Genomic DNA, 72089 nt, shown 5'->3' with positions numbered 1-72089 from the left:
ATATAGGTATACAAAGCGTTTAGAAAAGCAAAGACAGTAATTGCTCCGAGACACGTTCAGAGCGCTCACTAATCAAGAGTGTCAGACGACAGGGTTGCACACAGGCAAAATTAGAAAAGTCAAGTCGCAGCTAGAAGTAATCGATCAGGACAGGCATCACGGGACCATGGTAAGAGCGTGTGCAGAGCACTTACTCGTAGGAGAAGCACCCACTAAGTGAGCGCTTCGATCCGATGAACGGGGCGCTCGTAGAAAGAACACCGCTAAAATCGAAAAGGACGGAGTGGTGCTCAAGGACTGAACTCTAATAGAACTGGCTTTTAATGAACATTAGGAAGCTTTTTTTTCCTTTGTAGCAAATTGACCTGGGTAAATGTAAAGATGAATTCTTTTATTTATTGCCTCGCTTAAATGACCGACTAAAAAGTAGTCCTGGGGCGCTACTAACTCCCAGCGCGGTGAAAAGGCCATTGAGGAATTACGTAATTGGAGGACGAATGGCCCGGAGGGATTCGGCGCAGCTTTTTATAAAGCTTTGGAACACAAACCAGTCCAGTGTTACGCGACGTATGAATCGAGGCGTAGGAGAGCAAATTACTGCCTCCGTCTTTTCCCTTTACGCACCGAGTGATCATTCCGAAAACTGAAGACGCCCTGACACTCAGGTAGGTCTGCAAACCTTGCAGGTACAAAGGTGCCTGCATACCATCCCTGCGTGTAACTAGTGTAGATTACAAAATAATAATAAAAATCCTCCCAGAACGCATGAAGTCAGTCATAAGAGGTATATTCGAGCATCACCAAACGTGTGGCGTTGAGGGCCTATCATTATAAAATAACATAAACATTGCAAGAATCATCCTCGGATGTTCTGATTACATGACGTAAAAACTAGCAGTGATACAGAGACTTAGAAAAGGCTTTCGACGAAGTCTCACACGAACTCTTCGTAGTTATTTTTGAACGCAGAAATGTGGAAAAATCAGTTACTGAAGGCGTGCAAATGGCATACAGCGAATGTACCACGTAACTCATTCAATAAGACAATAATGCACCTGCTAAGCTTAGCCGCTCTGTGCGTCAAAGCTAACAGGGCTGCCCGTAATCGTCCTTAATTTTCTGCATCTACACTAAATTTTTTTCCGGCACAATAATTCAAAACTGCCGCATTCAGCCGTTCGCCTTGCACGAGTGCGAAGAGCGTGAGCCTGCTCACGCCTATGACATGGCTTTGCTTTTTCAGTATAGACGCAGCCTAATCGAAGGTATAAGCACGTTGAAAAGTTTCTGCAGGTACAGTGGGAGCAGCGTCGGCTGGGTCAAGTGTTTAGGCTTTTGACATGGTAATTCGGAATGGAAGCCGAACGTATTTGCAGGAACAAATTGGGAAAGCTCACCAACAAAGTCATAGACGTCCCGGCAGAAAAATATCGGGACAGTGACTTTTACTGGCAGATGCAAGTAGTTGAGACGGGTGACAAAGCAGAAATGTTGAGAGGACGAGGGGTGTCTATTTTCGCGTGTGCGATGGTTTCTAATTAATGTTTTGTATCCAAGCTATGGTACGTGATGCAGGTCTTGTATTCTGCGCGCGTCAATGGAGGAAGATTAAACCGTGTTTTTGCTCTGTTTCCGGTGTTCAACCTTTTAATTTTCATCAACACTTATTTGGGCCTTTTCCTTTATTTACAAGTAACTACGTTAACGGATTCCGACTTCGCCCCGCTTAAGTTGGAGTGCTGGATTAGGAAGAAGATGTGGCTGGTTTCTTAATAGAAAGTCAGTGTCATTCCACCGTGTGCGTGTGGCCAACGAAGCTATTTATGAGTTATCGTGCTAATGAGATCGAGGTTCCCGGGAAACCATGAACGAAAACACCGCACAAGACTCCAAATTTGTTGGCTACAAACTTCCACTCAAACTGCGCCTTTTCACTGGGGAAGCGGTGAGAAGGATTGTAGCCGCGCCACCGTGTTCGTAATATGGCTCGCGGTATCAGGGGTCGCGACAGCATCGCGCTTTCGCTTGGCGTCCACTGCCCAATCGCCGTCAATGGTTTCCTTCCGACAGTTTCGCTCCGTCTGCTCTCGCTGGCGCTGTGCAAAGACACGTTATTCTGTCTCGCTGAGCACAAGCCATATTATCGCAAGGCGATGCATGACGTTAGACTATAGAGACACCCATGGCGACGTTGGGATGGCGAGAGAGACAGACAAAGAGAGAGAGAGAGAGAGAGAGAGAGAGAGAGAGAGAGAGAGAGAGAGAGAGAGAGAGAGAGAGAGAGAGAGAGCAAATAAACTCGAGTTTAGCAGCTTCAATGGTTAGCCGTTGACCGTGAGCCCTTTGGCTTTCTCAGCGACCTCAGCCCGCTGGTGGCTGAGCCAAAGGGTGTGCCGAAGAAAGAAAACGGGTTAGGATTGGTTTTTAGCTGATCAGCTAATATTAGGGGTAAACATACACCGCGAGAGAAGAGCACGGATGGTCAGCTACAACCCGGGAAAGGAACACGGTGTGGGAAAGCTAGCTTAGTAAACGTTCTAACGATGCGAAAAACGCCGTAGGTACCCATTTGAAGCTCCGCTACAAAATACCATCGCGTACTTTAAGTTGTCCAAGTGATCAAACAGTTCAGTGAAGCTGGATATAGTTTTCATGAAGATTTCAATTTTCAATGACACAACAATGTCTTGTAAACCACCTTTTTCGTAATGAATTTGTAGCGTATACCTCCTCTTCTATACAAATAGAAAAACTTTTTCACAATGCGCGTAAGATGAACGTTTCAGAGAATGGTCCTGCCACGTATACCGCCCTTGTCATGCGGCTCCGCGGTGGTATACCCGGGTGCATTCGAGCTGTAATCTTCATTAGAACTTTGCAGTCTGTATTGGGCAAGATAACGAAACTGAAGGCAGTGGCAGACTCATGCTCCAACCAGCAATAGACTTCAGAACAAAACAGTGAGGTGTAGGAGAGATTAAGGAGGCAGTATATTTGTTTTGATATCCCTGTCTGAAACTGCAAACAAAAGCGGTTCCATAATGTCGGAGAACGCCGCATAAAACTCAGCATTGAAACCACAATGGTCTTGAGATCAGCCTTCCTTTGAATCCCGTACAGCTGTCTTTACTTCCGCTAAAATTGTGGCCTCTTGTAACTTCTTTTTCATCCAAACTGAACCAGAGCTACACCGACACCTGTCTTGAAATTAACGGCGTTTGGAACAGCAGAGCTCGAAACCTCATTTGGGTGATCCATGAAAGCAGACGCAACATGATTCCATGGTTCATGGTAACCCAAAGTAACCCTATAAACTTGCTTACGTAGAACGTGGCACTTCATAACACCGACCACGAACTGTGGGTTTTATACAGAGCCGGTAAAATTGATGGTGCGCCTACTGTCGGGATATCAGCGGATCATAGGTAGCATTGAGATGTGTCAAGACGGACGCTCCAAAACAACTTTCCAATTGTCCCTTCGTACTAGCTGTCAACATCATTCCAATCTATAAGAAAGGTGGAATGAAGGACTTGAAATATTTCAGGCCGATCAGCTTACTGCCAGTCGTGTACAAGGTACTTATCAAGGTAATCGTTAACAGAATTTGTGCCACCTTAGGTTTCAGTCAACCTAAAGAGCAAGCATGGTTTCGTAATGGCTATTAAACAATGGACAATTTTAACACGATCAATGAGGTGATAGAAAAATGCGCTGAGTATACTCAACCCGTATATATAGTCTTCATAGACTATGAGAAAGCATTTGACTCAGTCAAAACCTCAGCAGTCATTCAGACATTACTGAACCAGGGTGCAAACGAGCATTATGTAAGAATACTAGAGGATATTACTGCTCTCCATAAGGACAGCAGTAAAATACCCAAAAGGAACCGCGTCAGGTAAGGAAATACGATCTCTCCGATGTTATTCCCAGCATGTTTACAAGTACTTAGAACATTCGATTGGAAACAGAGGGGAGTAAGCCCCGCACGGGGCACCTTGAGCAATCTTGGTGACGGTACTGGCGATACCGCGGACCCCGAGCCCGCAAACATAAGCTGGATCCAACCGTGGTGATGTGTTTTTAAGGTGAAGGGTAGAAACCTCTAACGGTGGCCGTCGGAGCCCAGGTCAAGCTCCGGCGGATGGGCTCCCTGTCTGTCTACCAGGCAGGGAGCTCCGGGACCTCTTTGGCTACCAGGGTAAGGTCAAAGAAGAAAGTACCCCAGTCTCCCTGCTTTTATACTATGCTCTATGGCATTTTCAAAACCCCCCCCAAACGTGATCAGTCCCTGAAAAGGGGCCGCACCGAAGTATCTCTTCCCCGATTGCCATCTTTAACATTTCCTGAACCGGATAATTTCTCTCGATTTCTTGTGATGGAATCGCTCAATCCAACCCAACCTCTAGCATCTCAGTCAGTCTTCTTGATCGCCAAGTATCTTGAAGCCATAGTAGGAAAATCATATAAGTGCAAAAAACAAAGATCTGGTGAACTCCTCATCGAAATAAATGACAAGCAGCAGTCCACGAAGCTTCTAGCTCAGACTAGACTGGCTGATCTAGACATCAGGGTCACACCCCATCGGAGCCTCAACAGCTCCCAGGGTGTGATATCCGAGACAGATCTTTTGAACGAAACGGATGCGGATCTCTTTGCCGGCTTATAGGATCAGGGCGTCACTGCCGTGAGACGCATCACTATCCGCAGAGACGACAAGGAGATTCCCACCAAGCACATTATCTTGACTTTCGACCGCGCAGTTCTTCCACAACACATCAATGCAGGTTTTATCCGTTGCTCCATCCGTCCGTACATCCCGAATCCGCGGCGCTGTTTTAAGTGCCAGCGGTTCGGGCACGGTACAACCTCTTGCCGTGGCCGAACGACGTGTGCAAAATGCGCGGCGCACGATCATCCGACTGACAACTGTCCATCCGAAACCCTCACTTGTGTGAACTGCGGCGGTCCGCATGCAGCGTACTCCCGCAAGTGCGAAAAATTTCAAATCGAAAAAAAGATAATTAACATCAAGGTCACGGAGGACATCACCTTCCCAGAGGCGCGAAAGAGGTTCGCCTCTTTCCCTCTGGGGAGGTACGCCGACGCGGCTCGCCGGGGGGCGGAGTGGCGTCTGGTGTCCACAGGGACCCAGTTCAGCGAGTCTGACCTGGTCCCTGCCCCGCCCCCCCCCCCCCCTGGGTTGTCTCCGGCAGCCCAACCCGCGACCACGCCGCTTGCTGAGGCAGCAGCGGTTGTGGTGCAAACGTCTTCCGTCGGGACCGGTGCCGCTCCCGCCTCTGTCTCCCCGTCCTCCAGTGCGTTGGAGGGTACCGAGGTGATGGACACCATGGGCCCCGCACCGGTTCCCACTGCCATCGCTGGCGCCCCGGACGCCCTCGGCGGTGGCGCTCAAACGAAGGGCTCCCGAGGGGGGGCCAAGTCCGGGGGGCCCGGTCCGTCGGGCACCCCTCGGACATCCGACGACGACATGGATGTCGGGCCGTTCCTGCTTGCAACCCAGCGCAAGGAACGCGTCCCGACGCCAAAGCCTCCCGACAAGCCAAAAAAGGCGCGAGTCACAGCCCCGAAAGACGACACCTAAACAAACACACACACTCCAGTAGCTCTCACACTAAATAATGGGAAGAGAAAACATAATTCAATGGAACTGTAGAGGCCTTCACAAAAATCTTGACGATGTATACGAACTACTGCATGCTAATCAGCCAAGTGTAATGTGTGTTCAGGAAACACATTTGAATTCCAAGCACACAAATTTCTTGAATAGCTACACGGTCTTCAGAAAGGACAGGGATGGCTGCACACACTCTTCTGGCGGTGTGGCCATAATTGCCGGGAAATCCTTAGCCTGCCACCCTGTCACTCTGAACACTATCCTTGAGGCTGTAGCAATACGCTTGATAATATTTAATAGGTTGATCACGGTATGCTCCATATACATTCCTCCTGATGTTTCACTTTTAAGTTCTGACTTCGAGGCGCTGGTTGACCAGCTGCCCGAACCATACATCCTGACAGGCGACCTTAATGCTCACAATACTCTTTGGGGCTCTTCTCGCACGGATGCCCGAGGTCGCCTTATAGAGAAATTCCTTACATCTTCAGGAGCATGCCTTTTCAACAATAAACAGCCTACATACCATAGCATAATACACAGCACATACTCTTGTCTCGACTTGGCGATTGGCTCCGCAGTTCTCTTTCCTCTCCTCGAGTGGGCTGTGGGCACTGATCCATACGGTAGTGACCACTTCTCCACCTCACTCACATACATAGGTAAAGGCCCATGCAGTCCATCTTCCCAAAATAGGTTCAATGAAGCACGAGCTAACTGGAATACATTTACAGACATCCAAACTACACCACACATCCATAGGACACCTACACGTTGAAGAAGCTACCCAACTGCTCACGGCGCACATCCTTGACGCCGCCGAAAAGTCCATTCCCCACGTCTCTGGTGCCCCGCGCAACCAGCGGAGGCCGTGGTGGAATGAGGACTGTAGGCGGGCGCGAGAGGCCCACAACAAGGCGTGGGGTATCCTTCGTCGGTACCCCACGTCGGGAAACCTCCTCTTGTTCAAACGGGCCAAGGCATTAGGAAAACGTGTGCGCCGTGAGGCAAAACGAGAGAGTTGGCGTACATTCATAACATCAATAAACTCCTACACAGACACACGGAAAGTATGGACACGTATACGCAAACTCAAAGGACAACAGACACACAGCCTGCCCCTGGTCAGTACAACAGGGGACACTCTGGAAGACCAGGCTGACACACTCGCACAACACTTCCAACACGTGTCCAGTTCAGCACACTACACGAACACTTTCCTGAAACATAAAGCCTCTTGTGAAAAGAAGTCCCTACACGACAACAACAAATCGCAGACTTCGTACAACTCCCTGTTTTCACTACATGAGCTGAGGGCTGCTCTGAGCACGTGCAAACCCTCAGCTCCAGGCCCAGACAACATTACATATACAATAATACAGAACTTACACACAGACACTCTTGTAACACTTCTTCACCTTTTCAACAAGATATGGCTTTCCGGGCACATTCCAAAGTCTTGGAGGGATGCCATAGTTGTAGCATTCTTGAAAGAAGGGAAAGACCCTTCTTCTCCCGCTAGCTATCGACCCATTGCCCAGACCAGCTGCCTGTGCAAGCTCCTCGAGAAGATGATAAACCGGAGGCTCGTGTACTTTTTGGAGTACAATGGTCTTCTCGAGAGCTGCCAGGCAGGCTTCCGGGCGGGGCGATGCACAAATGATCAACTGGTTTCTCTAGAGGCCTACATAAAGGATGCATTCATTCATAAGCAATACTGTATGACAGTATTTTTTGACATTGAAAAGGCATATGATACAGCATGGCGCTACGGCATTCTTAGAGACCTAAAAGCTTTTGGTATCTCGGGTAACATGCTGAACACTCTTTGTAGTTACATGTCTTCACGAACATTTCGTGTCAGGGTCGGGTCGGCACTTTCAATTGTTCACGTGCAGGAGAATGGCGTGCCTCAAGGTGGCGTATTGAGCTGCACCTTGTTTATAGCTAAGATGAACTCTCTCCGAAAGGCACTGCCGCCAACCATATCCTGCTTGATGTATGTAGATGACGTTCAAATATCTTTCAAATCATGTAACATATCCATTTGTGAACGTCAGGTCCAGCTTGGAGTAAATAAACTTTCTCGCTGGGCAGATGAAAATGGATTTAAACTTAATCCTTCTAAAAGTACCTGCGTTGTATTCTCAAAAAGGCGGGGCATCCAGCCCGATCCCGACGTCAAACTCTTTGGTGACTCGATTCCAGTAAAAAGAGAACACAAGTTTTTGGGTGTGGTGTTTGACGAGAAACTCTCATTCATACCCCACATAAAACGACTTAAACAAAAATGCCTAAAAACAATGAATATTCTAAAAGTCTTGTCTCACCAATCGTATGGTGCAGACAAACAACTCCTGCTTCGACTTTATGCCGCGTTGGTAGGGTCACGGTTGGACTACGGAAGCGTTGTGTATGGTTCAGCCACAAAAACAGCACTTAAAATGCTCGACCCGGTGCTTCACTTAGGGCTTCGCCTGTCTTGTGGGGCGTTCCGTACAAGTCCTGTCCACAGTCTTTATGCAGAGTGCGACAAATGGTGCTTAGCGTACCAGCGAACTTATGTTTACCTCCTATATGCCTCCAAAATCTCATCAATGAATAACCATCCCTTTAAACCGGTTTTTAATGATACGTCCACAACTAAACTCTTTTTAAACCGCCCATCCATTGCTGTTCCTTTCTCGCAGAGAGTGAGGGACGAGGTGACTATTCATGACGTCTCCCTCTTAGACACATTCAAATCATCTCACACTGATCTTGTAGCACCATGGCATCTTCGTCCTGTGGCATGTGACTTGTCTTTCGTACAATACAATAAGCACAGGACACCAAGAAGTGGGATTTTGCAGCATTTCATGCATCTGCAAAATAAATACAGGGCTGCAGAGTTTTTCAGCGATGCATCTAAAACGTCCACTGCGGTGTCTTGTGCTGCGCATGGGCCCAATTTTGAAGCATGTAGAACAATGAATGTTAATACAAGTATTTTTACGGCAGAGGCATATGGCATATTTCTGGTTGTAAGTTACATAGTTGAACATCATATTCCTACATCCGTCATTTATACAGATTCGTTGAGCGTCGTCCGTGCATTATCATCCGGAAAGTCATCAAAAAACCGTGTCATTAATCTTGTCTTCAAAACGATTATGGTAGCTTATTCTTCAAACCTTGGGGTGACTGTGTGTTGGGTGCCAGGCCACTCTGGCACTGGCGGTAATGAAGTGGCGGATGAAATGGCCGCCAATGCTGCACTCCGAAACACAGTCGACATGGCAACACTACCTTACACAGACCTCAAGCCACACATCAGACAACAACTCCGTAAAACTTGGCAAGCAGACTGGAGCGAACAGACAGACAACAAACTACACGTAATAAAACCACACTTGGGACAATACACTACTGACTCACACAACAGGCACATTGGGGTTACCTTAGCTAGGTTACGGATAGGCCATACGCATGTAACGCACTCGCACCTGCTCACGGGATCTCCAAGACCCCTGTGTAGCAGGTGTGGGGAGGGCCTATCCGTAGTCCACATACTCATAAAATGCAAGGCACTTGACACAACACGACACAAACACTTCACAGAACTCTACAGACAACATATTCCCCTACACCCATCGCTGTTTCTAGGTGACGATGCCATGGTTTCTGTGAAACACGTTTTTAAGTATTTGTCAGATGTTAAGTTTTTAAACCTTATTTCCTATCATGCATAATCAAATCTGGCCCTATACACCAGCCATCACCATTATCTTTATCGATCTTACTATGTCCAGTTTACTCTTTTTATACATACCTTTTGTGGGAATCACTTCTTTTCATTAAATAACTTCTCTGGCGCTCTTTGCTCTCGTCGGCCTTGCGCCATTAAACACCAACCATCATCATCATCATCAGATGGGAGTAAGGATTAATGGAGAATACCTTAGAAACCTCAGATTTGCTGAATACGTTGCCTTGTTAAGTAAATCCGGAGAGGAAATGCAAAGCATGCTTACCGCACTGGACAAAGAGAGTAAAATCGTGGGCCTGAAAATTAATATGCAGAAAACTGAAGTAATGACTAATTACCTCGGGACAGCACAGCGGTTTGAGATAGGTGGCGAGGCTACGAAAGTAGTAAGCGAATATACCTATAAGGCAAAGTTGTGACCCCGAATTACAATCTTGAGGCAGAAATAATTCGAAAGATGAGAATGGGATAGAGTGCATTCGGCAGGCATTCTCAGATAATGAATGGCAGCCTACCATTGTCCTTGAAAAAGAAAGTGTATGACAGCTGCATCTTACCGGTACTCACCTACGGGGCAGATACTTACAGGCTTAGTAAGAGGGTCTACCTTAAATTGAGGACGACTCAGCGCGCAATGGAAGGGAAGATGACAGGGGTAACATTAAGGGAAAATAAGAGAGCGGAGTAGGTCAGGGAACAAACGCGTGTTAAGGGCATATTAATAGAAATTAAGAAGAAGAAATGGACATGGGCAGGGCATTTAATGCGAAGGCAAGATAACCGTTGGTCATTAGCGGAACAAAGGGGACCCCTAGAGAAGACAAGCGTGGCAGGGGGTGGAAGAAAGTTAGATGGGCAGATGACATCAAGAAGTGTGCGGGGACAAATTGGTCGCAGTTAGCGCAGGACCGGAGTAGTCGGAGAATGATGGGAGAGGCATTTGCCCTGTAGTGGGCGTAGGTAGGCTGGTGATGAAGATGATTCGCTGTGAGCCTGGCAGCCAAATCGCTTTTTACTGTACCTGGAATAGTGCTCCAAACGAGCGCTTCTAATGATGCTTCTTCAAAATAGAACATGCAGCCCCTATTCCGACGTGTGGTGCAAGCTAAAATGCTGTGAAAATGGTTACACAGAGTTTCTAAGTTTTTGTAGTGCTTGCCGCCAGTTTTTCTAAAATATTGGATAAAGACGTAAGAGTTACAACTGCTGTTGCTGATAAACCATACTTCAGTTTTAATCTGACCGTGGTTTCATTCATGGAGTGCGAAATTTCAGGTGACGTAGGCAGTGCAATTCCTCCTCTGGGGTTTGGTGTCTTGTGTCTTCTTGAGGTTTGAGTCACGTGCCCGCAGAAATGTTTTTGAATCTTAGCCACACCGAGTTTGGCAACCTTGTGTTAAGGAAGCCGCTTTGAAGCTTGATGGGATTCTGCAATAAAAAACCACATCAGCTATGTAGTCAAGAGGTCGACGAAAGTTCGTCGGGTCAGGTTTCATGATGAGAACGAAATGCGGTCGCTGACCAAGTCAAGGTGAAAAACACAGAGACGTTTCGGAACCCGTACGGGTTCCTTGATCACACTAAGCAGACAAGAGCCGTAAGTCGCTTCTTATCAGAGATAAACACAGAGATAAGAAGCGACTTACGGCTCATGTCTGCTTAGTGTGATCAAGGAACCCGTACGGGTTCCGAAACGTCTCTGTGTTTTTCACCTTGACTTGGTCAGTGACCGCATTTCGTTTTCACCACATCAGCTATTCGTTAATGTCGGGGTGCTGAGTATTTTCTACACTGCCAGTCTACCCCCGTAGTCTAAAAACTTCGTGCCGTATCAGACTCGGTACGCGGTGCATGGGTGCTCAGGTTTCAAGACTGAACGACTCAGATACACCCTTTGTCAAACTTTTCTAGGCCACATGTAAGCCTTCTGGCCCACAAAGTGTTTGAAGAATAAGCTGTGCATTTAAACTTGACAAACTTATTTTATGACAGCATGAAAGAAATGTGTTTTCTCTAACTTTCCAACATAAAACGCTTCACACTGGATCACGTTGTGAGCATGTACATTGAATTTTTTTCGGCCTGCGCACTTTCGACATGGCGTAGAAAACCTTCAATTAGACTGTACTTGGAGTGGAATATTCAGGCCTGGTCGTAGCATGTACAAGCGGCAAATTGAAAAACAGAAAACGCAGATCGTTTGAGCAAACAAAACATGGCCACTTGGATAAAATAGACAAAATAAAAAATGCTTCCGGCAGGCAACCGACATTGCGAATGTCAAGGAGGATAGTAAACTTCTTGTCAACACGATAACCGAAAGTGATTGGAGTCAAGAGATTTGTTTCCCGAAGACAGGTGTACAGCACAATTCTTGTTGGCAGCAACTCCATAATCAATGTTACCTTAAAGCCCAAAGGGTCTAGTTTTATACAACTTTTCTAATTATCTATTGGTGCTTATGCCTGCGATAGGCAAACAAATTATGCGAATACGTGTGGCTTAGTTTTAAATCTTATGCCGATCAAAGTTTTTGTAAGACCCAGAAAAAACAAACATAGGCTTTGATATTTGTCGTTGGTTTGCGCCGTTGCATGGAATGCCGTTCGAAGCATTGTTATACCGCTTGACAGCAGTGCGAGCTCTTTACGGCCAAAGTTTTTGGATATGTAAATCCTGTTCAACCAACTATCTCCATTTACGCTATTATAACCATTGCTCGAGAAAATTCCGCAAATTCTGCCTTATTCTGCAAATGCAGGGCGTTACATGGTTTGCACTTTCCGTAATTTTTCTATATTTTTTCTATTTTCTTAGTTTTTCAAAATTTCCTTCCACCAGTTATCCTCATTTGCGCTATTATAATGATTACAGGCAGAGCGTTCGCGGAAGCTGCATTGTTATGGATACGCAGGGCGTTCATGGTTCGAAGCTTTCCGTATGTTTTAAATTTTTCTAATTCTTTAGTTGTTCAAAATTTTTTCACCCAAACATGTTCATTTACGCTATTAAAACGATTAAAGGTGCAACCTTCGTGAAATCTGCAATATTGTGGGCATGCAGGGTTATAGGGTTGTATTTGTACGCTAATTGTTTTTTTTTCTTATTTTGTAGGTTTAGAAAATTTTTGTTCGATCAATTATCTCCATTTGCGCTATTATAACGATTTCATTTAAAACTTTTTGCGAAATCAGCAAAATTGTGGATATGCATGGCGTTACCCGTTTCGCCATTTTCAGTAACTTTTTTTCTTTTTGCTACCTTTTCTTTTTCAAAATTTTGTTCTACCATTTACCTCTATTAGTCCATTCTAAGGATTCCTGGAGAGGCCTTTGCCATGCATTGGGCGTAGATAGACTGGTGATGATGTTGATGATGATGAAGACAGGTGGAACTTCCGCAAAATGTGCACTATCGTCAAAATGCAGGGCGTTTCGCCGTCTACCATTTTCCCTAATATTTTTATATGTTTTTATTTTTGAGTTTTTCAAGATTGCATTCGAACAACTATCCCTATTTACGCTATGAGGATTACAAATGGAACTTGCGCCAAATCAGCATTATTGTAAATATGCAGGGCGTTATACGGTCCACAAATTTTCGCAATTTTTTTTATATTTTAGCGTGAGCTACACTGGGCGAGGTTGAGCCAAGGTAATTATAAATGGTAGCGAAGCTTCGTGCAAAAAGCGGTTCAGAACCTATTGTCAGCGACATCAGCATGGGGGCTTATGGGAGTGGCGATTGAAGCGCGACTAGGTGAGGAGGGAACAAACACTAGTAACAAAAAACCAAGTTTTGTTCAACAATAAAACAAAATTTATATTTTACGAACAATATTTATTTCTGAACCACATTTAGTTAAGCACAATGTGTAAATAATTTATGAAAATGCTGTCCATTCTCAGAAACCTTTTTTGTAGCGCCCTCTGAAGAACGGCACATGTCATTGCTCTGTGATGCAGTCCTTGTAGTGTTCGGAAAGGCGCTCCTAAAGTTCGTCTGCTAGGAAACGCCCCTCGCGTGTTTTGGTGGTGCGCATTTGCATTCGTTTTTCCTTGTTAATTTGGTGTGCACTTAATTTTTGCTGTGCGTGGAGTTGCGAGGTGCGTTGTATCGTCGGTAGACACGTTTAGTACCGTGCCCGGCGGGCACGGTGAACTACGGGACGATGCTGCCAACAGTTGGAGCGGAGTGCTTTCCTCGGTACCTACGGAAACGATGTGCTGTACAAGGTTGCAACAGCAACTCCCGTACGCCCGGCGTTTTACTGCACCATTTTCCTCTCATTTCCACAGGTAACGCGAAACTTTAGTACTGTTAATACGTGCACGGGGGTTGTGTAAGGGTAGGTGGTGGTGCTTCGAAAAAAAAAATTGCTCTAAAGCTTTGCTATGTAACAGTTATCTCTCGATTTCACCTCAGGCTGGCTCGGAGCAAGTGGTGTTAATTACTCTAGGACTTCTCAGCGTAGTACCAATCGAATTTAAACGAGTCGCATTAATTGTCTATCTCAGTGTCTTCTCTATTGTATTACAACGCTTGTAGTGCTCGTTGCTTCCCGTATTTGTATGCGCAAGCATTATTTCCATCGCGGTACTGTGTTGTGCTGCTCCGTGCTGCGCTGCTGCCATATCTTTCCTGCTATGTGCTTTTACACACTGCCGTGCTGCCGTCGCTTTCGTTTGCATTGATCCATTTTTCCTCTTTTTACTTATCTGTTGCGACACTTGCCTAATAATGCAACCAGGAAATTGCAGGCGTGAATGCTGAGTGAACGTCTGTAGAAACCCTTGTCTACTTGATAAGACGCAGGGACAGCTGCGGTGTGCTCGCTGCACTTCCGTGAATCGGCATTCCTGCGGCCCGGTTCTCTGCGTCAAGATGCAGTGCCTAGTTCTTTTCTCTTGTTTCGAAGTAGTTCTGCTGTTGACGCTTTCATTGCTCATAATGCTATGTGTTACGGGTAAAGCCAATTTTTCGGCGCGTAAGTAAAATCATAATGCATGTAGTGCCCACGAACATTTTGTACTTATTGTATACGTGCTGATTTTGTGCAGTGTGGTAAATTTGTTTTATATTTATCCTGGAATAAAATTCAAATGTCTTGATTATACAATGACTATGCGTCATTTATTCTCTTAGAGTCCACAAACTGAACGAGCATTATATAACCTTGATCTATACTTGAGGCACGCACGCAACCTACGTATGTGCGACGCAATTAAACCCAGCAGTGGCGTTGGTAGAAACTGGTATCGGGGTAGGGAGTGGGTACGTTTTTTATATGAAAGGAGGGCCGGGGAGAGTGGTCAAGTGTCATTTTGTGCTCTGTATCCCAAGGCAGAAAAAAATTGTCGGGGGGGCGGGGGGGGGTACGTTTGCCACCCACTGCAATCAAAATAAACAACTGATTGCTTTTATACAGCAGTGGAAGGCATGAATACAGAATAAAGGTTCAGAGAAGATGCAAGATGTTTTTATAAAAACCCAGGCGAATCATATGACAGTATGCTAAAGTACGTTTCTCTAGTCACGACTATAAGCTGGCGTTGACTTGAAACACACACGCCAAGGGCTCGCCAACTTGCGTCAGATGGCAATGACTTGAGCCCTCAGCAATCAGAGGCCTGCTAAGGCTACTTTGAAGTCAAATTTTCCCGCTAATGCCACCAAAATGACGTCACTTTCTGACCGGATCTTGCGTCACATCCTGTTTATTTTTTGTTCCGCCGGAAGTGTTCCCTCCTCACACAGATGGCGCTAAGCCCCATGAGCAGCTTAAGAGCCGCCATTTTCTGAACGTATGGGCTTCTATGGAAGCTTCGCTACCAGTTATATTTACCTTGGTTGAGCAGTTTCGTCTGGCTCCTGGAGAGCCGTGCTGCGCATGCACGTGTATCAGTGACGTCATACGGCGCACAGAACTTTGCTCGCTGCCTGGCGTCTCTCACACAACCCACGCGCCCAGTCTTGGCCGGCCTCCGTTCCGCACGTGGCGGCCCGGTCCACATGATGATCATGCGAGGGGTGGCCGGGTGTGGAACTGATGACTCGTGCGTCGCAGCAACACCGGGGTGCGCCTGTGGGACGAGATTAGCTCTGGGGCGATTGGTGACGCTGCTCCGGAGCCGCTTGATAAGTATACATGTGTCACATAATGCGTATGCCGTGTGTGTCATTAAAGCAGCAGTAAGCATGATAATCAAGCTAATCCTAGACAACCAGGAAAACTAAAAATAACCAGCTGAAGCTTAGCTCACGCTACTTATATCCTGGCGTAGTCGAGCTAAACCACTGCAATTTTTTTTTCATAATTTTTAGTTTTTCAAAATATTTCACCTAGAAAGAACTATGTTGCAATGCGCGTTACATATCGTGAGACAGAAGAGAAATTCTAGGACACCGAAACACTCCGCACGATAAGGTTGATGTGAATGCAGTAGTCCTGAATTGTTAACAAATGTGGAGGTGTCTTGTGTGCACCGCCATGTTGTACAGGGGATCACACGGTGACGACTTCCAGAGGCTCGTGGTCACTGAAATTCTGTTGTGGAGACTTGGCTATTTTCTGACGACTATGAAGGCTGGTGATAACGTGTACATTGCCAGGCTCTCCCGACACCTTACATTAAAAAAAAGCCATATTTGGTCACTCAGTGCTTTTCAAGAGTTCAGATTAAACTACAAGCCAACAAAAACAAGAAAATGGGGATGATATGCGTAAGTCGAGAATAGGGCCCAAGGAGTCGCTGTCACTTAAAACACAGTAACTGACACCGTTACTTACCGTCACAATTCGCGACTTTTCATGTTACTTTTTGATTATCAGTTACCTGCCTTCATATTCAAATGCAACACTTTAAGCGCTACTGCCAGTTTAACGTGTGTTGTTTATGCAGTTCACCGGCATTTGAGATTCCTTGCATAGGGGTGGCAAGCATGTATGATGGTTAATAATAGGCTCAGGATTGTGGCGGTGAAGGGGATGAAAAACTGTGTGCAAAAAACACACGTTCTATGATCATTCATATCCTTTGAATCCTTTACGTAAACTTACCTAATGAAACTTGCCAAGTAGACAATGGGGAACAACTGTTGTTTTTTTAAACAGTAGCAAGTTAATAATATTTCTTGTGCACTTTGGCTATTTCTCAAAGTTTAAGCTTTTCGTTTTCTACGCAGGCCATTGAAAAAAAATTACGAGCATCGGTTTGCTCAAAATTATTTTTATGGCTCCTTTCCAAACGGTGATTTCCAGACGGCGACTTTTCTGGCTACTTTCGGCATTTTCCCGTCGACGTTTTGTTCTTAGGACCTGGCAACCCTGTCGCCGAGGGCTTCTTTTGACTTGTACATGGTACTGCTAGCCCGCCATCTGTTGGGACAACCCCCTACTATCCAGTTTTAGATGCGAAGCATCTCATGGTCGGGGCTGTGTCCCTTCCTCCCTCTTTGTTACGCTGTCCGCACACTACTGCGCATGCGCATCTCTTCAGCCCCTTCAGCGTTTGGCCTGACGTCACCGCAGTCCACTACAAAAAGAAATACTTAGCCGTCGCCCGGTTTTGATCCCTCGACTCTCTGGCGGCAACGGGAGGTACGTGACGCTCTTCCCACTGCGCTACAAACCGAGACGAGAGCATGTGCTACGAACGCGCCTTATGTCCTTTACTCATTCAAACTACCCCAAGAAGCTACTGCTACAACGAGGGCACGCGAAGCTGAACGTCAACGGAAACGACGAACTGAAAACTTTTGGGGAGGATGTTAAATTTCCCACAGGAAAGCTGTGGCGGGAAGCGCCACGCAACTTGCAGCTCAACCAAAGAGGACGAAGAGAGTGGGCAGCGGGGTAGGAGCGTGAGCAAGCAATAAAGAAAGACGAAAACTAGGACGTGTTCCATCAGATAACGCGGGTGTCGGTGTCTTCGCTGTGTCTACAATTCTCTACATTTATCTGTCTCTACATTCGGGTTCACACTAAGTTCCTATTCGTGTTCAGACAAATGAAACAACATAACCGCAACACAATGGAACCTACAGGGAACCCCCATGATGCTTCGCAGCCTCCTCATGGTTCCCCACGGGAAGATGGTGTAATTTATTTTTACTGCTGCTGTTGAGGCAGACGCCGTGTAGGGCATAGAAGTAGGTTCAGCTTCCTCCCTATCGCACTTAACGGTTCTTCCTTCCCGCTACTTCTTCTGTTCTTGCCTAAGCTAGGCAATTCCAGGTACCTTTGCGCTGAGTTCGCCCCTGGTTTGGCTCTCTTTTCCGCGTTCTGAAGCAACCGCTCCCCGGCAGTGCCACATTTCGGTGGCTGACAACGTTTCATGCCTCCGGTTGACGCAGACGGGCAACAATGAACGATTCCCTCATGAGATTGGACTTCGATTCGACTCGGTTTGCGGCAGAAGAAAGCTTCGAGTTTTAAACATCGTTGTTGTTAAACGAAACGGCTTTGAATTTCTCTCTCTCTCTCTCTCTCTCTCTCTCTCTCTCTCTCTCTCTCTCTCTCTCTCTCTCTCTCTCTCTGTCTCTGTCTCTCCTCAGCTGTGTTTGGTGATAAAAAAAAACATAAAATTAAGCGTTGCAAAGCAGTTTGTGCACGTCTGCCCGTATATTTTTTCGGAACACCGCCTTTTTTGAACAGCATGCCTGTAGGCGCAGCTGCGTCGGATCTTAGAGCCCATATTCTCAGTTTGTTGTACATTGCTGCCAGGGTTATCATGATCACTCTAGTTTCGAGTACATTTTCCCAATTGGCAGCGTCTAGAGAGCATGTTTAAGTTTCCTTAAGGACTCCGCAGCACTTCCGATAAGCGCTTTAACTGTTTCTTTCGCGTCTGGAAGCACTGAGAAAACTGTACTTATCGCCTGCGCGAAGAGAATTGTGCGATTTGCTGATCGCAGCAGTAACAACTTGTCTCTGCTTTGAATTTGTGGCTTCCTTTCTAATGTGGCTATCGGATGCGTTCCTTGCTGCAGCTGTAGGAAAGACAGCCAATAACAGCTACACCGCTGTAATGACGTAATTTCGGTGGTCGAACAACGCTTAGACCAGGCAAGAGAGAAAAAAATTTGAGCTAGTTCCCAAGTTATCTTTCGCTGATGTATTTCGCAACCCCCTCATCCAAGTACTGGATGTGTTAGCTCACAACTTTCTGCGAGCATTTAAAATTTCGAAAAAAAAGGTGAAGAAAGTGTTGCAGCTTCCGAACAATCTGAGCACTCCGCCATTTGCTGGCCTATTGTAAAACTGAAAGCTCTGGGTTTTGTTATCGCATTTAGAATGCTTAGAGAAAAAATTAATGAGCTTACCTTGTGGCGCTGTTTTTCGACGTGTATGCTGAACCTTGACACGAGCATGGCTACGGCAACCTTCACATTGAGGAAGGCAAATACGCGGCCTACACAGGCGCGCGGCCCATTTCCAAACGGCAGGAAACAAGCGGGATGTATGTTGTTTTTCTTGTACTCATTGAACCTGGTGAAAGAGAGAGGGCAGACGTGTGGTTATCACGCTTTTTTTTAAAGTGTCCACTCGTTTTTAAATGTTTGGTCTCAGAATTATAAACCGGCGAAGCGTTTTATCACGGGACATAAAGGTGGAACACAGTTGAAGTTTAAGGTATCAGCAATTTCGGTCCTTTGGCGCCTGACTGCAGTAATGGCTATGAGGACGCGGACATACACGCATAAAATTTTATTCGTACTATACTAATGTCGAACATGTGCCTAATTGATAATTATTGTACCAATACTGCATATGCAAGAATAAGGCATATAGCCTAATGACGAAGGCAATCCGTGACCTTGCAAATGATGCCCTTTAATAACCAATATGATGAAGAATCATGTCGTAGTGATGACGCGTACACGTTTGACGATAAAATCCTGTTTTCAACGGTGTGCGACTTTGGTGGTGACCGCGTGCTATTGCACTTTCAGCGGGGTTGTCGTTTTTCAAGACCTTGCACTTCAAAAAGACGTTGTACCTGGAGAGTTTTTGTTCTGGGACATAAAAAATACATGAAACCTTAGCCATAGAAGCTTCATTTAAAATATTGTGTTTGATATAAAATGCAAAACGGCGTCAAGAAGACGTACTCCTATGGAATTTGGTGGCATGTAATTGGAAATGTTGTAAAGAATTTGTCTCTCTTACTAATCCAGGGAACGTCCAAATACGGTGTGCAATATTTATTTTTAGAGCGTGTTTTATGAACAGACACCTATAAAAAGGAATGAATCCTAATAGGGCCTATTGAGAATATTGTTGTATTTTTGATAGTTCTTGATTGGAAGGATAGGTGAGGGTTAAAAAGTGTTTTAGAGATTGGCAGCAAAGAAGGTAGATGCGTTATTTTTCCTGTGGGTCAAGGACATGCCATCTACTACCGCACCTTTAGCGAGAATTGAAGTGATGTGTATGAATTCCACTCACGGGAGCGTGACTTATTCGTTTCGATTGTGAGCATCTTTGCAACTTAACTTTAGTAATGTCGGTAGGAATCACCATAAAACAGCAGTAATGCAGCAGAAAAACTACGTGAATAATTTGGTTGTTGTACCTTACGAGTCAGATACGTGGTGCTAACGTCCATATTCTGTTGAAACATGGCTTGAATTGCTTGAATCTTTTTACTCGAGGGCATGCCACCACTTTATGAAACTTTGCCAAAAATCTTGGTAATTTCTGTTTTTTTAAGCAGAAAGAAGGGTACGCTACGAACAATAAAATTCTGTGTGAGGATAACTCTTTCGACATATGTTCCTCTAACCGGGTATCCCATAGCATTGACCGAATGTTAATAGAGTTAGATTTCAGAAAGTGTCACACAGCTGTCCTGCATGGTTCCTTTACTCTTCGTCAGTGTAGATCATGAGTGCACCATCGCAGCAAGGAGATTTAGTATGTTTTGTTGCAGTTTTTCACTTGTTTTGTGATTAAGAAGGTGGTTTAAGGTCAGCTGGGGACAGAGCGGTATAGTACTGATTGTTAGGGTGTATAATGAAGCAGTGACATATTGTGGTGAACGTCTTGGGGTCTTGTTGTTCGTCTGTTGCCGTGAACCGTCGTTAAAAGTGTGACTTGCGCATTAAGTTCACCTTTTAGGCGTAAATGGCCATTTACCGTATTTGCGCACGAGTGATGAATTGAAATGGGTAGGCCAGTAAATATATCGTAGATATTTCCTACAGCATTTATGCCCTGTTCGTGAGGTGTGATACTCAAGTGTAAGGCAATAGTCTCCGCCGTATTGCAGCTTTCTAACTTAACAAATAATGATTTTATGAAATGTCGCACTTGATGCCTGACAGTTATTTTTTTAACTTAGCATAGAAATCTGCAGCGTCACACGCACACCATTTAATCATGATTTCAAGTTCCGTTTAAAGTGCGGGTGATTCGACCTTTTTGTATACGCTTTACCAAACAAAGTCGGGAATTCTAGAGGTTTGGCCTACGTTGATCACGATATCTGTTCTTAGGATCACAGGCGGTTCTTGGAAAGATGATTCTTTTTGGTCACGTGAGTTGATGTGATTCAAATTTGTGTTCATGTGTGCGAAACGGTAGCTGTCCTAATTTGTAGTTTTACCTAACTGTATTTAGTATTTTTTTATATTACAGGGTAAAACCAATACAGAGACGGTCGCTGCGCTATTTATCAGGTATCAGGGTCTAGGGACACTTGAATTTATGCTACCAAGAGCTACGTCTTGAAAAATATTTGCAATGGTATTGACATAATGTAGCAGGCTTGTAGATATGAATAAAAAGATGACTTCGCAGCTTTCATCTTAAGGAAAGCAAGTAAAATCTTCCATGGCTAGTGCTCCGGTGATCTTTATGAGCTGAGTTATTCTCCTTCAAATATAAAACAAACTTAGATGCAATCTTTTTACAAAAAAAGAGAGGTCCCAATGAAGTCTTAGCATAGAGTAAGGGGGGGTTGGGCTCACATGGTGTTGGGCTCACATGCCCAACATCATGTGAGCATGGTGTTGGGGCTGACGTATGCAGTGACAATAATTTATGTACGATGATGAAAAAGTGCACCAAGTAGAATGAATCCTTGTTAGGTGGTACAGTATGTGATGGTGTCTAACTATCTCATTGAAGGAGATACTTGTCGATGTTGATTGAAGCTTTAATAAGTTTAAGCAGTACCCTGTGCGCGGCGCGTGGTTTTGTTGTAGGGGTTGTGTCAGCCCATCCAAATGGATAATTTGCTGATGGAATCGTTGCTTTCCTGAAAAAGTAATGGTGTGGAGCGAGTTCATTGCGGGTGTACATGTAGCCCTGATTTCTTCAGAGGTAAATATCTACAGTTGCATTGAGCAATCCACAGGGGCCGCCGATTATCACTCAATAGTTCGGCAAAGGGAAGAATCTGCATTTGACACCGAAAAAGGCTACTGATGATGTCAGTTAGGGTGGTGGTTACGTCTATACCAGGCTGGGTAGTGTCGGAGGTAATATACTGTGGTAGCTATGCGAGCTCATGTTTTCGCAGCACATGTGCGACATCTTCCTGTTTTGGGTGCGCCAATTCCATTCGCACATCGACGCAAACTTTTTCGTTGATGGGAGCAAATAGTGACTATTGATTTCACGTAAAAAAATAAAGCCCTTCCACTCAATGTGAAAGCCGTCGGAAGTATAAAGCAGTGATTCGCCACAATGTGCTGTAGCACCATTATCCCCTCACTGCTACAACCCAATGCAGCTCACACTTCCCGCCTACGCCGCGCTCGCGCGACCCCTGCACGAAACTGCGCCAGCGGGAATTCTATTCTTTTTGTGCTTGATTTTCCTCCCACACGTGCCAGCGTTGTACTGCCACGCTTTTTCGCTTAACCGTAAAAACAAACCCAATGATCGTTCCTAATTAAATCAACGCGGGCGCTGCTTGTTAATTACCGTTTTTTTTGTGCACACAACAGGGAGATGTAATTCGCGAGTTTCGAACGCTTATTTCTATATAAGCCGCTTGGCTTTCAAAGCATCTTGGTTACGCCACGACGACAGCCGCTACGGCGAAACGCCGTGTGACTTCTCCTTGGGTCAAGTGAGCGAGCTGCGGTGACAAGACGAACCCTTTAAGTGTTCTGCGCTTAAAAGGGCCTGCTTGAGACTTGAATTTGGGCACGCGGCAAAGTGGCTGGTACTGGCTGGCTTTTCTAGAGTTCATGCCCTGTAGGTAGAACAGCACCTCCTATGGCAATGTCGGCTTACTTGACAATTATTTGCAAGGACGGCTGCAAGCTTTCGTGTGAGCATGCAAGCAATTCAGGTCCATTCATTGCGTTATACTGAGGTTGTTCATTTATTTTCCTTAAAAAGGTTTCACGAGGCGGAAATGTCGTATAATGAGAGAAACGCGCATCTTTGCATTCGGCGCATGATGGTGTTGTCAGAATCTGGTGTAAAGTGGTGTAGTCGAAAACTGGTTGTTTTCCCAAGTTGTCACACTACACCTGCGTTCTCCTTTCGTCAGAGGCAACGTTCAACAGTTTCGCTGAGGAATCTGCGCGAAGTTCAATGAAGCAGCTGGCAGTCATTCGTGATAGTTCGGCAGGCGGTAAAATTTGCAGTTATCACCGAATAATGGTACGAGTGCGGTATGTCAAGTACGAGATGGTCCGATGCATCTCGGCGGAGATGCATTGTGGATGTGCGATCATTTGTTGTAGCACAGCTTGCAAAGTGGGCTTCCGCATCTGGTTGGTTATTTATTGCTGCACAACAGAGATGGTCTGTTCTTGGATGACAGTAACAATCGACAGTTGCAACGATCTAAAAATGTACGAACTGAGTCGAACTGAATCGCAGGGTGGGTGAACTAGCCTGTGGATGGAAGTGACTCTTGGATAAGTGGTAGTCTGAATACAGGGAATGAAAACAGCGGCTCCTAGGAAATGTTTCCAGCGCAGGGGCACATCATGTACAGACCCGGCCACTGTTAGAGGTAGCAGTGCCGAGTAGTCCCACGAATTGTGCCGCGAGTATAGACACGAATAGGGCCACTGGATTGTTGCGACAGTGCGCAATCATGGGCAGACGTGGGGTTAACTGCGCTACGGTTACACAGTGCTTCGCGTTGCGCCGGTGGTGGCGAACTGCGGGTCTCTTCACACTCTACCGTGTTAATTCTAACAGTGGCTGCGCCAGTACAGCTTTCGCACGCTGCTGATGCCATTTACTAATTTTGTTTTTGAGTTGCTTACGTGGCAGGCTTGCCGGATGAGTAGCGAGGTGCGCACGTTCGCACTTGGTGCATGGTCGCACGCTAGTGATTTTTTATGGCGACGATACCGCACCTGAGACTGTGGGTGCTTTTTACTTTGGAAAAAATGGCCTAATGTAACAGTGCTGAAGGAAAAACAATGCATTGAAGTGTTGGTACATTAGTATTGTTTTCGTAGTTGCCAAGCAATAATAATTTCCGCGTGCAAACACTACCGGTGCATTCGCGGCCATAAGGCAGAATTTACTGTATTCTGTGCATAATGCTTGTGATAGTCCTTGCTCAAAATGTTTCGCATACGCTGTGTTAATTATATTTCTTTGCACTTGAATTGCATTCGATTCCGCAGGTGGTTTGCTATGTGTTTTGTTACCTGTTTAGTCCAAATGGATTTTATGAGGTGCTTTGTCCCTGGCTGAGAGTGACCGAAGATCATGTGGCAAGAAGAGCCGCTTACAGCTACATGCAACTTACGGTACGCCGGTGACGGCCCGAGGAACCATTCAAAGGCTAAATGAGCAAAACAGCAAAAGAACAAATACCGCAACTTTTCGGAGATCTTGCTGCCGCTGCTAGCCTCATTATTCGTGTGGTATTGTGACGGAGAAGTCCTTACCTCTCTGGGTCAAAAAGAGAGGGATCACTCCAAAATTCATAATCTTGGTTCATGCAGCTTGTTGCAGCCAAAATGCTCACGCCTCTGGGAATTCTAATCCTTTTGCACTCGTAGTCCTGTACGGCACGCCTTGTCACAAAGCTGGAAAAACGTAAAAGAGATGCATGCGTAAGCAAAGAGCGCCCTTGGCATGGCACTGTCCTTGAAGTTATCGGTAACGATATGCTCGCGAAGTGATAATTTATTTGTACAGCGGGGCCATTGTATGTCGAGCAGTTTAGTACGTCTGCTGTACGTCGTGCGTTATGCAGGGGCACGGAGCAAAAATAAATATAGGAGACACAACGTCCACTGCGGCAAGCGCGGGCGAGCGAGCAGATAATGTCCCAATAAAAGCGAACGTCGACCACAAAGCTTAGTAGCTGCGACAGCGAAGGAGATGGTAGCAGCACCTCATAGACGAAATGATAGCGTTCACAATTCATTCCAGAGCTGCCCAGAAAAATGACTATCGAGGCGGCTTGGCAGTTTCTCTACCCAGGACAGATGCTGTTAGCTTAGCTTACGACCAGCGCTTGTGACGTTATCTGGCCGCTTTAACAAGGGCCGCTTCCTCTTCCGTCTTCTTACTACGTGTGCAGGGGTAGGAGCAGGTTCCCAGACCTTCTGGCGATCTCGCGCAAAATGGTTCCCAGATCAACGGATAGAGGGCGTAGTAATCTCGCAGAGGCGACTGCTTTCCCCTCCCACTAAGGGAGGGAGCCTCCAGCCACTGACGTCTAGCCGCCGATTCCTTTGCGCAAACCGTAGAATTTGCGAGGCGACGGCGCTGACGTTCTCGGGCGACCGCCCATTGACGTTCTATCGGGTACAAGAGAACCTCCGCTCCGCTGTTTTAGCAGATTTCGCACTTGCTGAAACTCGGTTTACGTTTTCTTCTCGACAAAATTTTATGTCTATGGCAGCACAGGCAGTTGTAAGTTTCTCCTGTCTTGCGGGCATAAAAGAACCAACGAACAATTATATGTCCCGTGGCGAAATGAGGATACGTTTGCAGAGTTACTGCGTGTTTTTATCGAAGCTATCCTGTTCTAACCAAAACCGACAATATAAGATATCATTTCTTCACATAGTTTTGCACCTGTTATGGGTAAATGTGGGCAATACTAGCTTTTTATCAACAACGTTTTGCAGAAGAAACATTCATTTCAAAAGGCGGGCGAAATATTTTTTGATTTGTTGTAATTTTACGGGCTAATAATTTATTTTAGGCAGGTGGGCTATCAATTGTTAACTTGATAAGGTTTTCTAATACTTCTATAGGAATGGTCGTACAAGGTTTAAACTCGAAGCATGTTTGTAAAACGTTCCAAGATGAACTAGGAATGTTTAGAAGTCTCATTTTTAATTTTCTTTGTAGCGCTGTAACACACAATGCAGGTGCAAGGCCACATATTCGTGACGAAAACGATTTTCTACTTAATTTCCAAATTGTTACTTGGAAACAGGCTCACTACTGGTTCTTTTACGCAACCACTCCACCAGCCCACCAGGTACTTCCTGATCAGCCCCGTGGCGGGGTTCTAGAGACAGAGGAGCGGTATTTCGATGTGATTCACTATGCAGGTCGGCTATGCACCATGGAAGCTGGGTCCTGCACTGGAAACTGTGGATGATTAGGAGAATGATCAACATCGATGATTTCCAACCGAACAGGAGCTAGGAGGATATATTCATCCCCTGTTAAACGTGTGGTGTACTTGGCGACGTCAGATATCTTTTCATGATGTTGCTTGCGCATGCGATAGAGCGCTCTGCGTTAATTTAAAGAACTTCGAAGAAGACTCGCCACGCACTCCTCCTTCGGAAAATACGTTTTCCCAAAAGGTCACCGCATCGCTAGAACGGACATATGATACGCCTCGTCCTGAATTGTTTCGAGGACACCAACCCCTGTGACTTTTCGTGACAGGCTGAGGATAGTTTTAAAGGGGGTTCTCGGGCAAAGCAATTACTGCCACGCCTCGCAAAGCTAGGTCCGGCCGTTTGCTCACTCACTCACTCACTCACTCACTCACTCACTCACTCACTCACTCACTCACTCACTCACTCACTCACTCACTCACTCACTCACTCACTCACTCACTCACTCACTCACTCACTCACTCACTCACTCACTCACTCACTCACTCACTCAATCACTACTCACTCACACGCACGCCCACACGCCGACGCGCACGCATGCAAGCACGCACACGCCCTACCGAACCAAAAGGAAGCTGATGCTCAGAAATTGACTGGTGATCAGGACCGCTGGATTTGCAACGCCAACGAGATACCTGCAAACAAACCCGTAATAAGCATGTTTCTCCGTAACAACGTTTATATAATGATGACAAGTGCCTTCTTTGTACAAAACTATTGTCATGTAAATGATAATTACCACTGGCATGCTCCTGAGTGATAAAAATCTATGCTCTGTAGCTCTTCAATTTGGTAGTAGCCGGCGACGTATATACAATTTCTTATTTTTATGAACCAAAAAATAATATCTACTGCTTGTGCCAGCCGTAAGCCACAGAAAAGTTCTTCGTATTTAACACATTACTTTTACGAACATAGGGTGAAAAATTACTCTCACGTAACGTTTTGATTATAGGCCCGCATTGATTCTTTCAAAACCATGTCAAGGTACTTCAGTTGTCCTGTGGCCTCGTAGTTGAGCTTCTCATGAAAACAAAAAGACAAGAATATACATACAGACAGCAAAGATTGTGCGGTAGGGGCAATATTTCGGTCTCACGTTTCTTCGGGTGGTTGCACGAAGATGATCTCTGAGTCTGTCCTGGATATCTGGGTGCATCGCCAATAAATAGAGAGCTGCTGCGATGGAATGGGCAGTGCCGTCCAACCTGCGGGCAATGTGATTTAAAAGCGGCGAAATGTGACTTAACTTAGAAGAAATGATTCCTTCTTCGGTACAAAATGCCGGCGCTCTATAGGTTTTCAAGCTGTGTCTCCTAAAGTTCAAAACGTTGCTACTTTCGCAAGCCTCCACTTATCTGATAAACACAAACATTCTTCGCATTGTTGCCTTTTGCACTGAATGGCTTACATATATAGCAAAAAGAGTTTGATGCGGTGTAGAAAACGTTGTCATATAAGCAGTTTTGGAGTGATAATGGGGTTTAACGTGCCGAAGCTACATCTGGGCTGTGAGGCACGCCATATTGGAAGGCTCCGGATCAATGTTGTCAAACTGGATACCTTTAACGCTCGCCGAAATCTTTACACACGGCCATTCTTGCCTTTTCCTTCCATCTGAAAAGCAGCCACCGCAGCCGACATCTAACCTGCGTGCTTGGATTAACAGCAGAACGCCTTAACATTCACTTAGCTGTGGCTCAGTGGCTAAATTCGAGTGAATGTTAAAATTCCCTGAAGAAAGGCTAACATTCACGAATGAATGTTAACTTCCACTGGATTTCTACTAACAGGGAATATTACTTCCGGGTGGATGTTCTTAATCTCACTGGATACATTATACCCGCCACGGAGGCTCAATGGCTATGGCGTTTTTCTGCTCAGCCAAACGACGCGGGTTCCCAATCCCGGCCGCGGCGGCAGCTTTTCTGGTCGAGGCGAAATTCGTCCGAAAAGATTTCGGAGCAGGCTAAAGATCCCCTGGTGGTAAAAATCAATCCGGAGCACTCCACTACGGCACGCCTCAAAGAGTGTGGCGTCGTCGAGTTAAACCCCATAATCAATCAATAATCAACAGTATACATTCCATAGCAATGGATGTATAGACCGGAATTATTGTGTAAAGAATACGTTCAAAAGACCCCTTTTCCAGACACTGTTTGGTTTTATTTTTACTCAGTTATGGGCACCGTATGGTTTTTTACCCAGGCCTGTTATACCAAAATATTTATTCTATATCAAGGTTGATACAAACAGCTATCGCTGAACACACAAAGTTTAGCAAGTTTTATCGAGAACGATACATGAAGTATCCCGAAACTCGTTCACTAAAGTCCGCCATGCCTTGCTTTATGGCGTAATATTGCAGCAATTGCACCTTGTACGTAACAATTTATTAGATGTCTATGTGACTACTTTTGCAAATAACTTGGTTAAACAACTCACCCAGCGAACAAGTACACGCAGGCGTTGATCAGTACTTCTCTGTGGGAAAGTCGCTGATCCCCTTGGTGTTCTAAAGAAGAGTGCCATTAACATTTCACCATTCATTGTTGGAGGGACATGAATCCAAATGCGTAGAGTTGTAGTAGAAATATATCTCCGTTGGAGTAGTTACTAATGCTCTCGAAGGCTTTCATAGCAATGCAGAAGCGGGTCGTAACTTTAACATATACGTTTAAAAAGCTGGGCGATCTTTGCTGAAGGACTTTGCTGCACATCATCTTTGTTGCACGCTGCCAAGGCTGAATACTGGGGGTTTTAATGGTAGGCGGGAAGTGAACTCGATATTGGCATCGCACGTCCCAGGCGGAAATCAATAAACATTCCGCCGCCGCCATATGACATTTTTCATGGTTGCGTGATTTTTCAATCCGCCGAAAATTTACTTTCTGCTGAAATCTTTATTTTAATACTTTAAAGAGTATGAGGGTCGAATATGCCCGCATTCACGTGAGCCCAAGGCTACCATTTTTAAATCTTGACCCCGAGCTTCTTACGTGGCTCGAAATATTTCTTAACAATCGTTTCCAGTGCGTGTCAGCTAACAATACCTCTTGCTCGCAAACTCTCGTTCGTTTTGGCGTGTGACAAGGTTCCGTACTTTTTTTTCTTATCTATATAAACGAACTACCTTCGGAAATTTCTTCGTCAGCAAAGAAATGTACGTTTGCTGGCGAGTGTGTTCTTTTTTGTGAAATAACCTGAAATGATGAAGTAGCCGCCATCCAAGCGGACCTTAATACAATTTGGATCTTTTGTAACAACTTTCAAGGCAACTAAACACTAGCGATATAAATATGTGAGACTATCGAGAACTTGTAATGCCCTGCATTCCTACTTCCTTAGCAACGTTGCTTTGGATACAGTGAACCGTTAACAGTCCTTTTCTTGTTCACCAAAAGTTTACCTCACTGATGTAAAAGAAACCACTCCTACTTGGGCCGACCAAGGCCTTCACTATTGTATAAATAAATAAATAAATAAATAAATAAATAAATAAATAAATAAATAAATAAATAAATAAATAAATAAATAATTAACCATCGGTTAAGTCTTTCTTTTTCAAGCTGCATACAAACACATTGTCAGTTAAAACGTGGTTGCATGAAAAGAACCTTTTTGCTCCACGGAACACGTACTGTCGCCTTTGCAAAACCCCAGAAACCACGGAACATGTATTCGCTGATTGTTGGGACGCCGTGTTTCACAGGGATGTCTTGAAGAGAACTCTAAAGAAAGAGCTGCCTATCAGTGCACACGGTATCCGCTACTTACCGGTTGATAACACAGAAATTCCAGTTGACCTGATAATGCTTTTGAGCATCACGCAATGTGGAAAACGAGAACAGCGGTAGATAATGCAGATTTGCATGCCCGCCCGGTACGGCAACCGTTTATTGAAAGTGTGTGTTATATACGTGATGTTTTTCAAGCCCAAAACGACCCCCCTGAGTGGACAAACGTTCTGGATGAATTGGCGTGCCTAAAAAAATTCTAGGCACTACATTCCGGCCAGTGTGTGGCTGATGTGTCTGGTGTGTCTGATGTGTATTTATATTTTATTCTGGAGAGTGAACAGGCAATAAAGAAAAAAAAAAGCAGTCGTGGCTGAGTGGTTTAAGCGATGGACTGGAAATCCATTGGGGTCTCCCGGCACAGGTTCGAATCCTGTCGACTGCGCACTGGTTTCGGCTCTTTTTTGCTATTATCAATGATAGCTACGGAGCAGTGTAAGGCAATCTGCGGCTGGGGAACGACCAGTGGTGGCTGAGTGGTTAAAGTGATGGACTAGAAATCCATCGGGGTCTCCCGGCGCAGGTTCGGATCCTGTCGACTGCGCACTGGTTCCGGCTCTTTTTTGTAATTATCAGTGATAGCTACGGAGCAGTGTAAGGCAATCGGTGGCTCGGGAATGACCTGTGGTTAAAGCGATGGACTAGAAATCCATTGGGGTCTCCCGGCACAGGTTCGGATCCTGTCGACTGCGCACTGGTTCCGGCTCTTTTTTGTAATTATCAATCATGGCTACGGAGCAGTGTAAGGCAATCGGTGGCTGGGGAACGAGCAGTGGTGGCTGAGTTTTTAAAGCGGTGGACCAGAAATTCATTGGGGTCTCCCGGAACAGGTTCGGATCCTGTCGACTGCGCACTGGTTCCGGCTCTTTTTTGTAATTATCAATGATAGCTACGGAGCAGTGTAAGGCAATCAGCGGCTGGGGAACGAGCAGTAGTGGTTCAGTGGTTAAAGCGATGGACTAGAAATCCATTGGGGTCTCGCCGCACAGGTTCGAATCCTGTCGACTGCGCACTGGTTCCGGCTCTTTTTTGTAATTATCAATGATAGCTACGGAGCAGTTTAAGGCAATCTGCGGATGGGGAACGAGCTGTGGTTGCTGAGTGGTTAGAGCGACGGACTACAAATCCATTGGGGTATTCCCTCACAAGTTCGAATGCTGTCGAAATCTGACTGGTTCAGGCTCTTTTTTGTAATTATCATTGATAGCTACAGAGCAGTTTAAGGCAATCTGCGGCTGCGGAACTAGCAGTGGTGGCTGAGTGGTTAAAGCGATGGACTAGAAATCCATTGGGGTCTCTCCGCGCAGGTTCGAAGTCTGTCGACTGCTAACTGGTCCAGGCTCTTTTTTCTAATTATCAATGATAGCTACAGAGCAGTTTAAGGCAATCTGCGGCTGGCAAACGAGCTGTGGTGGCTGAGTGGTTAAAGCGATGGACTAGAAGTCCATTGGGGTCTCCCCGCACAGGTTCGAGTCCTGTCGACTGCGCACTGGTTCCGGCTCTTTTTTGTAATTATCAATGATAGCTACGGAGCGGTTTAAGGCAATCTGCGGCTGGGGAACGAGCTGTGGTGGCTGAGTGGTTAAAGCGATGGATTCTGCTTCCGGTTGCGCCAGCGTGCGGTCGCAGAATGTCGAGCCCCGCCCAAGGAGCAGCTTCAGCGGCCCTTTCGGCCCGCGGTAACAGGATTTTTGCCCAGGATTCCCAGGACTACCAAGTACTTTTGCCCCAGTTTCCTACAAGACAGTCGGTGCTAAACACGGTGTTTCTGCATGCGGACATGCGTGCCCGCCCTTGCCGTGTCGAGGATTTCCGCGACACGTTGGCTCGTCTGGCTCTGCTCCCCGATGTTTTGGCATTGGGGGCGTATCAGATAAGTCACGTCTGGGCGGTGACGTTTAAGTCAGCGGAAGGTGCGAAGAAAATTGTGGAAGCAAGCGACATCAAGGTAAAGGACAGGCGCTGCCTTGTTATCGACCCGAGCAACCAGGAAGCGCGTCTGAAGCTACATTGGCTTCTGCACAACGTGCCGGACGAGGCAGTGCGCGCTGCGCTGGCGGCTTACGGGCGTGTCGGTGAGGTGCGCAGAGAGCGTTGGCGCGTTGACGGAATTCAAGATAAAGGTTCCACGCTGCGGTCGGTGACCCTGAAACTGGAGGCCGGAGTGACTCTGGAAGACCTGCTATACGAGCTACGCGTGGCGGGCGACAAGGCCCTTGTCGTCGTCACCGGGAGGGCCCCGCAGTATTTGCGCTGCAACATGAAGGGCCACGTTCGCCGGGAGTGTAAGGTGCCACGTTGTTCGGCGTGCCGTCACTACGGGCACGAAGCGGCAGCCTGTGTCAAGTCCTACGCTAGTGTCACCGGGCCTTCGAAGGACGAGGACCTCCGCGAAAACCTCATGGACGAGGCAGACGCGGAGGAGACCGCAGCAGGAGTCACAGGCGGGGCGGCAAAGGAGCAGACGCCTGTGGAACAGTTCGAGGCCGAGGCTGGCAAGCGCGGTCCTGAAACGGAGCCGCCCGGTCAGCCGAAGACGCCTCCCCAACTCGCAGCGCCGAAGGAGGCTGGCTGCCCCGGAGCGGCAAGCCAGGGGACGACGGCGACGTCGTCTACAGTAGAGGACGTCATGCAAATGGACCTCAGTGGTGCCGCCGCAAAGCGGCAGCAAGAGGGCAACGACACAGGACAAGGCGACGGACTCCCCGGCAGCGAGGAGCCGTCTACCAAGGCGGTTATAGTGAGACGTTCGAGCTTCAAGGCGAAGCCCAACGTCCCTCCAGACCGCACAAAGCCCCCGGCTACGCCCACCTAGTCACCACGATGCTTCGAAAGGTAGTCGGCAACTGTTTGATCTGTGTCTTGTGTTGCACTGCTCTACCTAAGCGCGAGCGAACTAAACTGAACTACGTAGGTGGGTCTAGGGAGTACATTTGTGGCGTCTCCGGTGACTTCGTTGCCTGTAAAATGCCTTTCGGTGTGTTTTTTAGGGTGGGGAAGGGAGGAGAGGCAAGTATAGCACCGTGTTTACTGGTGCCCGTAAAGTGCTTAGAGTGTTTGCAGTTTAATGTATGTATGTATGAGTGTTTCATTTTCTTTTTTTTGTTGTTGTAGTTGCGTTTTGGAATGCGGGTGAGTTCTTTAGTGTCTGCGGAGTGCTTTTTATTGGAATGTACGGACTTAAGTGTTACACGGTAATCCCCGTCGCTTTCTTGGAATGGTTTATTTAAGCAAGCCTATACGCATAGCAACGCTAAATGTCAGGGGGCTTGTTGATCGGAGACGTCAAAGTCAGTTGTACCGCCTTCTTGTAGACGAGGATGTGGATATTGTCGCCTTGCAAGAAACCAAGGTCGAGAGAGAGGATCAGACGGACCGTATGGTGTGGCCATTCATGTCGCGCTATGACGTCTGTGTTTCTCACGCAGTCGGGTTCTCGGGGGCTTGCGCACTGTTAATACGGCGTAGTTTAGGGGCCACCCTGAATACCGTCACTACGTCTGATTCGGGGCGGTTGTTTGTGTGTGATTTGGACTTGTTATCAAATGAATGGCGGGTTATTTGCATGTACGGCCCCACCAAAACCACCGAAAGGAAGTTGTTTTTTGAGGAAATTAGAAAGTGGTGTGAGATAGACCGGGTGGTAATTTTACTGTGTGACTTTACCTGCGTGTGTTCTGCACGCGATAAAAGTAGCCCGTCACCTTTTAGAGATGCTAGTACGGCAGTACTAAGTGATATTGTAGCAGGCTTCGCCCCAGAAGACGTTGGTGATAGCGTCGGTAGTAATGGCCCTGTGCGCTACACGCATTTCCAAGGCAATAGCCATGGGCGTCTTGATAGGGTGTACTTATCGCTTGATCTACTGCCGCAGTGTGAAGAATACCGTGTGATACCTGTCTCGTTCAGCGATCACTGTTTGGTATCTTTAACGCTCGGTAGGAGCGCAAAGCGGCGAAATGCCTTTTGTTGGGGCTTATGGAAGATGAACAATAGGTTAGTCGAAGACGGAACTTTCGTGGAGGCAGTAAACACATGCGGACGAAAGATTTTCGGTAGTGATGAAGAAGCGAACTTCGTTTTTTAATGGGAACTCTTCAAACAAGAAGTAGAAATGAAAGCCCTGGAAAGATCGGGGGCAATGAAAAATGAAGATAAATGCAAAAAAGCCCTGCTACGAAGTAGCCTTGATGTTTTTGTTACAGAAGAATGTAAGTCGCCCGGTATGTTCAAGGACGACATTCGAACACTGAAGGTGCAGCTTGAAGAATTAGATAAGGAAAAGTGTCACGGCGCACTTGTACGCGCAAGGGCTGAACGGTTCCTACTCGGTGAAACGCCTACCAAATGAGCACTCAGTTCAGAGAAAAGATACGCACGTAGAAATACGATAGCGGAAATAGAGTACGATGGCGTAAAGTGTAATGACCAGGCAAGCATCGAGCGTAGTTTCTGTGACTACTATGAGAAGTTGTTCGCGCGTCAGACTATCGATGCTGTCCAGTTCCAAAAGGAATTTATGTGTTTGTTGCCGCGCCTGAGCGAAGAAACAGCAGCAGGTCTTGAAAGTGATATAACAGTAGATGAAATAAGGAGAGCCATTGACGAGCTGAACCCAGGAAAGACCAAAAGGGTCATGGTTTGCGCCTGTTGGTGATGCATAATGGAAACTGAAAGCGCAAAATAGACACGGACAAAGAAAGGGGACAACAGGACGAGCGTGTGACCATGTGTGACCATTCAATCGTGTGACCATTCAATGGCTACCAGCCTCCGTCAACAATCGCAAAGATTGTCAAACTCGGGGTATCCGGCTCTGTTGCAAATCGCTGTTGCTGAGTCCCTGCTAAAAAAGTTGCGAGCCCGAACGCAGGGAGAGCAGCCGGCCTCACTCGAAAACCGTCCAAAGTATGCGGTTATACCTTACCTCCACAATATTTCCCACAACTTGAAGAAAATTGCCGGACATACCAATATTAGAGTGGTTTTTTCTGCCCCAGAAAAACTGGGCAAGTTATGCATAATGAGTAATCCCTGGGGTCAACGCCGTAGCCGTTGCGGTATAAACCATAAATGTAAGCGCACAACCTGCGCAGAAAACGTGGTATATGAAATCCCTCTTTCTTGCGGCAAACGTTACATTGGGCAGACTGGTCGCTGTGTTAATGAACGGCTTCGCGAGCACTCTAGCAATGTCAAAAACGGGAGTGGCGGATGGTTAGCGCATCACTGTGCCACGTGTCACCACAAACCGCACTGCGAACCGCTCTTCGACAAATGTATCATAATCGGCAAGAATAAAGATAGATTAACAAGAGAAATTATAGAAGCTGAAAAAATAGATAGGTTGCAGTCTCACTGCGTAAGCACACCCTCTGTATCCCTTTCTCAAAAAGAACTCTGTTATCTCAGGCGATTATAAGTGTCTCTGCGCATGTGTGGTAGTATGCAAGTGGAAAGCGTGGCATGTATATATTGTGGTTTTTTCCAAATACATTTTGTTGGTAGTTAGCGCTCGTCCTGTTGTCCCCTTTCTTTGTCCGTGTCTATTTTGCGCTTTCAGTTTCCAGGAAAGACCCCGGGTCCGGATGGACTGAGCTCAGCCTTTTATAAAAAGGTCGAGGAGGATCTAAGCCCTGTTTTGCGTAACGTTTACGCCGAGTCTTACAAAACAGGAGAACTACCTCCGTCTTTTCTTGTGTCCCACACAGTCTTTATACCGAAATCGGAGGACGATAATAAACTGAGGGAAATATCTGCCTATCGTCCAATCAGTTTAACCAACGTTGATTATAAGATATTAATGAAAGTATTAGCTAGCCGCTTGCAGAGTGTAATAAGAGACATTGTTGGACCTCAGCAAACTTGTGGAAAAAAAGGGACGGTCAATAGTCACGAACAATCACACCGCCAGAAGTGTTCTTGAATGTTGTGACAGTATGCAAAGTGATGTGGCCATGCTCCAGATAGACCTGGCAAAAGCATTTGACCAGGTATCCTATGAACTCCTTTTAGACATGTTACAGCATGTAAACGTAGGATCTGTTGTACGCGAGGGAGTACGTATGGCGTACAATGAGTGTCCACTCCCCTTGTTGTAAACAAAACGACAAGCAAACCCATTAAGGTTCAACGAGCCGTGCGTCAGGGCTGCCCGTCGTCACCGTTGCTGTTTTGTTTATATATTGAAGCGTTTTGTTTAAGCATCATAAGAAGTGAGAGCATCAACGGGTTTCGATTAGAGTCAGCTGAAGTGCGTGTCTTGGCCTACGCTGATGACATTGCCCTTTTTTGTGTTGATAGAAGCAGCATCAGCGTTGCTGTAAACGCTCTGAAACGGTTTTGTAAATATAGTGCCAGTGGAGTAAACTGGCAAAAGTGTTTAGGATTTTGGCATGGGGACTGGGAAAGCGCGCCTAGTGTGTTTGAATGTATCAGCTGGCAGACGACGCCCGCTAAGTACTTGGGAGTGCCCCTGGAAAACTATGAAGACAGTGACCCTTACTGGCGCAGACAGACCGCTGAATTGCGCGAAAAAGCTGAGAAATGGAAAGGCAGTGGACTTTCCATGTTTGCTAGAGCATCAGTATGCAACATATTTTTGATGAGCAAACTGTGGTACGTACTTCAGGTGCTGCACTGTTCGCGTTCTCATGTACAAGCCCTGCACCGGGTGTTTGCAGTGATGATCTGGGAATCGACATGGGAAAGGACGAGCCGCACGAATCTCTTTCGGCGCGTGCGTCAGGGGGGGTATTCTTTGTCCCATTTGTTTTTGCGGCAAGTCGCCAATCGTTTTTTTTCTTTCGTGACGGAACGATCCTTTTCTGCGCACAGTGTGTCAGCTGAAGTTATCAAGGGCATTACCTGAATTTGTTGTTACGTGTGCCCACTTTTCTGTCGGAGTAATCAAGGGCTACTTCCGTGAAGTGGTTCAAGCGGCCCAGTTTTTGCGTGCACGTTCCAGTACAGAGTACTTATCTAGTGTTACGCGGAAAAAGTTGTAGCGTCATTTGCTTGACAATGCATTACCTATGCCGTTGTATAGGTCAATGTACCGTGCAGGGCCAGGACAGGACGTGCTCAAACGTGTAAAAGGAATAGCGGTACCGCCATGGGTTAAGTCATTCTTTTTTAAACTGCATGCGGGTGTCCTCCCTGTAAAAACGTGGCAGAAAGAGAAGGGTTTGTACATGCCAGGGGGGGTTGAATGCTACCCGTGTAAGAAACCCGAAACGGTAGAACATGTGTTCCTCGAGTGCTGGGATGGGATATTTTTTTGGGACGTGCTTTAGCGGACTTTAAAAAATACTTCCCTCTGGACGCACATGGGATCAGATTCCTGCCCCTTGAGAGCGACAACGAGGTACCATACGACCTTGTCATGGTCCTGGCTTTGCACGGCATTTGGAAGTCGCGTATGCCGATCCGTCATCGTGACGTTGATGCCAAACGCTCAAGAGTATTTTGCTGAAACTATGCGACTGATGATTGAAGTGTGGAGGGCTCAACCTGGCCCTCCAGAGTGGCTACCCGTGATGGAGTCGCTAACGGACCTGAAGCAATTTTAACCGCTTTCTGCTAGCAAGGTTTCTGGCTAGCAGTTTTTATCGTTATCTTGTTTTTGGTTTCTTTGGTTCAAGTGCTGTGTCAAAATATGGCAATAAAAAAAAATCGTGGCTGAGTGGTTAAAGTGATGGACTAGAAATCCATTTGGGTCTCCCCGCACAGGTTCGAATCTTGTCGACTGCGCGCTGTTTGCGGCTCTTTTTCGTAATTATCAATGAAAGCTACGGAGCAGTGTAAGGCAATCTGCGGCTGGGGAACGAGCAGTGGTGGCTCAGTGGGGATTCTGCTTCCGGCTGCGCTTGCGTACGGACGCAGAATGTTGAGCTCCACCCGAGGAGCGGCTTCGGCGGGCCTTTCGGCCCGCGGTAACAAGATCACAGCTCAGGATTCCGAAGACTATCAAGTTGTTCTGCCCCAGTTTCCAACAGGCCTGTCGGTGTTAAACGCGATTTTCTTTCATGCCGACATGCGTGCACGCCCGTACCGGGTCGAGGATTTTCGAGATACCCTGGCTCATCTGGCACTGCTCCCCGATGTTTTGGCATTGGGGGCGTATCAGATGAATCACATCTGGGCCGTGACTTTCAAATCAGCGGACGGCGTCACGAAAATCCTGGCCATGAACGATGTCAAGGTAAAGGGCCGGGGCTGCATCGTCATCGATCTTACGAACCAGGAAGTGCGGCTAAAGCTGCACTGGCTGCTGTACAACGTGCCGGACGACGCCGTTCGCGCTGCGCTGGCACCTTACGGGCGTGTTGGCGAGGTGCGTAAGGAGCGGTGGCGCGTGGAAGGCATCCAGGACAAAGGCTCGACTCTGCGTTCGGTGACCCTCAAACTGAAGACTGGCGTGACCATTGACGACCTGCCGCACGAACGTCGTGTGGCCGGTGACAAGGCCCTCGTCGTCGTCGCAGGAAGGGCCCCGCAGTGTTTACGCTGCAACCTCAAGGGGCACGTCAGGCGGGACTGTAAGGTGCCGAAGTGTTCCTCGTGTCGTCGCTTTGGGCACGACGCGAGCACATCCGTCAAGTCGTACGCTAGCGTCACCGGTGCAACGAAGGAAGATGTCCTCCGCGTACACCTCATAGACGAGGCAGATGCGGAGAAGACGGCAGCAGTCATCGACGAGGCGGTGAAGGAGCCGACGACGGCGGGACGGGTTGAGGCCGAGGCTGGCCAGCGAGCTTCTGAAAAGGAGAATCCGGACCAGCCCAAGACGCCTCCCCTACTTGCGGCATCGAACGAGGCCAGCGGTACCCGAACGGCGAGCCAAGGGAAGACCGCGGCGTCGGCTCCCTCAGTGGACGTCGCAGACATGGACCTAAGTGGTGCCGCCACAAAGCGGAAGCGCGAAAGCAATGAAACCGGGCAGGGTGATGAACTTCCCAGCGGCGACGAGCCGCCTACCAAGGTGGTTACAGTGAGACGTCCGGGCTCTAAACCGAAGCCCAGCGTTCCACCAGACCGAACGAAGCCACCGGCTACGCCCACTTAGCACGTCGCTTGAAAAGGTAGTCGGCTTGCTTTGGCTCTCTGTTTTGGGTTTTGCTGTTTCTTCAAAGTGCCAACGAACTAAATAGAACTGGGAAGTTGTGTCGCGGAAGTATTTTTGTCGTGCCCCTGAAGTTTCTGGAGTCCATAATGTTGTACAGGGGGGTGAGAGAGGAGGGGAGGGGTTAGCGTTTATTGCAGTGTCTTTGAAGCCCTTAGAGGTTATAGTGTGGTTTTGGGGGTTTTTGGGGGTGTGTATGAAATGTTTAGAGTGTGCAAGATGCATTTTTTGTGGGTTGAATGTAATTGTTGCGCGAAAAGTTTGGTCCGTTATATAATATGGTTTATGAAGGCAAGCCTATGCGCATTGCCACGGCTAATGTCAGGGGGCTTGCTGATAGAAGGCGTCAAAACCAGTTGTACCGTATTATGAAAGATGATGATCTTGATATAGTTGCTTTGCAAGAGACAAGGATTGAGATGGAGGATCAGACGGACCGTATGGTGCGGCCATTTATGTCGCGCTACGACATCTGTGTGTCTCGCCCGCGGTGGGTTTATCTGGGGGTTGTGCGCTCCTAATACGGCGAAGTGTAGGGGCGACACCAAAGACCGTCACCGCGTCGGAATCAGGACGGTTTTTCGTGTGTGACTTGGAGTTTAGTTCAAACGAATGGCGCGTTATTTGTGTATACGCCCCCACCAAAGTCGCTGAAAGGAAACGATTGTTTGAGGAAATCCGTAAGTAATGTAATACAGAAAGGCTAGTTATTTTATTAGGTGACTTTGACTGCGCGTGTTCCGCACGCGACAAAAGTAGCTTGTCCACTTTTAAGGATGGAAGTATGGCGGTTCTAAGCGATATAGTCGCCGACTTTGCACTGGAAGATGTAGGTGATAGCATGAGTAATGCTGGTTCAGTTTGCTACACGCAATTCCAGGGCAATAGCCACGCGCGTCTAGATAGCGTGCACTTATCTCTAGATCTTCTGCCGCAGTGTGAAAATTATAAAGTGACTTCTGTTTCGTTTAGCGATCACTGCCTTGTATAGTTTACGTTAGGCAGGATCGCAAAGCGTCGAAAGGCCTTTTGTTGGGGCCTGTGGAAAATGAATAATAAGTTACTCGAAGACGAAGTATTCTTAGAGGCAGTTACCACACGCGGACAAAATATTTTTAGCGGCGAAGGCGACGCGAACATTATCTTTAAATGGGAGCTTTTCAAACAAGAGGTAAAAATGAAAGCCCTGGAAAGATCGGGCGCACTTAACAATGAGGGCAAATGTAATGAAGCTCTGCTACGAAGTAGCCTTGATGTTTGTGTGAAGGAAGAATGCAAGTCGCCCGGGATGTTCAAGGATGATATTTGAACACTGAAGGCGCAGCTCGAGGAATTAGATAAGGAGAAGTATCATGGTGCGCTTGTACGCGCGAGAGCTGAACCGTTCCTGCTTGATGAAGCGCCGACCAAAAGGGCGCTCAGATCTGAGAAAAGATATGCACATAAAACCTTGATGGTGGAAATCGACCATGATGGCGCGCTCTGTAACGACCAGGCAAGCATCGAACGTAGCTTCTGTGACTACTATGCGAAGTTGTTTGCTCGTCAGTCTATTGATGCAGTGCCATGTCGCAGTGAAGACCATTTCCAGGAAACCATACAATGCCTTCACGTTTCTAATTTACCGTCGCGATCAAACTACTGCTGCGCTCTCTTACTCCATTTCAATAACGGTGAAAAACGCCATTGTAAGCCTTTCAGAGTATTTTCTGAGCGTAAATAATAACATTGGCGCAAAACCAGCCGTGGTTGCATAAATCATTCTTACAGCTGTCTTTTATGACGGCACTCATTGACCTAAGACTGTAGAGAAAAATATTCTTCAATGTTCTTTTGCCAAAATCGATTCAAGACAGCGCCCAGCAATTTTCACTATATAACCTACTTCGAGAAGAACTTTCTCTGCTGCCAGTGTTTTGATTTGTCGATGGGTACAACTGCCAGTGAGGCTAGTGGCCGAAACCTTGTGCTGTGAGCAGAATCGTTCGAGGTCACACCTGGTCAACGCGGCCGCTGGTTTGATGGCGTACACACAAGAAAACTTCCGTTTGTCGATACTCCGATGCAAGATAGGAATTCCTGGTGGCCTAAATTACTCTGTATTACTGGTTACGTTGCGCCACGTAGAGCGAGTGTAGCTAGGGAGGGTAAATGATGATTTCCTAAACATCGTAATTTGCAGCATCCTACGACCCATATTTGGAATATTTTCGCCGGATAGCGTTGCTGCAGAACGTTCTATTATGTATGAGACATTCTCTTTACCAAGTTCGAGCAAAGCGGCAATTGAGACTTCCGTGTACATTACAGCATTGCACAAGATTTCACGGTGTTTTTATAAACACGTATGCTTGAATGTGTATAATATATGGTTTTCTTTAATTATATCGCAGTCCTGCTCCGTCGACGCCATAAAAGAAATGAACGCTGAGTTCCGAAGCTTCACCATGGTAGATTTAGGTAAGCCATCTCTCTTCGGCCCAACAGAATAACACGTCATTGCACGTTTCAAAACTACTCAGAACGGCCATGATGGTTAGGAATTGGGAAGGAAATGTTTTGTTTCCATCTTTATGGCAAGCCCAGTGAAGAACCATCGCGGTCAACCGCCGCGCCACAACGGAAGCTGTACAGCGAACTGCTGTGATTAGCGTGGCCCGCCATATATTTCTTGGGTCAGCGTACTGCCGTAATGAGCGCGTGGAATAGACGCTAAAACCAGAACGCTAAGGAAGGTAGCGCCGCCCATACGCGGAGGCCTGGATTCACGGCGATGAGAGACAACCGAGAGCAGAGAGTCTGTACTCTAAGCACCTTGTTTTTGCCGCTACGATAGTCCAATGAACCAGCCGAAAATTCGGCAAGACAAACAGCAGGGCTGACTTCCGTCCCATCGCTTAGAAGTACGTTAACTGGCGTTGGCCTAAGCAACATCACCATAAAATGGGCATTGTTTTTTATTATGATCAGCACATTTTAACGAAAAACTTTATTTCAACATTGGTCCCGCTGGGACGTATGTTGGAACCCGCTCATATATACACGCGAGGCAACGGGGGAGAAAGCTGCGGCTTTCTACATACCCAGGGTCACCTTTCGAGCAAGAGAAGCGAAGCCTTTTAAGCCACTCTTTGCCCTTCTTTCCTTAGCTCATTTCGAGAAATTAAGGAAAGTGTTGTCACGTGGGGGTGACAAGTAAATTTTCCCAATGGGAGTCTGTAGAGCGGCCATGATGGTAGTTATTTCCGAGAAACCAACCTAGGAAAAATATTTGTGATAAATAAAGTGCACAAGTTTGACCCGTAATGCTCCTGCACTTATCTTTTGCGGCTCGCAGTGTTGTCGCTATCATACTCATAATTCGCGCACATTACGACAAAATTTGAACACGCACCAAAAAACGCCCGTGGCATACGGATCTGTTATTATTTAGGCGATATTGCGGAGATAATATCTTAGATAATATTGCATAGCAACACCTTTCCGTGATAAATTAAATGCACACGTAATTAAGTGATGGTTTATCGTCACGCTACACTGTGCATCATAGATTGCCGCCTATTCAGTGGTTATTTAACATTTGCGCAACCGTCTAGCCTAATTCACAGACTTTCTTTAAGTCTCTTAATGATCCCATCGTGACCTCCTGAGCAACGTCAAGATTGCCTGGCCGTTTTCACGTCTAACATGTAATTCATCGCAGCGAAATGCTTTCGTTCCGGGTGCGTGCTTGGATGATTCCAAGAACACTTCCCGTGACGCAACCAGGAAGCCAATGAGCGGAGACTTCGTGCGGAAAGGCATTGTGGGCGACTGGAAGAACCACTTCAACTCTGATCAGATTGAGCGAATGAAGGCCAAGATTGCGTCCGTGCCTAACGCTTCGTCGGTGGTTGCGGCATTGTGGAAGGGCATCGACCTGCCGTGAGGCTAAAAGAGTGGACTTGCTCCTCGGACATTTGCAATTCGTTTGCTGTGAACCATGCATCTAAAGCGCAATTCCAACAAGTTGTAAAAATACTTTTTCCGAAAAGAAAAAAAGAAAATTAAAGTTGTTAAAGCTCACGATTTATCCTCTGTCATCCCTTAAGTATATATACTGTGCTTTTACAGGAAGAGTCGCGTGATGTATGAATTGTTTAGCATTTTTTTCATCAGTTGTGATGAAGGGCATTAATTTCTTTTAATTTCTTTGCGCGCTGTACACTGAGGTCGGTGAAGTTTTCCGTGCACATGAGTGAGGAGAACGATAGAAAAAACACAAGATAGGAAGCACACGAATACCACATAACCGCTCTAGGGTATTTCCAATCCTTTGTTAGTCCCTGTTTTTCGTCTCTGTTTCGAGAGAGCACCTTATTACACGCCATTAACTTCCGGTTTCCGGAGGTTTGCAGTCCACACGGTTCACAACGAAGACATCGCTTTTAGTATTTTCCTTCAGACGGGAGATTAAGGGAAATTGATTGATTGTGGGATTTAACGCGCCGCCGGCGCAACGCAGGCGATGAGGGGCACCGTAGTAGACGGCTCTGAATTAATTTTGACCACCTGGGGATCTTTACGTGCGCCGAAATCTCGAAAACACACGCCTTTTTGCTTTTGCGCCTCCATCAGAAAAGCAGCCGCCGCATCCGGGAATCGAGCTTGCGTGCTCGTGGTCAGCTGCAAAACGCCTTAGACACTGAGCCACCGAGGCGGGTTGATTATGGGCAATCACCCGCCTGAATAAGTGGCTTACATGGGAGTCATTGTCATGTTGTTTTCTACAGACTCTGCTTCGCCCGGTGGCGAGCTTGGTACATCGCGCCCGTTTTTCGATGCACTTCGAACGAAACTAGTTTCCGTCAGTAGGGAAGATGCACCAACATTCTCCGCCTAAGAGAAAATGTTGCAACGTCCGGTCTCTGTAATCCACTACGAGCGCAGTGCTCCGCATTCCCGTGGACTGCTATTGCGACTACCAGGCCTCGGCGTACCAAATGGTTCCTGCAACGGCCCCCGCTTGCAGCATCGCAGTTCGAAGCGTCGAACTTGTCTCGTCACTAGCCCGACGGAATAGTTCACCGTTGTCGAACGCTACCCTCAGTATCAGTATCAGGAAGAGGTTCATACTTCAACGTAAACGGGGTCGGAAGCCACGGTCTCCGATCCCGCACTTGCTGACAGATGGAATAACGCTGGACGATGGTCTCGGAGCGGTGGACTCCAGAAAGCCCTTGCTTCAGGAGAAAAAACGTTCTCGCAAGCCGCCTAGTCACGGAGAATTCTGGGCACCAAACGTGAGGTGGCAGCCTTCAGGTTAGTGTGCCAACCACCAAGTAAGGGGTGCGAGCCTCCAAGAAACGTGAGGAGTGCCAGCCCAACCACGTTGGCTGAGGGCAGATATGCGCGTATGCTCAATGTGTAGGCTGTCTCTACATCAACGAAGTGGTCGATAAGAGCAGAAGCACTTAACGTCGAGGAGGTGTCAAATTCATCGAGTTTACGGGAAAGTGGCGCTGCCAGTGATATGACTGACACACTATTACTTGAAATCCAGCGAAGGTCCTGGTCCAGCGCTACGAACTGCGATCCTGCCGACGCATGAAAACATATCCAGGGACTTTATTGGTACGCACCGTTACCCACGTCCTATGAATGATGCCTCAGAAGTGCCTTGCTCCTCCTGCCTGTTCTTGCCCACATCTCCAGCACCTACACCGAACCAGAGCGTGCGAGTGGACGCACGTGCCCGCTCAACGGATGCCAGTCATCAACATAGACGTCCTGGTGCCTTTGGATCCCAACTCTCGAAGAAACGAGAGTGCGATGCATGCCAGCAGTCCTAGACATAGACGTCCTGGTGCCCACAAGACCCAATCGTCGGAGCAACCGAGAGCCCGGTCGGTCCTCCCACAACTCTGTACAAAGGCTTGACAGCCACAACTTTTTATCAAAGCCGCAAGTTACAGAAAGCGCTAACTGCGTGCTTGGAACGAGCAACGAAACCATCATTAGTGTCATGCGAGGCCGCTGGCTCAAATAGAGTGGCTTGGAATGCGTGGTTCATCCTCTGCCTTGGCGCTGCTTCCTTGCTGTCTTTCTTGGTGTGTTGCGCCGCTGCGGACATTGCCTTCGGAGGTCGCATGTGCACAATTGGTTTACTGAACGAGGACCCCTTTAGAGTTCGACTTGAAGAAATTAAATTCACTCTCTCGGAACCCCACCGCACGTACGTGTACTGTCCATACCTCAAGCAGATAAACATTTTATCTTCACATGACCATTTATTGCATTCAGGAACGACTTTGAGGACAAACATTAGTATAGAAACAGCGTCGAGGACGTAGTTGCGATGCACGGTATAGTGATAATATAATCGTCAGTGTTGAATGCTGATTTATATTGGCAAGAAATGGCAATTTTTTAAAGGCTGATTTATTAATTAATTTATTTGTTTGTTTGTGTTGGTATTCATTTATTTATTTATTTAGAAAATACTGCAGTCTAAGAATAGCCCAGGTAGGTGTGGGGGTGGTACAATACGAGAACATGACCAAAAAAGGAAACAATACAGGGGGTGCAATGTAACAGGCAAATATAAAACGTATTACGGGACAAGATCTAAGTCACTTCACAAAAATTTTTCAATACACTTTAACACGTTTCCAGATTCAAAAATGTTGTGTGGTAGTTCGTTCCATTCTGTTATTGTGCGAGGAAAGAAAGAGTATTTGAAATTGATAGTGCGAGCAAAGATAGGAGTGAAGTTTTGTGAATGATATCACCTAGTTGGACGCGAAGATAACGGAGCAAGAATGTTTGATAGGTCCAGTGCACTTTTTTTGCTGGATAGATAGAAAAGAAATGTAAGTCTTGCTGTTTTCCTGCGAAATTCTAAAGTTTGAATTTTGTTAGCATTCATAAGTTCAGTTGGGGAATCAGACACGCAAAATCGGTTGAAAATAAAACCAATGGCTAACCTTTGGATTTTCTCTGAATTGTTATCTTTTTTAGCATGCGGATCCCACACCTCACATGTATATTCCAAACCAGACCTGATTATTGTATTGTATGCTAGCAGTTTAGTACTGGGGGGAGAACCATTGAGTTTATGCCTTAGCATGCCCAATTTCCTAAGAGCGGATGAACAAATCTTTTCAATGGGATAAGACCAAGTTAGTTTGCTAGTGATTGTCACGCCAAGATATTTGTAACTTTCTGTTAGTAAGATGGGGGTTCCTTTTATACGGTACGGGTAAATAAATGGCTGTTTCCTGTTAGTGATGCACATGAACATAGATTTATCAGGGTTTATATTCATGCCCCAGCGGTCACACCACGTATTTATGGCTTCAACAGATTGGTGCAGCATTATCTGGTGATTTAATTACGAGCGACATTCAAATTGTCGGCGTTACACGCTCCATTCAAGCAAGTGAGACATGCGTAAGACACCTGACTTCTTTCTCCCACGCGCACAGGGGAGCCCACCGCCTTTCCTCTCCGTGCATGCTAAGTTTCGTTGCGAAAACGCGAATGGCTGAGCACTTAAGGAGCACGCAATCGAGACCCACAGTTCATATGGAGAGGGAAGGTCAAACTTCACTAGAGCGCCGTCACGGTCCTGGGACCATCACGGTCGTCGCAAAAACGCGTCCGTGGTGGCGAGAGTATGGCATGCTCTCCTGTGGCTGTTCTTATTAGTGAAACGAGAGTCCTTCAATACTTCTCTGGTCATAAAACTCCCGGCCAAGTTTCGTACGGGGACAAAGGCTACCGCGAGTGGCGCCACCGCAGATGGGAGGGCATCGGGCGGCCGCCGCTGCTCTGTAGCCAGACCGGCAGGCAGGAACGCAGTAGCAGAATGCCTGTTCACACCTAATTTTTTCGCCACTCACAAAATGATAAGTCCATTTGAGCGGCCCATGACACGTAAAGCGAAAGCGCGCTGCTGATAAGGCGGCGAGAGTCTTTTTTATCTTACTCCGTGGGCCGTTCCCTGCCAAACGCGCTCTGACCACGCCCCCGGCTACCCTCCGATCAACACCAGCGCCGCAGCTCGGCAGCGTACGAAGCTCTCCCATAGCGTGATGGCGAAGTTTCATGACCAGAAAGGCATTGCAGGACTCTTCTGAAACTATGAAGGGCGTACTGACAAGAGGTGTCACCTAGACCCATGTAGATGGACCACGCCCAGTGAATGGCTACTCGGTCGACCGTAACTTCGTCCACTTCGATGATTCAGGCTTCAGGGCACGACATTCAGCGCCCTGATGAATTACATGGGGAAAATGTAAAAACTCCTATGCAGGTACTTTAATCGACCATAAGCGTAAGAAACACGCGGGCGTAATAATTTTCTTCTTTCTGTATTTATCGCTTCGGCGTGGAAGGGGAACATTCAACCCATTCAGAGGTGTGCTCTTTACCTATCTACTTTTAAATGCGGAGCATTTTTTAGGCTCTCCTGCTCCTCCGTCGTTGATGGCGGCGCCGCCACACGCTCACTGCGCATGCGCAACTGTCCTCCTTACACCCACAGCTCCGCGATACTACACTATAAAAAAAGAAATAGTTAGCGGCGCCCGGTTTCGATCCCACGACTCTCTGGCCGCAACTGGAGGTACGCGGTGCTCTTCCCACTACGCTACAAATCCGGAACAGGAGCAAGTGCTACGAACGCGCCTTATGTCCTTGACTCATTCAAAATACGTCAAGAAGCTACTGACACAATGAAGGCACGCGAAGCTGAACGTCAACGGAAACGACGAACTGAAAACTTTAGAGGGGGATGCTGAATTTCCCGTGGGAAAGCTGTGGCGGGAAGCGCCACGCGCCTTGCAGCTCAACCAGCCCCGTCCGCAGCGCCTCTGATGCTGATTGTGGCAGGATGCCCCTAGGGATTGGCCCACCAAAGAATCCATCACGAGATAGGTTCGCGTTCAACCACCGTCGTCATCTTCCCGTAGGGGAACCGCCGAAGAAGAAGAACGAGAAGACAAAGAGTGTTCTGCCCCAAGTTCCACTAACGAAGTACCGGTTGTCACACCTCCAAGAGATGAACCTGAGCAGCTCCCTTGTTCAGATGCAGGCTCCTCGTCTTATCCCAAAACTGGCTCGGAGTGCTTACCTCCGGCTTCCCCCACTTCAGACTCGGGCATGGAATGTCAAAGTTGGCCTCTAGGTTCAATCTCTCATTGCAGTAAACGATCGGGATGTCCAGGTACTGCGTCCCTAGGCACTCAACCGAAACCAAAGAACAAGAAAAATAAACAGCGAACAGTGATCAAAGAAAGCATATTATACGCTGCAGTTACAGCGGCGGGTCTCTCCAAGTCATAGGGTCCCTTAAAGCCCTCCAATGGAACTGCAGATCTGTAACAGCCGAATTCGCGGATTTGCTTTGTCTAAGCTCCCAGTTCAATCCAGATCTAATTTTGCTTCAGGAAACCTGGCTCAATAGCAATCAAAGCTTTAGCTTATGTAATTACCACACGTTCAGACTAGACAGACTTTCACAAGGGGGTGGCCTCTTGATTTTAGTTTCAACAAAATTCGCCCATAAGGCCAAAGTATCCTTCCAGCTTCGAAGATCAGATTGTGAAGTTTTGGTATTGGAGATCAGACTTCCTGGTTGTCTTCCTTTCTCTGTGGCGAACGTTTACTTTCCACTTGGGGTTATTGATTCAGAACCCCTAGATCTCGCTCTTGCTGCGGCTGCACCTCCCGTTGTTGTTGCGGGAGACTTTAATTCCCACCATATTTCTTGGGGTTACCGAACGGATTCCTGCGGTCTTCGCTTGTTAGATTGGATTACGGACAACAACTTGGCATGTATAAATTCGGTTTCTCCTACCTACATACAGGGACTAACTCGATCGGTTTTAGATTTAACTAGTTGTTCTAGGGGTGTTAGCGTTTCTTCATGGTGAACTGTGGACAGCGGGACTAGCAGTGACCACATTCCAATATTGTTTGATATTCAGTGCCCTGTTCGATCTCTCGCCCGGCGAAGTTGCACTTTTGTAGATTATAAGAAATTCCAAATCTCTCTGAAGGAGGCCATATCTTCTCTGTCCGCAGAAGACACAACTGAACGGGTGACGTCTCTTTGTGCTGACCTAATCACTTCGGCACAGTCCTCGTTATTTGAAGTACGATCTAGGGGAGCTGTGTCACCTAGCCCCTGGTGGAATGAAGAATGTACACGCTGCTTTAGACGCAGGAAGGCAGCCTGGAAGAAGCTTTGCTATAACCATTGCACGCTGTACTGGAGAAATTATAAGTATCATTCCGCGATGTTCAAACGAGCAGTTTCTAATGCCAAACAGGCCTATGACTGTCACCGCTGCTCAATTCTTTCTGAACCCACTAATAAGCGGGCCCTTTTTCGTTTTCTTCGGTCAAGGAAAGTGGTTTCCCAATCTGAAAATTCAGACTCTATAGTATTATCTTCCAGTGAAATCTCCGAGACTCTAAAGTTTATTGCTAGGGGTCTGCAAATTCGTTTTTCGTCTTCTCTAGCTACCTCGTCTCCTCCATTTAGAGTGGAAGAGGACTCCGCAGAAATTACGCATGCGGAGCTTTTGATGCTATGTCGAAAATGCCAGCTGCGGCCCCTGGTCCGGATCATATTACTACTGAAATGTTAAAACTACTATACAATCAGGCACCGGATGACTTGCTGAGTACGATTAATTATTCTCTCAGGAATGCATGGATACCCGATGGGTGGCGGATAGCTAAAATACTTCCTATACCGAAGAATGTTGGCCAGGGCTTCGCTGTTGATAACAGAAGGCCTATCTCTCTGACTTCTAACGTAGTAAAACTAATTGAGCGGATTTTGCTTCACCGAATTATGGAATTTTTGTCTGAGTATAATATCCTCAGCCCAAGTCAAATATTTCGCCCAGGTTGTTCTATTTGGAGTGCCCACATCGACCTTGAAAGTCGTATAAAACTTGCCCGTCGATATAAACAGGTTGCGGCTCTAGTGACCTTGGATATAGCAAAAGCATACCACAGTGTGGAGTACCCGGTGTTATCGTCTCGGTTACAGAAATTAAATTTCCCGAGATATATTATAGCATGGCTGTGTGAATTCCTTAAGGACAGGCAGTTCTGCTGTGTGAGGGGTAACATTTGTTCCTCTCGGCACTCGCAGAAAAGAGGTGTACCACAGGGAGCTGTCGTTTCGCCGGTTCTTTTTAATATCCTGTTAAGCTCGGTCCCTTTGGTTGCGGGTGTCCACACTTATGTTTATGCCGACGATATCGCATTTTCGCGTCTGCGTCTGACATACACGAACTCTATGTATTAATGCAGCCGTATCTGAATACTTTAGATTCCTGGTTAGACAGCATCTCTCTCACTTAAATGCCAGGAAATGCTCTGTGCTAGCTTTTCAGTCGACTTTTTCCTTTAATATCACTCTCGGTTACCGTCTGCACATCATACCCCAGCTTGATTCTTTAAGATACCTTGGTGTACTATACACCAGACACCTTGACTGGAGTCCACATATAGAGCGGATAGCTACTAAAGGAGCACGTGCTGTTGGCATATTGAGGCGCCTCAGTCATAGAAAGAGGGGAAGGCGCCGTGAATCTCTTCTGATGATATACCATATGCACGCGCGGCCTATTTTAGAGTTCGGGTGTGTTCTATTCTCTGGTGCTGCTACGTATAAACTCAATCGCCTAGTTCTTCTGGAACGCCAGACTCTGCGCTGCTGTTTAGGGCTACCTAAACATGCAGCTAATGCGTTACTTTATTTGGAAGCCCGAGTTTCCCCTCTCATACACCGATTTCGAATACTGACTGTGGAGACTTTCTTGAGAGCCTATGGCGCGGGGGTTAGCAGGGCACAATTTATCTTTGTAGTTGACCCAGCTGTGTTTCTGGCGGCCCAGTGGCCCAGGTCCTATCGACCGCAAGTTACTCTAGCACAAAGCTTGGTGTCTCCATTAGGGGTTGCGCTCAATAACATACTGCCATCTCTTGATAGGGGTCATACGATAACGTTCAACTTCCGGAACATCTTTCCCCAAAATGCTAAAATGCTACCTGCCAGACTGCTCAATGGTATCCTAGAAGATCATTTGGCCTCAATTCAGCAAGGTACTATCATTTACACCGAGACTTCTCAACGAGATGAAAAATCCGGAATAGGTATAGTTTCCCCTTCCCTAAATTGGTACTTTTCGGTTCGTCTGGTGCAGTTTACCCCAATATTCTATGCGGAATTCTTGGCAATTGTGTTGGAACTACGAAAGCTAAACATATCGGTGTCGTCTCCACTCATACTTACAGATTCCCTATCCGTAAGCTTAGCCCTTTCTTCTCCGACAGACTCACCTCTTCTACGGACGTTTCGATCACTTCTGCCACCTCATATTACTGAAGTTGACCTATTTGGGTCCCTGGGCATGCGGGAATCACCTTTAATGAAACCGCAGATTCTCTGGAAAGGGTAGCACTCTCAGGGCCTGTTGTCGATGACATTGAGACTACGCCTCTATTAGCCGCCGCAAGGTTCCGTAGATTGTTGAAACTGCAAAGGCAGCACGAATCATTCCTGTAGTCGTTGCGAGATTTTTGTCATCTAAAAGTCTCCTGGAAACCGAATTGGTGCCCCTCACGCGACCTGGAGGTGATAGTAACCAGCCTTCGATGTCGTGTGCCCCAGTTGAATAGATACCTCCACAAGTCTCGTCTGGCGCAGTCTGCCATGTGCAGTTACTGTAATGAAGAAGAGTCTGTCGACCATTTCCTTTTGTCCTGTCGACCGACGATTTTCAATCCTCAGACGTCAGCTCCTTGGGGTGCCGCTTCATCGCCTGGGGTTGGCATTATCAGTGCCAGCTCTTTTATCATTTTAACCTAACCTAACCTAACCTAACCTAACCTAACCTAACCTAACCTAACCCCCCAAGCAGCAATTTTGCAGCTGCTGTAGTAGACAAAGAAAATACCAGCTTTTTGTTTTATTTCAATTTATATACTTAGTGGCAGAGCTATGTTGCGACAACAACAACAAAAACCCCCAACAACATCATGAGTATCTTGTTGCGACGATATAAATCCTTCTGTGAAGTGGGGGCCATCATAAATTTGGTGCGTACCATTATTTGGACTTAACATGTTCAGATACCGGGACGCACGAAGTCTTTCACTTATAGCAGGATCTCCGGTAGATTATAAGTCGCGAATTGGCGCTGTGCTCTGAAGTTGAGTAAAAGGAATCGTATCAACGTTTCACACTTTCGAAGTCGAGATGCTTGCTCTGTCAATTTTTTTGCAGATTGCGGACTTGACCAGCAAACCAATTTTATGCTCCGTATAGGGCGATTTTGCACATTAAAGCTTAATTGGTTGTCCTCTATTCATTTTGGGTGTTTCAAACGCTCATATGCCAGAGCGCATTCCATCAGCAGTGAAGAGCGACCGCGCGTGTTTGGAGAGAAATGAAGGAAGCTCACACTTACGCGTAAGTCTTGAAGATAGCGAAGCTATATTCAACCTTCACGACCATCACGACGTTTTAAGTTCACGATTGCAGCCGATTTGACTCTTCTTCGCTGCCCCAACGACATTTCAACCGTCATTTTTGCTGTAGGTGTGAGCTTCCTTCACGTTTTCGGAAGTGATAATAATCGGACGTCCCGTCGCTATGGCGTGTCGTTCTCGTCCCGACAAAATGTGGCCACAATGACGGAGAAAGCTGTAGTTTTTCTCCAATGTTGGCTAATCTCCCAAAGTGGCTGTGCTTGGCTTGACAAATGTGCGCAAGGACGCCTGGGCGGTTGTCGCGAGGCGCAAACACACGGGTGCTAGGCATTTTCCTGGTTTTGTTAACTGCCAGGCGGTTGCCGTGAGGCCTGTATTGATGTGAGGGCGCTCACGTGCGCGCGCTCGGCCATTTCTTGATATTTTTTTAATGCGGACCCGATATATTACTATTTGCTGACCAGCTTTGCTGTTAAAAACTCGCGGTCACAATTCCATTTCCTTATTCACATTCCCTTAAACCCAACCTCTTCTTCTACTTCTCAAGGGAGATCAGGGGAATCTCCCTCGGCCCATACTCCTGGCTGTGGGTCACTGAGAAGCTTTTCCCTTTACTTTGTCTCCCTCTCGTGTCTTAAAAACTCCACTTCACTTTTGCCTAATTCATTTATATTACAGTTTGGTATAAATTGGTTATTCTTTTTGTGCCGTCGAAGCAATTTGCCTTACATTGTTTTGCCTCATTTACTCGATATTCTACTTCCTACCGAACGATACGCATTCGTATCATGGCGAGTGCAAAGTGCTACTGCGATGACGGCGTTAGTGCCGCTACCGGGCCATTGCGGCGATTAGTATCGGGGGAATAGACCGTGGGGACTAGGCCTAACATCTTAGTTGTAAAAGGCGCGTACTCGCCCAGTTTTCCTGTCATCGGTAGAGCCTCGTGTTGCATTCTACGGAACAATGGGGTAAGCGTTGTTACCTTGCGATTACAAAAAGTGTGCACCCTGGAAGGATTTCTTTCCAATACTAATTTTACTCTCATTTACCAGTAATGCGCTCTTATTACGAGTGAAGGGAAGCTGATATTCCAAAATTTCACAGATGGTTAGTTCTGAGGATATGGATAACTCTTCCTCCTGTTGTTTTGTTTTCACGTCACAGTATTCCCAAAATAAGTGCGACTACAGCAGTTGTTGTTGACCATCTTCATATCAAGGCTAGTTCATCATTCGGAGGCACAAATGTTGTCTGTAGGTTATAGTACATTTTCATTGTCCACAGTACTGTCGACAACGCCCGCTGCCTGGTTGAGATATAGGGGTGACGCCTTTAAACCAGTCCAACGCAGATCAGCCGGCGAGGGTAGCACAGCGTGGAACCTTGATGTGGGGGCGCCCGGCGGCACCTGTTCCTGGCGGTGGTAAGAAGAACGCTGGGTTTTCATTACGGCCCAGTAGTGTTTTACTGCACGAGGACTGTCCAGAATTTGGCCCCTGTCCCGAGGGTAGGCCCTCTCTAGCATGTTGTTGATAGGATGACCCTGGTACATTTCGTTCTTGGCGGCTAAGTGCGGCGTGGACGACGTTTCTGGAATGCGATGTGCTGTTCCCATCGCTGCGGCCTTAATGGAGCTCATAAGATTATACTTCGGATATCCTTCACCTCTCGTCGCTTCCTCAGGTGCGTACACGGCAGTGTCATCGGTGGTACCAAGGTCGTCCATGACAAGCACACCGTTATCTTTAAACGTCAGTGCTTGGAACAGCTTCGTCGCACCGAGTGGCACTGCTACGCAGAACACGAATATTACAGCGATGGATACACACACGACTTTGAAGGTGTGTTGGCGCCTGCTTTCGTGACTGAGCTCTAGCGAGCTTGTGACGCTCGTCAGGAAGGCCTCCTCGTCGTCGGCTGACTCACTGGTTCGTCCAACACTTCGCAAATCCGCTGAACTTTCTGCTGCACCCCGGTTTCGGCCCAGGCGTACCGGAGAAGGAGGGTGTTGGGGCGAGGCAGAGGAACTTGGCGTGGGACTCGGTGGTGGGAAGGCACCAAACGGACGGGGCACGCAGAGCTTGGCGTCGAGCGAATGAACAGACGTGACTGAATGCGGGGACGGTGGCACGCAGGACCTACTTGTCATCAAAGGTTGGCGTTCGCAGTGAAAATGAGGAGCCGAGGAGCTCCGATGTGTCGTGGCCCCTGCTTCCATGGTAGATGCGTGACTTGAGATGGTGATAGTGATGAATGTATTGACCTGGCATATGTAGAAAATAGACATACTTTGAATACAGAAAAAAGAAATATAAAAATAGCAAGTTTGTACGTAACAAATGGCTGTAATAACACAATTGGTATAAGATCTGAGGCAACAAAATTGGCTCACGGAGGCATATCGCCCACATGGCGATATCTTTCAGTTTAGCCTTTATGTTGCCCAGGATTTCGGCCAGAGAAAAAGGGAGTTCTGGCTTTAAGAGGATACAGAATATTACAAGAAGCTATTAAGGAAAGCAGAGCTTTGAAGAGGCCATGAAATCAACTGTACTGAAACCATAAATGCCATTTTAGGCGTGTTCTTTGTTTTGCTCGTATTGTGAGCACACGCGCCAGCTCCTCCGCATTAGCTCGTAACACTGTCGTCTTCTACTTCGTCTGCCGGAAATAGTATGCCGACCGCGGCATAACGTAAGTCCTGGGTGGGCCGGCTCGCCGCGTCGTAGCTATGAAGCGGTTGCGACTGTCCGCTTGTGAGCTTAAAAAAAATATTCCCGCAGTTCGCACTAGTGGTTCAAGGTTGTAGAAACAGCAAATCTGGAAGTCGATGTAGGTTCTCCCCACACTGTCAGCGGATCCCAGGGGCGATGCAGCCGGACCCCAGCAGTGCAAACACGTTTTGGACGGCAAGGTAAAGAAAAGACTGTTAAAGCATGCGGAGTGTTTTATTCAGTAACAATCGTCACCATCTGAATTGTCATCGTCGTCCGACGGCACAGCTGCGTAATGCAAATCCTCTCGTAGCGCCTCCTCACCTTACTAGACCTCCACTTATTAGATGCGAAGCATCTCTTGCTCGGGGGGATGCCCCGGGTCCGTGCCCCGTCCGCAGCTCCTCTGAGGATGATTGAGGCAATATGCCCCTAGGGATAGGCCAACCAAAGAATTCATCACGAGAGAGCTTCGCGTTCAACCACCATGGTCATCTTCCCGGAGGAGAACCGATGAAGAAGAAGGAGAAGAATTAAGACAAAGCTGCGAAGAGTAGGACGTGTAGGTTGCTCTCAGCCGGTGCACCAACGTCAACAACCTTTACCTCACCAACGCTGACGGAGACTACCGATTCTTCCACAGAGACGACAACATCGACAAGAACATGATGGACGAGTTTCGGCACTTCGAGAACCACCGCCTACTCACCGTAACACAACAGTAATTGCGTGCTTTTGCCACCGGTGTGTACCCGGATGCGGAATTTCCTCTGGCGTTACTAAACACCAGATCACTCAACATAACGGCAACACAATGAAACCACACGGAACCCCCATAATGCTTCGCATCCTCATCAGGGTTCCCCACGGGAAGATGGTGTAATTTTTCGTCAGCTGGTCCAATGGCCGTCTTCACGTGTGGATTTTACTTCTTCTTCTCCATTTGTTCATGGCACGTACCCTCTGAGGGGGATTGGCCAAGGCTTGAGGTTTGTCTAGTAATTCAAAAAATGTCCTTTAGAATTGGAAATTAATAATTAAAAAAGTACACTCCTTAAGGGTGGGGACCGATAAATGATTGTACGAATCGCTAGCATATACGTCTTCCGGTAGCCATGATGAGTTCGTGAAGGAGGAAGTAAATTTGCTTGCTTTGCCAAGGCAGCTAGCACGAACTGAAAGAAGAAGTGAAGTTTTTACTTCAAGTCTAAGGCGTTTCAATGGGACAGTAAGGTAACGCTTTCGTCGCTCTGTGAAACGGCGACATTCAAACAAATAGTGTTCTTATTATTGGGGTTCACAACAAAATAGACATGCGTCTATTAATGCTAATGCTGACCTGCTCAAATAAAGGTATAATTTTGGAAGACGGTGCCTCATGGCTGTGAGGGCAACTTCACAATGGCGGGAAACAAAAAAGGATGAACGCCATTTGAATTTTGTGAGCATACTCTGGTCTACCTAGGATACTGTTGGACCACCCCCTGATTAAGAAATATCTACGAAGACGTGCCACAGTTCAGTTGCGAGATTCCGACAAAACTTTAGCACAGGCCACCTACGGCGAAACCCGCTAATGAGTCCGCCCCCTTTTTAAGCAGAATAAAAAGAGCAGAAAAAAAAACCGGACATAATTTATTACTTCCTCTTTTTTTGCTTGAAAAACGTGGCCTGCACGTACTTCTTTGGTTGCCTAGATTTGTTGCTGACACTATCTATACCTATGAAAAGAAGTGCCCGACTGACTGACTGACTGACTGACTCATCAACGCCCAGCCAAAACTGTTAGACCTAGACACTTGAAATTTCAATAGTTTAATTGCGTCATTGAGTAGGTGCTCACTAAGACGGGTGTTTCAGAAATTGCCCTCCTAACCGAAGAAAAGGGCGAAATTGTGGTTTCGCGAATTCGTGATTCTCTCGGTCACACATTCACATATCGAAGCACTTTTTGCTGATATAAGTAGCCCTTTAGAATACCTAAAAAGTAGTTTTTGGATTTCGCCTTAACCTACACCAGTGAGCTGATTCCGAATTCCGGAACTAAAACGGTGTTTCTAAAGATTCTCAAATAAATCTTTTACCGATTCAGTAATCCAACAGTAAGCCAGCGAGATTTTTTTATCTGCATCCTTTTGGACGTAAAATTCAGTTGAGTTTTCCCGCGTTCTCTTAGCGGTCGCCATCTGTTGACACCTTCGGCAACTACGCGTCTCCCGTAGGAGCAGGTGTCATATATCATAAATGTAAACGAGAAGATGTACCAGTAAAAAGCGCAGAGGTTAGCCCTCGGCATCTGCTAGGACTTCCTGCTACCTCGCGCCTCCCGGAGGGAGCCCATTTTACTTATGATAAAACGGTACCGATGAGCATCGTTCATATCTTCTGAGATAGTGCTTCCTACGAGGAAGAATACCCCTCACCCAGCCGGCCCCCATTATGTGTTACCAGCGCAATCTCCTACCGAATTCAAGTTGTGGGTGCAACCTGGCACTCGTCCTCATATCATATTAAAAGTGCAAGCAAACCAAGCTCCTTCTTCTTCCATCCACTTTTCCAAACCTTGATCTGTGGGAGAACGTGGTGACTAACCACGATCTTAATGTCCCGACAATACTTCCTCCAGAGCGAAGGCTGCCCACTCATCACATGGCTTTCTGAAATGGGGAACCACTCCCACTTCGCCGGCTCAATAAATCCTTTTTCACTCACTGACTGATTCGCTCAAACGCGCCATCTTGGTGCAATTTGTTTAGCGAGAGTTGGAGTAAAACACGAGTACCAGTCGTTTCACATTACCACGACGCGCCTGCAGTAGGAGCCTATGTACTGACAGCAGGCAGGCGCTCCCGAGTGTGTACCACTTCCCAATGAAGTAGCCTAATATGGCGACTAACAAATACCAATTGCTGTCCTTAATATAATGTCCCACCCGGGCACCGCCGGGTACTACCGCTAGTATGCTATACCTAGATGCGCAACTTCCACCATTAGAGACGCGCTTCCAACTGTTTTCAGTAGAAACATACCTGAGGATGATCGGCTCCCCAATTCGTAGAGAGCAGGCCATATTTTTACAACCCCCTACATTCTTGACGCGACATGGCCTAGGTTTAGATGCCCTCAGCTCCTGTTTGTCAATTCAATTCTTTCCTATATTGGCGTTGACAAGACGTGCCACAGTTTTAGTGGCTAGATTTGGACAAAAATTTAGCACAGGCCACCTACGGCGAAACCCGCTAATGAGTCCGCCCCCTTATTAAGTAGAACAGAATAGATGAATAGAATGTTCAGATTTGACAAAAGAAGTGCAAAGCGATAGGGGATCAGTTATGAAAATTACCTGCGATACAGAGCTAGGAATTCTTTTTATGGCCACAGCGATGGCAAGTAGTTCTGCCTCAAGTATGGGAGTGTAATCGGTCGATCCAAAAGAAAAACTCCAATCTACCAGAACAGAACGCACAGCCAAATTCTAGTATTGGACGAACGTACAATTTGTGCAAAATTACTACATTTCTCGACGCATTCCTGATTTGCTGTGAGCAAGCCTTCTGTGTCTACCAAGAGCCCGCTCACCTTTTAAAAGTACAGATTTGATGCGGGAGCAGCAACTCAAAGAGGAATCATACATAATACCGAGGTATTTCATCCTGTTCACTTGTTTAATCATCTGATTTTGGTATGTAAGAGAAATGGACACGTCGTACTGTAAAGAAAAAACTAGCAGGCAACATTTCTTTACGCTTAGAACTAAGTGGACGCTTGACAGGTCCGTCGAATTCATCTTCGGCCTGGCGGATCCGTGGCGCACCCGTTGCTACACGACTCCGAGGACGACGATAGCGGGAGCTCTTGCGTGCATGTAAGCCCATGCACATGCCTGGATGACGCCGGGCGTTCTTCACGAGGCGCACGCTCACGTGCGCTAGGTATTATTTCTGCTAAAGCCACTGCGCTATGGTAGTGCCGGGCGGCTGGCGCCAGGTTTTTGTTTCTTAGTATTTTTTTACCAACGCCGACGGAGCAAGCTCAAGCTTCAACAGCTCTGCTGATAAAACCCACCTGACTTCCATAGCACCGCTCCCTACGTGCAGTGGCAGCCGGGGCTAGTTCTAAGCTTTCTTTCCTCGATAGTACAAGCATTATAAGCACACATTTCGCTATAACTCCAGACGCCGGTCTCGACATTTGCTTACTTGCTAGCCGCCGCTATCACCTGGATGATAGTAGAAAAACCTACAGTAATGCCTCGTTATAACGAAATCGCTTTACTCGAAGTATCGCTTTATTCGAAATTTATTCTGGTCCCAACCCAAACGCGTGCATTTTAGGCCGCATTACTCGAAGTGCACGAAGAGCTTCACCCGCTTAGAGCGAAGTGGCGAGCAGAGGCATGGCCGAGCGGCGGCGACCCAGTGGGAATCGTGCTTCCAACATGGCCGATCAACGCAAGCTGGTCTTTCCCTGGCGATTTTCTCAGCCGGTCATGCTCGATTCGTGCCATCCGACTCTAGACAAACGGCCGAATGCGTGGTAGGGTCATTGAATTTTGTTATAGACATTGGTCCACGGCGTGGACGTGACGCGCGCGAACACCGACACCCGAACCATAGAATTAGCAGTGTCGTCGACAGCGGGGCGCCGAAACACCCTTGTTTTGCAAACGTCAAAGCTGCACACCTCGGAAACTATTTCCCAGAGATCACGCAAAGCCCGGGGTGCAAAACCAGTCAGTTTTCATGATTTCATGAATAAAAAAACAGTTTTCATGAATAAAAACACAATCACAGGAAGGTGACCACCAGACAGCTGAAAAGCAGAGAGCTGTCAAATAATGACCAACCTGTTTTGTAACCAACCACCGTTTAGAGCAGTCTGCGGTCAAAATTCCACGATCGCCTACTACAAAAATGCATTATCGCAATGTGGCAGCGGCGCCACTTCAAGGGGAGATTAGACGTTCATTTCGGTGCCATTCGTCTTGACGCCGATGGCCGCGAGGGATACGAGTACGGTCATTTTCGAGTTTCATGACGCACCTAAGGCTTTCGTCCTGATAAATTAATAAAAACACATGTGGGCTCGTGCGAGATTTGAGCCCAGGTCGTCAGGGCAGCAGTCAGGTTGGCGAGTTCAAAGAGAATTAAATTATTAGCGTTAGCCTTAAACAGACTGATGTTTATGTACTGTCAGGAATCAGGGTGCGAGGACGGGTGAGACGACGAAGAAGAAGAGATAAAGAAGCGAGAAATTTCTGGAAGCTGGTGGAGAAAAGAGGAGGAGCATGGAGAAAGAAGACGAAGAGCAGGTGGCAGAGGATGTCGTTGATTGGCCGATCACTGATTGGGTATGTGCCGTATCTAAAGGCGCAAGAAAAACAACAGGAGAGATCGTGGTTCGAGGCGACTGAATGAGGCGGGACCCGAGTTCTGGGAACCCGCGAGGCAACAGGGGAACTGCCCCGTTGACCTCCTCAAGCAGTCGACGTGGGTGCTCCTGGGCAACAGCGGCTCCGCCCCGCTGGCCTCAGCACCGGCTCGCACGGGCACACACGCACCAGCAGCTTCGTCCCACTGGCTCCGTCACCATCTTCACGGCGCTGCGATCAGAGAGCCACCTAAGCGAACACTGACACCCCGCTACCCCAACGATCCGGTGCAACGCAACGACAAAACTTGCGGTATGGGACTGGCCTTTAAGAAACTATAGGGACCAATTGATATAGTGGGATGACGTTATTGTAGTTTATGAACTGAAAGCAATCTAGGGATTGTTTTCTGTATGTAGTGTATTTCCAACACTTTCATTGTCTTTTTTACCTTTTCAATAGCTTTACCAACCTTAAAGTCTTGTAATAACTTGATTCCTTTGTGTTCAGAATCCATTCTTTTACCAAGGTGATGCGTTACAAAAACATTGGCGAGCCTCCCAGGATCCGTTTTTTCCCATTGTCACGGGTGTACCGCGATAGAAGAGATGGATCTTGAAAAGTTATTGACATTGGCTAGTAGCTTAGGGTTGGCTAAGGAAGAGGTGTTGGACCTGTATGAGAGGTAAAATCAGAGACGGAGAGAGGAAAGAGCAGCGGGGAGGGAGGAAAATCCAGAACAGGAAGAGAGAGCCAAGCGCATGGCGGATGTAGAAAAAGAAAAGCTAGCCCAACAAAAAGAGTTGGTCGAGTTAAAGCTACGTTTAGCAAATCCTAGCGCACCGAACAAAAGTCCTGAACAACCCCTGTATCTCCAGTACCACAGACGTCCAAGAGTACGGAAGTTTGCCCAAGAAAGCTCATGGCTCCTTTTTATGACAAAAGAGATGACCTCGATGCTTATCTCCATCGCTTCGAACTAGTAGCACTAGGGCAAGGTTGGGAAGAGACTCGGTGGGCGACAGCATTGAGTCTCTGTCTGGTCGGCAAAGCACTTAGTACCTTCGGAAGAATGCCGGCATCAGAGTCTATGGACTAGGACACGGTACACACAGCATTGGTGCAAAGATTCATATTTACAGCTGGCGGTTTCCGCGAGAAATTTCGAGACTCAAAGCCAGACTATGCGGAGACAGGAAAACAGTTTCCCTGACGTCTCATGAGCTACTTTTACCGGTGGTTGGAGATGTCCAACACAGAAAAGACCCATGAAAAACTTCGAGATCGAATGGTGACGGAACAGTTGCTCGCATGTTGCAATTCCAAGTTGGCAGTATTTTTGAAGGAGCGCACCCTCAACACCCTTGAAGAGATGACTACTGCAGCAGATCAATACTGCGAATCGCAGAGGCTTAAGAACTTGGACAAAGTGAAGGAAGACAGCATGGCGACGAGCATAGAAGCACAGAAAAGTATGCCACAAAGGTTCGCTCGGAGGGCTCCATCTCGTTGTTTTCCTTGCAATCGCTTAGGGCATCGTGCTGTATGCCACAAAGGTTCGCTCGGAGGGCTCCATCTCGTTGTTTTCCTTGCAATCGCTTAGGGCATCGTGCTGTTGATTGCAGAGCTGTTGCTAACTCGAGGCAAGCACCTTCGACTTGCCAGCTGTGCAAGAGAAGACGACATACAACAGAGGAATGGCGTTTTCAAAGCCAGGAGAAGTAAGCCTGTGTAATAAAAGCGAACGAGTTCGGCCCAGCCCCACCACAGCCAATCACAAGCACCAAAGGAAAAAAGGCAACACTGAGACGAGGAGAGGATCGGGTGACACAAGAATGTCAAATGCCTGTTGTAGATGGCGAGCTGCGAGGAGAATGAATCTCAGTTGTGCGGGATACTGGAACGAACACGGTTTTGGCGAGGAGGAGTCTGGCCAGGGAAAAGGGGTTTACTGGGCAGTAGGCACCAGTGGTTCTTGAAGATAGAACGGTAAGGTGTGGGCCGGAAGCTATCATTCAAGTTTCGACCCTTTACTACACGGGATAGTTAATAGCCAAATGTGTCGATGAACCACCGTATGACTTGATTGTGGGTAATGTGAACAGGCATTAGAGAAATGAATGACCCTGACAAAAAATGCAAACGCCAAGTAAAGGAAGTGAATGGAGAAATTAGAAGACGCCCTATGGAAGAACAGAAAAGCAATAAAGAAACAACAAAAGCAATCATATTAGCCCCGATAACGTCTTAGACAGCGCGTGCAATGGTCGCAATTGAGAAAACAGAATCGCTACATGAACTCGCTCATCCAACTGCACCAGCGTTGGGCAGGTCACCCGAGAGAATCAGCGGACAACAAAAGAAGGATCCAGCTTGGAGAAATTCGTGTCGACAAGCTTATTGCGAAGATCCCCGTCGACATTTCTAAAATACCAGACGACGAGGTTGGAGCGCAGGCAATGGTAAAACAAAGGCATACAGCAACCTTTCTCAACGAGGCAGAAAATTTTGTCATGATGAAGTCATACCTGAAGGTCATCGTGACCAGAAAGCGGACAAAATCTTCAGTTTACGAGAAAAGTCATATAGCCAGGAGTAACAACGAAGGAGATGGTGAAGAATGGTTAAACAGAGCCGAGAAGAGGGTTGACTCAGCGTTCGTGGCACACCTCAAGGGCGTTGCCAAGCTTTCTGAGGAAGCGGAGACGCAGGCCAACGGATTAAAGAACTGCGAGGACAGAAAGAGGTTTGAGGAACAGGTAGGTTCAACCTGAAACATTACATTGGCGAAAGACATTATGCCGGACCAGCTTATGGACACAAAGGCGATGACAATTCGAAACCGGGTGGTCTAGATCGTAGATGTAGTTTGGCAAGATTGTTAGAATAGGAGAAGGAATTGTTAGGGGAACAGAGTACGGTGAATTAGGAGATTAGTAAGGTAGCATATCACGTGGACTATTCAAAATGAGAAAGATCAGTTAAATTAGCAGGTGAGGAGTGCACCAGATAACCGACAATATAACGTTCCAGGAGATTTTAGGAGTAGAGTGCCGTGATTTAGCAGTGAGTAGTCGATGTTTTCGGAAATGTTTGCTTAATACGTCAGAGACAGAATCTTTTTGTGAGCTTACAATAACTCGCGGAAGTGAAACTTTGGCCAACTTTTCTGTCATCATACTTTAGTGTGATAGCTGTGGCCCTTAAGACTGAACTGAACTGAACTATGGTGAGAGAAAGTGACTGACTGTGATTTGTAGTATGAAAACGCGGAAGCAGTTTTTCACAAAAACTCTTGAAGACGGGGGCAATTGTCAGAAATCAGGGTGCAAAGACAAGTGAGATGACGAAGAAGAAGGGACAAAGAAGCAAAAATTTCCTGGAAGCTGGTGGAGAAAAGAGGAGGAACAAGGAGAAAGGAGACGCAGAGCAGGTGGCATAAGAGATCGTGGTTCGAGGCGACCGAAGGAGGCGGGACCCTCAAGGCACCAGCGGCACTGCCCCATTGGCCTCCTCAAGCAGTCGACGTGGGTGCTCCTGGGCAACAGCGGCTCCGCTCCGGTGGCCTCAGCACCGTCTCGCATGGGCACACACGCACCAGCGGCTTCATCCCAGTGGCCCCGTCCCCATCTTCACGGCGCTGTGCTCAGGGAGCCACTTCAGCGACAACTGACATCCGACTACCCCAACGATCTGGTGCAACGCAATCGTCTGAGGCGAAGCCAGTTGTCCTACCCTATGTGGATAGGGTCACGCACAACCTTAAAAGGTGGCAGAAAGGAAAGGCACAAAGTGCCTGTGGTGTTCTCCGCTCCACACAAACCTGGTCGCCTGTGTCGTCAAATTACTGGAAAACCAAATAAGAAAAATGCGAAAAGAAGCCCGCTAAGCGATTTGTATCCTGTGAAGTAGGAGTGGTGTGCCAGATACCACTTTCATGCGGGGAGTCCTATATCGGCCAGACGGGCAGATGTGTTAATGATAGGGCACGCGAGCACAATTCGTCACTAGACAAAAATACGGGCGCGCATTTGCTAGCGCATTGTGACCAGTGCAAGCATTCACTCCTTCGCAGTCCAAATGCAGACCTTTCTGTGATAACATTAGTAGTCTAGGAAGAAGTGAAAACACAAAGGCCAGGGAGCTTTAAGAAGCCTTTCATATAGAGAAAAAAGGGGACCATTGTGTCAGTGAGACATCGTTGTTATTGCGTGGAAGTGAATTTCATTTTTTGGAGGCTGCTCTCTTAATGCAGCTTTCTCACCAGTGTTTTTTTAGGTGTTCTGGTGCGCATGCTCCGGGGAATTTTTGTCTGGATATATATCAGCCGATGCCTCCAATAAAACTACTTGCGAGTGAGCGCTTGTGTTTGTCTTCTCTCTGTCGTCCTAGTTAGATGGCGCTCAAAACTTCACCAATAATGCACCAACTTGCCCTTCAACTTGACAAACGGTAGTTCCGTAGTCCTGTAAGTAACCCTGGCGAAAGCATTTTGCATGGGCCGTAGTAGTTGCACACGGTGGCAGGTGAGTAGAACTGGGGCATGCGGAGGAGAGCTCTGACGGGGGGAAGTTGCCTCAAGAAGGGCGAACTGTCTGCCTGTTTGAGTATTTCGCGTCAAAAGACGAAAAAACGACTACGATGACGGGCGGCAAACACGATGTGGCAGTAGAGAGGTATTTGAAAACCGCTAGACTTTTCTCCTATGTGGCCTAAGAATTCTTTAATACCCCAGGAATTTTCACTCACCCAGCTCGCTTGTTTGGTATCTGTTGCATAACTAACACCACAGAATAGACAAAAAGGCACTGCTATCGTCACTAAAAAAACATCTTTGGGGCACGCCTGAGTTGATTCGATTGGTTTGTAATGAAATATAATTTGCGGCTTTGTCCGGCGTAGCCAACTGCCACTTAATTCATGCGAGTTAAATAAATACTACAACATAGTTTGTGGCTCAATAAAAAATGGCTGATCTGCTTTCAGAGTGTACATTATACTACTGTGGCTCGTAAGCAAAACCTGTGTAAGTCTTTGGTGAGCGAGCTGTCTTTTGTTTTGTACTTACAACAAAACTAGACAGAAAACGTCGCATGGAACAGGCCGAAATAAATGTAACCATAGGACATCAGAACACGGTGGGACTGTTGGAAGTGTGCAAAAATATTTATTTGTAGGGTGTATGTAAAGTGAAGCCACTTCAGAATTGTATGTTGAGCCTTCGTATTTTCCTAAATCACAGTTATTTCTCACCCATTTAAAGTCAGCGGTGTATAAAGTGCACTTTCCCGCCCAGAGAAACGTTGATTCTACCGCGACTGCATTTCCACTAAAATATGAATACCAAGACGGAAGGCAATGAGTGTCAACCAGGATAAAACTATGGGTACACATCACATACTCCCCTAGCTTGTATTCACTACCGAGGCATGCATGCAGGCAACCGTGGGAGTGCGCCGTGACTGGGCTGCGCGGGATGGCGGTACTTGCCCGTGCTAAGCATATATATGGGTTGGGCGTTTCAAGCTCTACCACACTGAATGCAAAGTAATGCCTCGACTTCAAAATGAGTGCTATAAATAACAGCTATGTTGACACCAACGTTGACAATCCGGCTGAAACGGATCAGACAACGCACGCAGGTGATTTTTTTTTCTTTTTCTTCGGCGTGCGGGCGCAGTGACACAAGCCCCGCAATGTGTGTGGCGCTTCGCTCATGTCTGTGGCCGTTTCCAGTGTTGGAATGCGAAAACATTGACAGCTAAACCTTCCAATGAATACCACCTATTGCTTCATAATGTCTAAGTGAAATAGTCTTCCAAACAAAGAATGCAATCACCATGGGCTTTCGCTCGTAAAAAATCCCGGTTCGCTGCCGTGCAAGGCGCGTCTATATACCAGCGTAGCTAACTGGTGAACTGGAGCTCGGAGAGCACGAGCATGCGGCATGTATCGACATCATGTCCCCACCAAGGCTTTGCACGACCACCCGCTGCCCGGCTATCTCTTCGAAAACGCATCGTGCAAGCCACCTCTGCGTAAAGGCCTCGATCTGCGCCGCCCCGGTCGCCAGTGTTCGCGCCCCAGCTGCGCAATCTGCATGTCCAGCATGCGGACGAAGTGGTCGTTGATATTCACATCCGCAGCGTTCACACTGAGACGAGGCGGCTAGTCGTGACACTGGCGCAGTGGAGCGTCATTCGCGCGTTTTAAAGCAAACCTTCCTACCTCTACCAGCCAACGGTTCTTTCACGGCGTGCGGGGCAATAAACTCCCAAAACGGCGGAGGGGAGGCATGAGGGGTGGCGGAGAGTTTCACTCATCGAACACACTGTAGATGGCGCGGCGAATTTACCCGCCGTTCCCCGCGCGGAGGTGCCTGCTCGCCGGCTGGCGCGTCGGCGGTACGGCTTCCTGTTTTGGTGCAGCTCCGAGTCCATTTCGCGCTGCCTTCGCACGGCTAAACTTGTTCGACAACACCTCCTGGTAAACGCTGTCTCACCCTTCGGAAGACTCTCCTCTCCGTTTACTATCGGGCGACGCACGGCCGGGGTACAGCGGCGGCGCCCACCGCTGTAGCCCAGCCGTGGCTAACGCTGCTGATTTCGGGACACCGCCCCAGCGAATTCCAGGTAACGGCTGGCATAATCTCTGGCATCACTCTTTGTAGAACCACGTGTGTGAATTCAAGTGACGTCGCATGGGTAATTGTTGTGGGTGTCGTTTAAAGCTTCGCATTCCAGCCACCTTCACAGCGTGGATTGGCGCCAATTTTGTTTTCCGAACCGCAATCGTTTCGCCGGTTGGGCAGGCAGAGCAAGCGTCGTTCCAGCGCCAGGGACTACCTCAATCGCAACGCCAGCATCACCCCTTCGATGGTGGTCTCGGCGAGAAAAATGAGCTCCGAAAACTGAGAGTCAGTGAGAAGTATGGTCAGTGCTCTAAGCCGCCGCGGTTACCGGTTTCAACTGGAAGGTCATGCATTATCGCGAGAAGCCATAGCCTGATAGGTGGTTTCGTGTGCACAGGAGCCGATTATATTCTCGAACGGGTGACCGTCGTCCTTGTGCTTCGTGAACGGAGCCCTCTAACATGACACGAAAGTCAAATATACCTTCAAATGTCATGCTTGGGGGGCTACACCTCGCGAGGTGTACATAAAGTCGAAGTGTTTTCTCTCCTCATTTTAGACATTTGTTTCTACAAAACACCATAAACAAACGACCGAATTTATAAAAGCCACGTAAAACAAAGTAGACCCGTCCTTAGGGTGAACGTGAAAAAAGACAACAAACGTGTGCAATTGTAGTTAAAAACTTGCGAGGTTGCTTAATCAAGTTTTCGGAACCCAGCTTTAGGTTTCCAACATAATGAGTCTTGAGGAGCGAAATGCTCTAAACGGCACATCATTCAGATTAGATCATGCGGCATAATTACGGTAACCAAGCACCTAAATCTTCGGCCACTCTGCGGTGTTACCAGGCAGGTAGTTTCAAAGATCGCCGCTTTCATCACCCTTCCCCCTCGTACCGGTATTAGTAATAAATGGCTGTCGGAGATGGTGGGGTGATGAAACGCAATTTATTGGCCTTTAGAGGGGGAGGGATATGAGAGGGGAGGCCGGCATCCGGCTCAGGGGAATCCGAGTGCCATGGACGCGGCATCTGCTCTGCCGACGAACGGGAGCTGGTCCTCGAAGGAGGAGCTGTCCAGAATAAGCCCCCAAGGCCGAGGAACGAGACGGAAGGGAAAGGGGGTGGTGGTGGTGGTTGTGCTGCGCTATCGGAGACGAAATGTTGGTTTATGTCTGAAAATTGGGCGGGGGATAGAAAGGACCATAACCTCCTCCCTTCAAAAAAATTTCTGGTTGCAGACTTCACTAGCTCCGACATCTGCTCCCAACATAGCAAGGGGGAAAGCGCTGCTGGGGTGGCCAGCCTCGGCCGAGTTACCCCGGAAGTATCCCCTCCTGCACCTCGAAAATTTCTACGACTACATTAGGGATGTCTTTGCAGAGCGAGCAACCGACCTCGTAACGACCTCAAGTCCGACCCACACAACTCGGCGGATAGGGCATGCCCCAAGGCTAGGTTTTGTGTTTCTTTCTGTTCAACGCGGAGCTGGAAGACCTTCCACACCAACTATACAAAATAATGAGAAAGAGACACAGTCCGTACACCAACAATGTGACTTTATCGGTCGTCGTGTGGAGTGATAGAGGTATCCAGGAGACCCTGCAAAAGGCCATACAAATGAAGGAAAGCTACGACACCACGACAGGCCTGACTGAGCTGTTCATCCCAAAAGTCTGAACTCATACACACGCTCAGGAGGTCACCAAGCACCGGCATGGTTGGTAATCTATGTCTGCACCAAAGACGCAGCCCCAAGACCTACGGTGGCACTATTGGGATACTAGTACTCCAAATTCAAGCCAGTGGGCTGAATAGGGTAAAATCTGACCACTCGATAAACATGCCATACAAGTATGCCGTGTGATTACAGGGTCGAGCACCGCCATCACGGGCTATCGGAACACAACACGCGAATACTCAACCGTGGCCCTTGATTGCATTCGCCGCGACTCCTGTCACCGCTGCCTTGAGGTAGCCAAACTTATCCAACAACGTGATTACGCTGTTGGCGTTGATAACTTGGTCAAGCTGCTACCAGAACTCTTGCCACCTAACGCTCTTTCCGTCGAACTTAGGCAGCTCGAGTTTCGGTAGTTTCACTTTACAGGGAAATTCCCTTGTTATCTCGTTCTGTTGAGCTGCCCTGGTTTCTGATTTGGGAGGACGATTCTTGCGAGCATCATTTATGTCCTGCTAGGGCTCCTGTTTCAGTGCCTGGCCAAAGCACCGGAAATAACGGGCCGGCGCCGTCGGCGATAGTGCACGACCCCGCCGCTATGCGCTGCTAGTTAAACAGGGTGACGCGTCCGGCGCGTCGTTCAAATGGATCAAACGCGCTTGTCCGCAATGAACCCACACGTGTCAGTGGCGCAGCGAGTTTCGAAGTTTCCACAGCGTTAATGCGCAAATAAAGTAGAGATCACTCCAAAGGCGTGCACGGGGAGTAACCAACCACCAAACGCGTTTATTTTCCAGCTAACCGAAGTTGACAATAGAAAATCAGACTAAACAGATGCACTAAAACATGCACATGGTTTGGGATAAACGAAAGCCAGAAATAAATTGGCTCCAATTCACGCTGTGAATGGGGTTGGAAAGCAAAGCTGTAAACAACATCCACAACTATTGGCCATGCGACGTCACTTGAGTTCACACACGTGGCTCTAGCAGCAGGTGTAGGATCCTGCTTACGGCGCTCTCGAGGGAAACTGTCCTTTCCGTCGAGCTTTCTATTCCCATTATTCTTCTGCTGTTTTCACTTTGCGTGGTATACCCATGGCGGCCTGCGATGAACTGAAGGCGTCGCTAGAGGGCTTCTACTTTACCCGTTATCTAGGATTGACAGAGATGGCGTCCCGAACGCAGCAGCGTCGGAGACGGCAGGGCTAGCGCAGCGGACGCCGCTGCTGTACCCGGCAGTGTGTCGGCTGAAAGAAAACGGAGAGGAGCGTCTTTCGAAGGGTGAGGAGGAAAGCGGCGCCGGCGACATCTTTCTCACTGCCTTCCCGTCCCTCTTGTTTCATGCGTCGCCCCAAAAGTGCCCTCTCCCCTCCCCAGCCGATGAATTGAAAACCAGCGTCGGCGTTCACGTCTCCCCGTGTGGGCGTAGCTTAATTGCTAAGACGACGGGCCATCGCTCCGGTTCTCTTTGGACTCAAATTTGATACCTGGCGATGCCAGTTGTTTTATTTAGCCTGTTTGCGAGTTTCGTGTGACTCATGCGACGAAACCGTTGGCTGGAAGAGGTAGAAAGCTTTGCTTTAAAACATTTTTCTGCTTTTTTTAGCACTGACATTAACGTTCGAGGTTCTTGAGGATGTGCGCTGCTAGGTACATGCAGGTTGTCTTTCGGTGGTTTCACACAGTTTGGGGTACGTGCTTGACAATGGTATTTTCGTGATGAACTGTAAAGCATCATGCTTGTGTGTGACACGGAACGCATAGTTCACGAGAAGAGGCCTCAAAAAACCCACCGACATCAGCTTCATTAACTTCAGTCGGTGCACCTCACTGCAGCGCTTGCACTTGAGTAGCCTGGAGCTACAAAAAAGTGGAACTGCGTTGCCCGCCAGCGTGCTAAGGAGCCTTGGCAGTGGTGGGTTCTCCTTGAGTGCCTGCTCAGCAAAAGACTCGCAAAGTGTCGAGCGCGAGTAGCAACTGGCCTGAGGGGTAAAGGAGTCCACCCCGCTCCTGGTTGCGGGCGGATGTGAACAGGAGTCGGTTCGTTCCAGGCTTTGTAGAAATGGCGTCACAGCTCTCGCAATTCATCTGCTCGTGTAGGACTCTGGAAAAGTATTGGCCGCGAGGCCCACCACTGGAGAGGCCGGCGCTGCGATCGTTCTGACGTCACTTGTAGGATCAGCGTTCCTATCTTGCTGGGTAGTTGGCTTACAGCGCGTGACACTTCGCTTAGGAAGCGCGTTCGAAAAGTATTTTCGTGTTTATTTTCTTCGTTTAAAGTTAATTCTCAGTGCGTCAAGCGCAGTTCGACCTAATGGTGACTGTATAACCGCGTCAACTGTGGTAGAGTATCCGCAAACACCATGAGCGTGCTGGTGTATTACGCATGCGACCGAAGCATAAGCAGCGACTTGTTTCCCCGATCAACAATGTGGACTACGACGATCGCCGAGTGGAGTTTCTAGATTTTCCTTGTTTGCAAGAAATGTATAAAGCAGGAAATCCTGAAGCGTTAACTGCTCGCAGAAGCACACGCAGCCGCCGTGCCTGCCCGTACGGCCGACGGTGCGGCTCGAACCGACGCAGGTCGCGGCAGCAACAACTTGTCACCGCTTTTTAAAATCACACGGGTCGTGGAAAAGAAGTTCCAGATTGGTGAAAGTGGATGTTAGCGTGATGAAAAATTCTGATGAAATATCTGCTGCGACGCCAAGCCTAAAGTTCCCAACATCCGATTAACTGCATCCGTAGCCGGTTGCGAGCTGTTGGCGAAGGACCTCCCGTCGCGTACGCGCGTGTTGCGTTTGGGTTCCTCTAACTTCTTGGGGGCCCCCAACGCTCGGTTCTACTATTCTAAATATCCCCATTACCCGAAATCATTAACGACGTGTTTCTCCTCGTACGCAGCCTTGCCTTCTGCGGGCAGTCGTGAGTTTCTACATTGATGCTTGAGAAATGCCGGTTTACTGTAAACATACAAAACACGCTGCAATGATAAATTGCCCTGCCGAGCACCTAATGAAAACTAAATATAGCCTTGTCCGAACCCGCACGAAGGCATTAAAAACTCGCGTTCATACCGTTCATACATTGCGGACAAGTCGCGAAAAGTAAACATCAGCCGTGCAGAGTACAGGCTACGGCAGTGATCGTTAATCAAATCCGGGCATGACTATAAAAACATCGTATCGGAAATAGGCACTGATTAAGCCAAACTGCAGACCATGACAATACTTTTAAGCATGTGCAGCGAAGCAATCTGATCACCGTTCTTGCGTCATTCATTTACCAGGCAATA

General features: G+C 47.4%; 6 non-coding genes across 6 annotated transcripts; all 6 read left to right on the top strand.

Moving 5' to 3' along the window:
- Positions 1 to 30070: 30070 nt before the first annotated feature.
- Trnas-gga (transfer RNA serine (anticodon GGA)) lies at positions 30071 to 30152 on the top strand. The gene has a single exon. It is a non-coding gene; the product is annotated as a tRNA-Ser (tRNA).
- Positions 30153 to 30229: 77 nt separating this feature from the next.
- On the top strand, positions 30230 to 30311 carry Trnas-aga (transfer RNA serine (anticodon AGA)). Its single transcript has one exon. It is a non-coding gene; the product is annotated as a tRNA-Ser (tRNA).
- A 384-nt stretch (positions 30312 to 30695) lies between these two features.
- Positions 30696 to 30777, top strand: Trnas-aga (transfer RNA serine (anticodon AGA)). Its single transcript has one exon. It is a non-coding gene; the product is annotated as a tRNA-Ser (tRNA).
- Positions 30778 to 31013: 236 nt separating this feature from the next.
- Trnas-aga (transfer RNA serine (anticodon AGA)) lies at positions 31014 to 31095 on the top strand. Its single transcript has one exon. It is a non-coding gene; the product is annotated as a tRNA-Ser (tRNA).
- A 77-nt stretch (positions 31096 to 31172) lies between these two features.
- Trnas-aga (transfer RNA serine (anticodon AGA)) lies at positions 31173 to 31254 on the top strand. Its single transcript has one exon. It is a non-coding gene; the product is annotated as a tRNA-Ser (tRNA).
- A 6173-nt stretch (positions 31255 to 37427) lies between these two features.
- Trnas-aga (transfer RNA serine (anticodon AGA)) lies at positions 37428 to 37519 on the top strand. Its single transcript has one exon. It is a non-coding gene; the product is annotated as a tRNA-Ser (tRNA).
- The last annotated feature ends 34570 nt before the right edge of the window (positions 37520 to 72089 follow it).

This window comes from Haemaphysalis longicornis, unplaced genomic scaffold (genome assembly GCF_048455015.1).
Source record: "Haemaphysalis longicornis isolate Haplotype H1 unplaced genomic scaffold, Haemaphysalis longicornis Haplotype H1 scaffold_2, whole genome shotgun sequence".
NCBI classification, from domain to species: Eukaryota; Metazoa; Arthropoda; class Arachnida; order Ixodida; family Ixodidae; genus Haemaphysalis; species Haemaphysalis longicornis.
Note: the sequence above shows the minus strand (reverse complement) of the source record. Positions and strands in the feature narration are given on the sequence as shown.